The 72,089-nt window shown below is 34.7% G+C and overlaps 3 protein-coding genes across 6 annotated transcripts in view; all 3 read left to right on the top strand.

Annotated features, from left to right (window-relative positions):
• Positions 1-33,678: 33,678 nt before the first annotated feature.
• On the top strand, positions 33,679-39,385 carry LOC145092526 (paired amphipathic helix protein Sin3-like 4). 4 transcript variants are annotated; one of them, XM_079030470.1, is made up of 19 exons: positions 33,679-33,963; positions 34,052-34,085; positions 34,190-34,262; positions 34,343-34,483; positions 34,571-34,757; positions 34,828-34,926; positions 35,021-35,321; positions 35,438-35,574; positions 35,761-35,836; positions 36,083-36,279; positions 36,364-36,518; positions 36,615-36,997; positions 37,074-37,747; positions 37,832-37,926; positions 38,014-38,152; positions 38,238-38,390; positions 38,504-38,679; positions 38,827-38,938; positions 39,080-39,385. In XM_079030470.1, exons 2-19 carry the CDS (start codon positions 34,061-34,063, stop codon positions 39,263-39,265), a joined length of 3,309 nt encoding a protein of 1,102 aa, XP_078886596.1. In that variant the 5' UTR covers positions 33,679-33,963; positions 34,052-34,060; the 3' UTR covers positions 39,266-39,385. The 4 variants fall into 4 exon arrangements, with proteins under 4 accessions (XP_078886596.1, XP_078886597.1, XP_078886598.1 ...); XM_079030471.1 differs by lacking the exon at positions 34,052-34,085 and having other exon boundaries at positions 33,679-34,004; XM_079030472.1 differs by lacking the exon at positions 34,052-34,085 and having other exon boundaries at positions 33,679-34,004; positions 34,086-34,262.
• A 1,927-nt stretch (positions 39,386-41,312) lies between these two features.
• On the top strand, positions 41,313-48,430 carry EMB25 (DEAD/DEAH box helicase). The gene is made up of 19 exons (XM_079030469.1): positions 41,313-41,908; positions 42,019-42,194; positions 42,279-42,392; positions 42,470-42,578; positions 42,669-42,755; positions 42,825-42,943; positions 43,030-43,177; positions 43,262-43,861; positions 43,952-44,230; positions 44,436-44,642; positions 44,735-45,082; positions 45,161-45,400; positions 45,476-45,696; positions 45,894-45,993; positions 46,112-46,258; positions 46,395-46,493; positions 46,592-46,729; positions 46,818-48,035; positions 48,206-48,430. Exons 1-16 carry the CDS (start codon positions 41,405-41,407, stop codon positions 46,491-46,493), a joined length of 3,498 nt encoding a protein of 1,165 aa, XP_078886595.1. The 5' UTR covers positions 41,313-41,404; the 3' UTR covers positions 46,592-46,729; positions 46,818-48,035; positions 48,206-48,430.
• A 23,550-nt stretch (positions 48,431-71,980) lies between these two features.
• LOC145092523 (pyruvate dehydrogenase E1 component subunit alpha, mitochondrial-like) overlaps positions 71,981-72,089 on the top strand; it is a 2,545-nt gene continuing 2,436 nt past the window's right edge. Inside the window, exon 1 of the mRNA XM_079030468.1 lies at positions 71,981-72,089. This exon is cut by the window's right edge and continues 675 nt beyond it. Coding sequence (XP_078886594.1) covers positions 72,074-72,089 — 16 coding nt within the window. The 5' untranslated portion in view covers positions 71,981-72,073.

The raw sequence follows: 72,089 nt of genomic DNA, 5'->3' as shown, positions 1-72,089 counted from the left end.
ACACACACACTCTCTCTCTCTCTCTCTCTCTATATATATATATATATATATATATATATATATATATATATATATATATATATCATGAACATTGTTCCAGAGACACTCAGTGTTCTATATCTAAAACATAGATCGTAAAATATCGATTTCAATAATCTTTAAAAGTTGCATCAAGATACAAGCTTTACAATTCCCACCTCCAATTTTACACACACAAATCGGTTTCTGGGTTTTTTTAGGAATAACGATTAACATAAACACATACAAATTGATGGTTGATGGAACTAACAGAAGAAGAAGCGATGTATTTAGGTTTGAAATTGGATGTAATGTATTTGGGCTGTGTAGATTTCGATCTGATATTCTACTTTTCCCCAGGGAAGAAGACACAATGAAGTTGGGTTTTGTTTGAGGTAACGAAACCCACAATCCACAAACAAATTTGGATTTCCGGTGATGCTAAAACCAAACAGCGTCAATGGTGGTGTCTCCGAATGGATCTCCGATGGAGAGGAGGAAGACGCTCTTGCTCCACCGCTAACTTCAAATCTTCGTCGATGGTGAATCTCCTAAGTTCGTCATTGTTCTAGGCGGTGTTCATTGGGTGTGTTTGAAGCGGTGTTCGTTGGAGTTTGTCTTCGTTTCAAGCGGTGTTCTTCGGGTAGAGTTTTGTATGTGGTTTTCGTTTCAGATATGGCCTTCTCCATCTTTGTTTCAGACCACGAAAGAAAAAACCCACCTTCAAGAGAGAGTTTGATTTACAGAGAAGAAGAAGAAGATATGAGAGAGAAAGAGAAAGTATCAGTAGCGGTAGGGTGGGGTGGGCCAAATTCTTTCATTTTTAATTTTTAATTAACAAATTACTAAAGGAAATATAAAAATACAAAAAGAAACAAAAAGGGCAAAACGGTATTTGCAAGCTCTTCAGGATCAAAACCATAAGAAAATTTTGATTTTGGACCATCCATAGCAGTTGAAAACTTTTTGAACTTTTTGAACCATATTCAAAGTTTTTTTTGAATACAGGACCAATTTTATAGTTGTCTTAATTTTATTTATTGTATTTTGTAATGTTATAAAGTCTTACCAATATGTTTTATATAATATTTCGCATATGTCAAAAATAATATTTTTTTTGAAAGGTTAGCAACTTAACATGTGCCCGAATGGAGACGACGCGTAAAGTCGTAAACAATGGTCTCCTCAATCATAACGAACCTAAAAAGGGTGCAAAATTCCTAATGCAATAATGGATGACATCATGCCACATTCCTAAATTATACCCTCTGTTACGCTATTGCATTGTAACATGCTAGAAAAGTATTTTTAAATTACTTTTCTTAAAATCATTTTGTGTAAGTTTCTTAAATCCACAAGAAAAAATAACTTTTTTACTATTCTGTCGTACTCACATTAACTCAATAAATAAAAACGTGAAGATATTTACGTTATAGCAAAACTGTCTAAAAAAAAAAAAACTGCCGTTGTAACAAAATTGTTTCAAATAAAAAGTTAAAAAATGCATATTATTCATAGTTTTAACTTTGAAATAATTGTTTGATTACCAAAATACAGAAAGAGGTGTTTAAAAATATTAACAATAATCTTACAACTCATAAGAGAAGAAATCAATAAAATAATTAATTACGGAGCCGGAAATGCAAGGTTTGATTTATATAATTGAGCTATGTGTAAACTCATGTATTAGATGAGTTTATTTAATAGAAAAAATAAATATGAAATTCTAAGCATTTAAAACTTTGAATTTATAAGAAAATTAGAAAAATATTGAATTATTAAAATTAATATGTTTTTTTTTTTAATTTAAATAAATAATTTAGATAAATAAACAAAAGAAACTAATAAAGTTTTAATTTATAAATTTTAAAATTAAAAGGAAAGTCAATTATTGAAATTGATATGCATTTATTATTACATTTAGACAAAATTTCAAAAATGGTCCCTGTGGTTTTCGAAAATATCAAGTTTGGTCCCTAAGTTCAAAAAACCTCACGGATCGTCCCTGTGGTTTCAAAACTTTTAACATTTGGTCTTTCCGGCTAACTCCGTTACCATTTAGCCGTTAAGTCAGGGGCAATTTTGTCATTTTACTACACAGGGACCATTTATGAGGTTTTTAATTACTTTTTTTTTAAATAAATAAATATATAATATTTAATATGCAAGGGGTCCCACTCTCTCTCTCTCTCTCTCTATATATATATATATATATATATATATATATATATATATATATATATATATATATATATAAGAAAGCATAAAGGTTTCGTTACCCCCGTTGATAAATCTTTAGATAGTTCATCTCTTTCGGTTCTTGCCCTCATCTTATTCTTCAATTCTCCAATAAATCAAATACCTTGTTGTTCATTCAAGAACTATGGAAACAAATCGAATGTACTAAAGGAAGTTAATTGAGTAGAAGCTCACAAGGTTCGCAAATCGCACTTGAATTTCCATTTTTGCTCATCCAATATGTACCTATCTGAAGGAACCCAACATCGAATCATAACTCAGTAGCAGATCAACAACGAAAACCTCTCACTGTTGATTTTGAGGGACTGAAAAAACTAGGGTTTCAGGGTGACAAGGATAACATAATGAAAATCAAACGAAAGGGATGAGTTGTTGTGACTGAAGAAGAAAGAAGAAAGAAGAAAGAACTAAATGAATCTAGGGTTTAAAGAACTTGAAGGCGTCATCACCTACATGAATGGACTCAATAGAGAAGGCCACCCCGTGTGCTACAATGCTTAGGGCATCTTCAAAAACCATGAAATGAGGTGGAAGAAGATTCGTATTTATACACTAATCGAAGCATAATTGGTGCGCAATTCTTGTTGGAGATAAAAGCGCGAAGCTCTCGACGAGCTTTATCAATCTGTTTGAGGTATTCGGTGTCTACCACAGGCATTGCCATTGATGAATTGCACACAGTCAAGATGAAAGTGTGTGTGTTCGTGAACTAGGGAAGAGCAGGCCACTGGTCTACAGATATAGAATTAGATAATAGATAGGCTAAAATTAGGAGCCAAAGAGAAACTGGGTTCCTGTGTGGTTGACCTCACGGCAATCGAAAATCAAGGTCAGGCAACGTCTTTTGACCAAGAGCTTATCGTTTGACTGGGTATGCGGTACATGGAGAGAGAGAGAGAGAGAGAGAGTGGGACCCCTTGCATATTAAATATTATATATTTATTTATTTTTTTTTAAAAAAAAGTAATTAAAAACCTCATAAATGGTCCCTGTGTAGTGAAATGACAAAATTGCCCCTGACTTAACGGCTAAATGGTAACGGAGTTAGCCGGAAGGACCAAATGTTAAAAGTTTTGAAACCACAGGGACGATCCGTGAGGTTTTTTGAACTTAGAAACTCAACTTGATATTTTTGGAAACCACAGGGACCATTTTTGAAGTTTTGTCTTACATTTATTATAATTATTACATTTAAATATTATGTGGAATTTGATAAAAAAAAAAAAAAAAAAAAAAAAAAAAAAAAAAAAACAAAATGTCGTGTGAAAAAAATTTAACTGAAAATAACCACAAAATTACATGTATCCAAATCAATTAGAGTGTGACATATGTAAAAAAAAATTATTTATTAAAATAGATTATATCATTGCAATCTTTATGAAACCCATATATTTTAAAATACGACAAAAAAATATGTTTATGATAAAAAAGACAAGACAAAGTTGATCCCACGGATCTCTAAATAGGAGACCTCCCCAATCCTAGCTTTGAGTACTTTCCAAAAGCAAAAGAAGAAAGAAAGAAGGAATTAAATCAAATATTTAAACTAAAACATGTACATTATACAGCTGAAACTCAAACACTTTACCACATCTACAAATATCCGGAGTATTATCCTAGGACCAATTAAACAATGTCCATGAACTATAAATACCAAACAACAAAGTCATTACTAATATGTTTCATACTCTCTTTCATTATATCGGACCCCTAACGATTCCATGTATCTTTAGCAATCATCAATATTATATATTTTTGATAATCAATACAAGAGTTATGATAATCTTTACCTTACAACATTTTCATTACATTTAAAAAGAGTGTTATTACCATCTAAGTATATGATACAATTATAAATTATAAACCATATTTAATATAAGTTCAACATTATATATAAAAAGTATATTAAATCCGGCCTGCCAATTACCAATTACCTATTGCCAAATGCCAAAGAGGCCGCCCACATGATCCAGAATCCTTTGACGAACCTTCTGATTCCCCCTCATTATCACCTTTTTCATTTTTCTTTATATTTTCTTTTTTACGTCATTTGATGGATTAATAATTGATTTTTTGTTACAGATAATGGAGTTTTCTATTATATCCAGCAAGAAAATCCACATGGTTAACGTCATTTTGTGGAAAAAAAAAACAAAATAAAATAGTTTAAGATTTTTAAACTCAAATTTTGCAACAAAACTCGACGTGTGTTGTTAAATGGTGACAAAGATTCACTCATTTTGACATGATTTATCAGGTTTTTATAAACAGCGGTTATATTAAAGTTTTTAATTTTTAATCTCGTGTTAAAAAATAAAAGAGAATAAAGAAATACAAGTCCGACAAAGTTGGTTTTAAGTGACTCACGAGTCACGAACCATTAACTTGGAACAAACTCATTGGTGTTGGCATTTCTAACTTTAATATTACCATATTCTTTGCTTTTTATATATATATAAAAAAAGTTCATTGATTATTAGAATAAAATAACTATAATTTTTATTTTATTTTATTTGTTTTCATCAATAAACCGAAAGTAATGATCTTATATTTCGATGAGATGCCTTTGAATAAATCTTTAAACAAGAAAAACAAGACAAACATTTAAAACAAAGAAAGTAATTGTTTTTATATTCAAGACAAGTTATGTTATATGATTAATGCATGTGGCGTCACAAGTCATAACTCTTTGGCATGTGCTTTTCTTGTCCATTGAGTGTGGATATGAGGAAGAATAGTCTTCAAAAACATTTCCAAAAATTATTTAAAATAATTTTTTCGTCATATATTTGTTAGTATGTACTTATTTTAACGGGTATTTCAAATATTAGATCAAAATTAATGTCTTTTCGAGATTAGAAAATATTAGTAAGGTATACAAATATAATAATTCTTCATGGCATGCTTATTTTACTCAGAAACAAAGAATATTGTTAGAATTGTCTTACGAACTTTTTATATGCCTATAGTATATGCAAATACTAACTTATTGATAATACCTTGATTACACATATTAAAACGGAAGTTGATACTTAGCTCCATGTCTAAATTACGAACTTAAACAAAATTAGGTCCAGTCCCAGATTTAGGATAGACCCGATTGGATATAATCATATAATCGAACCGACGGTTTAGCATTGGATATGAGAAATTGTGTGGATTGGATTTTTTATAATATTTATTATCTTGGTTTTAAAAAGTATGATTTAATGTGTTATCTTATGTAGTAGAAAATGTCATTTTGGTCCACTGATTTAATCTTTTAGTTTTTATATAAATTCATATTTTTAAATGCTTCCACATGTTTCTAAAAATATAAAAGTTATAACTTCCTGTTATAGTTTGTCATTAACGGTTTCACACAAATAATCCTAAAATCAACATATTAATTAGAAGAGAACCTAACAATAATGAAATTATGTAAGCAACAAATCTTATTAAGTTTGTTAGCTTGATATCATCATCATTTGAGGCATGGGAAAAGGATCATACTCGATGCATACATATTATTACCATTTTAGTTTTGAACTAGTAGTTGAGCTCGTGCTTTGTTATGGGTTTTACGTGTATTATAAAAAATAAAGGAGGGAAAATCATAGTGTGTGTATATATATATATATATATATATATATATATATATATATATATATATATACACACACACACACTAGCCGTTTACCCGCACAAAGCGACGGGTGCGGATCAACAAAATGACATAAAAAATTTATTAAACAAAATGACGAACAGATAGAGATTTCTTATACCTGGGCTAGGATTAAACGTAAGACATTTTTGGGCTTATTCGATTTTAATAGAAAGAAAAACAAAGGAGGAGGTAGCGAGCATGAGAGAGAACCAATGTTTTGCGGTCAATGGCAAGGCATTCATGATAGACGAATGCTAGATCAATGCGCATCTTCCAGTTTATATGAAATGTTTTATAACGTGTACATCGTATTAGACCGATTCAAATGGATATGAAGAACACTTGGTCAAACTTTGACCCATTCAAAATGTTATCATCATGTTATTTGACTTTTTCATTATTATTGACAGATTCAATATTTAACGATTCAATTGGATATGAGGAACACTTGGTCAAAGTTTGACTCATTCAAAATCTTATCCTCATTATCTTATTTGACTTTTTCATAAATGTTGACCGGATAAAATTTAGTACTTACCGATTCAATTGGATATGAGGAACACTTGGTCAAACTTTGACCCATTCAAAATCTTATCATCATCATCTTATTTGACTTTTTCATAAATGGTGGCCGGATAAGATTTAGTATTTACCGATTCAATTGGATATGAGGAACACTTGGTCAAACTTTGACCCATTCAAAATCTTATCATCATCATCTTATTTGACTTTTTCATATTTAACCAATTCAATTTGAAGATAAGCTTAGAAGACCTATTCAAAATCTGTCTTTAACCGGATAAGATTTATTATTCTCCGATGCATAAAATTATTGTATATGATGCTTAAAAGCTTGTACCTCTTAAAATTCAGCAAAATCTTGTAAATGCTTTTTAATGTGTGTGTGTGTATATATATATATATATACACACACACACACACACTATGGGGACATGAGGATAAACATGAAAGTTTAGAAAATAAAAAGTGAAAGCGTGGTGGGTTGTCAAGTCCACCAAACAAATTACACCATTTGTTTGCAAATAAAACGTAATATAATGGTAAAAAGGGATATCGATCATCGGAGAAATGGTTGTATTTAATCACCAATGCAATCCAATAGAACTAGTATAAATAAACTAACTAACTACAATTAAACTAAAAGTAGGGGGGGTTATGATTGCTTGAAAACTAAAAGACTTGAATAGCTAGAAAACTTACAATTAAGCAAAATGATGAGATGCTCAAATATTGGAGATAATTGGTTAACTAATGCAATTCAACACAATGAACATCTGTGTGTTTATCATTAGGATTCAATATGAAGTTTATCGTTCATCCCAAATTGGTTATAGCAATCATGAAGCATGATATGTCAAGATTCCTCATAAGTTGTATGGAGGTTGGAGTAGCCCACAACACACCTTCTTAATAAAAATCAAGGATCCAATTGAAGTAATTGAACCCAAGAAGTTGATTAGCCTTAAGAATGAAGGAATCCCCAATTCCTAGAGGATGTCAATGTTTACGCATCCATAAAGGAGTTATGATTTATAAGCTAGAGATGATTTCTACCATCATAAAGCCCTTGTTCTAAGTAATTCAATGATTCAATGCTAAACCAAAGAAATAAACAAACAATTGCTCATTCAAGTACCAAGCTCATGATCAAAGTATTAAACAAGCATAAGAAAATTTGAACTAGAATCATTAAACATAAGATAAATGATAAATAAACATGAATCCTTCAAAAAAAACCCACAAATATTCAAAGGTTTTAGCCAAGGTTGACCAAAATAGAGACATTAGCCACTCATGGCAACAAAATAACAATCACAAAAGTCTAATTGCATCAAGAAACTACCAATTGCTTAGAAAGATGAGAAGAAATGAGTCTTAAGCTCCAAAGATCGCGCTCTTCTGGTCTCCAATGGTGGAAAATCGAAGTGATAGCTGAAAGATCCAACCCCCAAGGTAAATGGTAAACCAAATGACCAAAATGCCCAAAATTGGGCAGTTGTGCGGGTACCCGCACACGTGAGAATCCACCCGCGCAAATATTGCTGAAATGCTATTGGCTCGTTTTTCCTCTACTACCCAAGATTCCTTTGGTCCCCTCCATATCTCACATGATTCAAATCAACCAATCATCTTTTAGCTTCAAATATGGATGCTCCAAGCCCAAAATAACAATCCATGACCTATTTTCACAAGCCCATTTCATCTAAGTCTTTAACTTTTTAAGCCCAAATCTCCTTTTATGGATCCACAAGGCCCAATAATTCCTTAAAAGCCCACAAAGCCCATTCCAAGCTAATCCACAACCACAACAAGCTCCAAAACCCTAAAAAATACCTCATGCAAAATAAAAAGTCTCCGGTACGATCCATGAAAAAGGAATAAATAAAATACAATGCAATATTGATAAAAAGATCTAAAAATCTAAAATAAACTAATAAACAGAAGGAAATAAAATAAGCTATCAAAGTGATATTTTATACAAAGTTGAAGGTGCAGAGGTGAAAGTGATATTTTAAAAAGTAAAGGAGTGGAAAATATCATTTTACAAAATAAAGGGGTTGTAGGTGACGAATCATACAAATTAATGGGATTAAAGTCGAACTTCATGCATATAGTTATACATTGTGCATTAAAAATTATACTTCTAGTTATCTTATACTCACAAACTCAATGTAGCATTATATATATATAGGGGTAGGTTATTTTGTTTTCACTATCTATTGTGTGCCTGTATGACTTATTCTGGACCAATCATTTTAATTATTTTAAGAAAGTAATTAATGCATATTACATGTTGAAGATATAATAGATATTAATTACATTTTCAGCATTTAATAAACATTAATTACTTTCTTAAAATAACTAAAATGATTGGTCCAGAATCAATCATACAGGCACACAATAGATAGTGAAAACATTTGAGAACCAAAACTGAAGCCGGCACACCCTAAACCGGTCCAGTTTTTGGTCAAGGTAATTCAAGAAATTTGGTTTCCGGTCCTTGGGCCGGTTCGTTCTGGATCTGGCCCGTAGATCATCCTTACATATTACATTTTCACACCCTATTTTTATTAAATTTATTTATTTATTATTATTGTTGTTATTATTATTAAATTAGACCGGTTGCAGCTTATCAATGGGTGTGTTTATTATACTCTTGGGCTCTTGGCGTATTTCGCATATTAACAATTATATTTGAAACTATCTAAAAATCCTGGCCCAATACCCAAATTGTCTTTTAGATCTACATGTTCTGGAAAAACCCAATTTAATAAAATATTCGTACATGGTTAGATTCAACTTATACAACGTTAGGCCCATTTATTTAATCTTTAACTTTTGGTTTCCTATTTTGATTTAAAAGTACTATAACTTTATATATTTTCATCTGTACGTACATTTTAGGAATCTTTATAAAAAAAATGTTTTTTAAATGATCAATATTTTAAGATTTGAAAAAAGGACTATCATGATCTGACCGGGACATTCGGTACTATTTTGGACCATTTTTATGTTACATTAGAAATATTTTTTTGAAGAAAAATAAACCATTGCAGACTCAAATTCCTAATTCTCGATTTCTGGCAGAAAATATATATTTTGAAGTTTCAAAAAAAAATCTGAAATCCAATGAATAATTCTGAAATATTGAAAAGATATTTCGGTTTTTGTATTGAAATCTAACAAACAAAAAGCTAAGGAAACATGGCAAATGAAAATTATATCCAATACAAGAGCTTAAAATATGACATTTGAGTGAAAAAAAAATGATGATATAAAACAATTCAAAATGTTTATTTTGAGAATGGACAAAGTGAGTTTTTGAAAAAATAACAATCATTATCCGAATGGGACATATTGTACTGTTTTGGACCAACTTTGTCCCATAAAATATTTTATTCCCACAAAAAAATGCTTCAAACTAAAATTCTGCATTCTAGATTTCAGGCAGAAAAAAACCTATTCTTGTATTTCATTAAAAAAATTGAAATCTAATGAACAATCATGAAATTTCGAGAAAATACTTCGGTTTTTACTGAAATATAACAAAAAACTAAAGAACACATAGCAAATGAGAATTAGATACAATATACGAACTTAAAAATTGACATTTCGTTGAAAAATCAATAATATACAACATTTCAAAATGTCTATTTCAAAAATGGATAGAATGAGTTTTTTAAAATTGTACCATGCAAATGAGAAAAAAAAAATACACATTATATGTTAGCGAAAATTTGATCTATATTGGATGTTTTTTCCATGATATAAAAGAATATTTGCAAAAAAAAAAGTCTTTGAACTTTTTTATCCAACTTAGATGACTGAGACAAATAAAGAAGAACCTTGAAATTACAAGTTCCTTGTTTGTTACATGATCCTAAACATGTACACACTAGAATTATGAAATTCACAATGAAAGCCATATATGCTTCACTTCATTCTGTTATCTTCATCACCAAACCAGAAGGAGCTACTAATGACAATGGCTTCTTAAATTGGTCTTTCCAAATTTCCAACCAATCGTCATTGCCTCTAAATAACTTATTTGCTCATAACCCAAAGGCAAACCTAGAACCCTATTCACATCTTCTCTTGTTACCGGAATATTTCCACATTCACTCTTAATAACCATCTCCTCATAATCCACAACAAAATAACATAATTTTGTTGGAATACTTTGAGTCTTCATATCAAGAAATGATCCAAAACCAATTCTTCTTACACAATCTTTTTGAATATCATTCATAGATTTGACAACCCCATAAATAGAATTAACAGAAACACGAGCATACAAAGCTTTCATATTACCAATTTTACCATTTTTTTTTCTTTTTTATCAGATTTTACTATAAACTTCTTAAAACTTCTTATACTCGCATCTTCATAATCTAAATCACTAGAAAAAGAATTAAAACCTACAAAACATATCCAAAAATGACATTAATAATTCGATTAAAACTGTAGACAAGTTTTCAATCTGTTTGTATTTGATTTGAAATACGTTAGTTTCTTTAACTTTAATTCATATTTCGTGAATAAAAATCAAACATTAATAGGGTGTTTTAATGCAAAAAAAAACAACATACCTATATTAATTGAATGTGGAATTAAAGAACATATAAATGAATACATACTTTGAAATTTGAATAACAGAATGTACAAAAAAATAATACATTACAAAAATAATACCATATAGTCATTTTTTTATTATGTAAAGAATTACCGGAATGAATGTGAATTGAATTCTTCACATCTAATAGAAAAAAAAATCAATAAATAAATAAATAAATTATTTACAGGAAAAACAACAATGCAAAAAATACATACATTCATTGATTTTTTTGCCCTTGCAAGGTTCATCATCAATTCTATCTTTCTTAACCTTCAAAGAATTACTAGAATGAATCTCAATTGCCTTATTCACATCTGATAGAAAAAAAAATGATTGTATTATCTACTGAAAAAACGACAACTCACAAAACAACTACCTTCTTTGATTTTTTTTCCCGTTGCTAAGTACATCAACACTTGAAATAACGTCATCTGCCAATTCTTCGGGATCTTTCTTAATCTTCAATGATTTACTGGAATGTATCTCAATTGAATTCTTCAAATTTGGAACAAAATAACAGGAACTACATGAATCAATAAAAATAATAATGCAAGTTCTCAATGATTGTATTATGATGAATATGGATAAACATATAAACCTCCATTGAATTTTTCTTTTTGTATGAAAACTTCAACTGCACAATCTTCATCATCTTCAATTTCAATCGGATTATCAGCACAGTTCAAATTCCGATTCATGTTTCGTTCTACTTTCTTTCGCAATATGTTCTTTTTTTTCCTTTGCGAATTAAACTTTTTTTCTATTTGAACGAGCATCCAATATGGCTTTAAACGCAAACATCAAATAAAAAAATGCAATCGATCAATTCTCAATTGTTTCAAACGAAGGTCTATACATGAAAATTCTCAGTTGTGTCAACCGAAGGTCTATACATGAAAAACTAATTTGGTCCACTACGAATGGTAAGAAGTTCCCAAATGAATTCAAATTTAAAATTGGATTATCCACGTTAACTGATGCATACATTCAAAAAATATATAATTACAATTATACCCTTTAAATATTAGAAAATAATATTAACAACAATATACATGTGTCAAATTCTGAATGGTTCTCGCATTTTCGCATAATATATATATTTTCGCATGAACCTATATATATATATATATATATATATATATATATATATATATATATATATATATATTGTAACGACCCAATTTTCACGTCCAAAAATTCCATTTTTAAATCAATACTTTGGAAAACATTTGTGAATAAACAACATTTGATCCTATCATTTCATAAACATATTTCGTGTCTGAAAACCAAAACATAAAAACAACCATAATGTCAGAGTACAAATCACAGAATAACTCATGGTGCGGAAAACAATGTGCGTGTATGATGTGTCGCTACCGCGCCAGCTCCTTCCCCTTCGAAGAAGAAGTACATGAAAACAAAACTGTAAACTGTAACTACGAAGCTTAGTGAGTTCCCCCATCATACCACATACCATACAATCACATAACATACAAATACTGTCAGGCATATATGGGTGCCCGACCTACCCCTTCGGTCCTTTCGACCGGACACTGCCTAGCATATCTGGGTGCTGGCCTCCCCTTCGGTCCTTTCGACCGGACACTGTCTGACATATTTGGGTGCCGGCCTCCCCTTCAATCCTTTCGACCGGTCACTACCTGGCATATCTGGGTGCTGGCCTCCCCTTCGGTCCTTTCGACCGGTCACTGCCTGGCATATCTGGGTGCCGGCCTCCCCTTCGGTCCTTTCGACCGGATACTGGGGACTATTTCACCCCTACTACTACCACTATCACAAAACATCATAACATGCTAGCACATAAACATATCAAGTAGTAGCAAACCTAGATGAATATCACGAAGACAATCATCTAACACATACAACTCCTACTGGTGGGCCAGCATTGTGGTCGTGGACCCACCGCTACTGGAAGGTAACTCACCTCGAAAGGCTGGCTACTGAAAGCTGATCCGCAAATGTATGACAACTGCTCCGGTGATCCCCCGACTATATTTCCATAAAACACTTAATCAGACATTGATACTATTCCCAAGGTAAAATGACTATTTTACCCCTGACCGATTCCAAACCAAAGTCAAGTCAAAGTCAAAGTCAACATATGAACCTCCATTGAATTATCACCCTGCTGCGTATCTCACCTTCGACCCCTCGGGGCAGAAGCTGGTCAGCTGTGCGGACTCGATGTCTGCAATCCATCGTCTGGCAGCAATGGGGTCCTTCGCCCATGGAAGTCCGGTGCACCACTGCCCCTAAAGTCCTTAAAGGACAGTGTGCGAGATCCTGACTATCCAGATACCATGTCACTCCTGAACGCCCTGAGGCGGTCCTCCATCAGCTCAACTATCCCTTCCTTGATCAACCTGAAAATGATGGGGGTCAACTCAAGGATGCCTCTGGTGATCTCTGACGCGATGAACTCGCGTAGCCTCTCATCTACTGGCTCGGATCCTGGTCCCGAAACCGATCCCTCTCCAGAACTGCCACCTGCTGGCCTCTGACGTAGTACCACCATTCTGTAATGCATATAGGCAACCATTAGGGATACTGATACCTCTAAAGGGATCACATCTATTACAAGTTCCCTGGTCTTGCCTCAGCCTTCCTTAATTCGGGTACGGATCCTCTGCTTTCAGTAGTACGGGCCCATACTACCTTCCACATCTATCAGTACCTTCCTTAAGGACAACTTTGACTCCACCAGATCCCTTTCCCCACTATTGATCCTCTTCTATTCCCATTCTAGGCTTGCCCTAGGGAAATCTCTGACCCACCCAAACCGGTCCTCAGCCGTTGAAGGCCTCCTTGTAATGTCAGCTAGCCATTACCTGAATACCATCACATGTGATGAGGCTCAAATAATCCTTTGAGTAACATACTCGTCCCTACAACGGTTAGACTTAAACAAGAGCTGCGCAATAGGGCCAAATCCAGTACTCTGAGATTATTCAACCCTGATCACATGTAATGTGACGTATTCACCTAATGACTAACTTCCACCACGCAGAGTCCCACGTAGCACAAAGTAAGCAGCATTCGGACGGAGGAAAACTTCTCAAGCAAATATGTCCTCAAAATAAGAAACTGAGCTAGCATATAATGCTAAGCTCATACTACCAGGCATAACCTAATTAGGTTATCCTAGTACTGTCTACTCAGTACTAGCATGCAATTCTCATAAGCTGAAGCACATAAAGCAGGCACATAAGGCATCATTCCTAGATCCTTAGTCCTATTCTAGCATGCTGTTCTACTGAATCTGATGAACATAATATAACATTGTATGGGTACTTTGGGGAATACTTACTTGAGCTCGGCCGGTCGCGCACATCACACACTTCGTTCTTTCTCAAAACTCTTTACTTAATCCTTTAGAAAACTTTTTCTTTTTTCGAAATTCTTTAATCCCTTGATTTGAGTTCAGACACCCCCAAAGGTGTGTCCTAATCCCTTAAACCAGGGCTCTGATACCAACTTGTAACGACCAAATTTTCACGTCCAAAAATTTCATTTTTAAATCAATACTTTGGAAAACATTTATGAATAAACAACATTTGATCCTATCATTTCATAAACATATTTTGTGTCTGAAAACCAAAACATAAAAACAACCATAATGTCAGAGTACAAATCACAGAATAACTCATGGTGCGGAAAACAATGTGCGTGTATGATGTGTCGCTACCGCGCCAGCTCCTTCCCCTTCGAAGAAGAAGTACCTGAAAACAAAACTGTAAACTGTAAGTATGAAGCTTAGTGAGTTCCCCCATCGTACCACATACCATACAATCACATAACATACAAATACTGTCAGGCATATATGGGTGCCCGACCTACCCCTTCGGTCCTTTCGACCGGACACTGCCTAGCATATCTGGGTGTTGGCCTCCCCTTCGGTCCTTTCGACCGGACACTGTCTGACATATTTGGGTGCCGGCCTCCCCTTCAATCCTTTCGACCAGTCACTGCCTGGCATATCTGGGTGCTGGCCTCTCCTGCGGTCCTTTCGACCGGTCACTGCCTGGCATATCTAGGTGCCGGCCTCCCCTTCGGTCCTTTCGACCGGATACTGGGGACTATTTCACCCCTACTACTACCACTATCACAAAACATCATAACATGCTAGCACATAAACATATCAAGTAGTAGCAAACCTAGATGAATATCACGAAGACAATCATCTAACACATACAACTCCTACTGGTGGGCCAACATTGTGGCCGTGGACCCACCGCTACTGGAAGGTAACTCACCTCGAAAGGCTGGCTACTGAAAAGCTGATCCGCAAATGTATGACAACTGCTCCGGTGATCCCGCGGCTATATTTCCATAAAACACTTAATCAGACATTGATACTATTCCCAAGGTAAAATGACTATTTTACCCCTGACCGATTCCAAACCAAAGTCAAGTCAAAGTCAAAGTCAAAGTCAACTTCCAGTTGACCCGACTCGCCGAGTTGGCTTGACAACTCGTCGAGTCTATATCCAGTCTATTGTCTTTACTCCCGTCTCTACTCGTCGAGTTAGGCATTTACTCGACGGGTTCACTTCCTAATTGATACTCAATGGTCATTCATCCAACTCGCCGAGTTGTATGAACAACTCGTCGAGTTAATTTTCATCCGATAAACACGTCCTGTCCTTGACTCACCGAGTTGATGAACAACTCGTCGAGTTCTACGAAGATTGCCTTGGACTCGCCGAGTCTGTTCATGCACTCTTCGAGTACCATGAATTTCCAAAACAATTTGCTTAGTCCAGAACGTTGGGTCACTCCCCGGGACTCCCTAAAACCTTCCCACACTCATCTGTTCCTTTTAACCCTCACTGATAAGGGACAGAACCCTTGGACTCGCCGAGTCCAGGAATAAACTCGCCGAGTCGGTCACATCCCCTCCTTAAAACTTCGATTTCTGATGTACAACACTTGTCCAAAAGATAGATCCAAGCCCCTAAACTCGATCTAGCACGTAAAGTTACAAACTTTACGTGCATGCATGGGACTTCTGAGCTTAAAAGGCTTTAAAATGGTTCTTTTGTTGCATGGGGCCTTCCATGGGTGCAAAAGCAACCCCAATCTGTCTTGTGACTCTAATAATGACATGATCCAAAAGCTCAAACCCCCAACCATGTTTGCAAACATGGTTGGCCACCAAAAATGGCTTATAAAAGCCCTAAATCACCTCAAAGAGGGATCTAACAAATGAATGAGCAAGGTTCAGACTTTATACCTTCTGTAGACTGCAAATGATGAACCAAACTCGAATCCTTCAGTCTCCGCTTGATCCTTCTATGCTCTTCCTTCTTCCTTGAGGTCAAAACTCATAGGAATCACTCAAAAGCCTTAGGTTTTCTCAAGAACGGCTAGGGTTTGCTATGAGGAGTGTTTGAGAGCATAAAGGGGGGAATGGAGGTTGCATATGGCCGTTTAAATAAGGGTGCAAACCCATGGATTAAGGTTTTTGTCTAGACAGCGGCTACTCGCCGAGTCCGGGACCCGACTCGCCGAGTCCGCAACTTAAACTCCGCGTCTCATCCCGCTTCTACTCGGCGAGTCAGTCCTTCGACTCGACGAGTCTAAGGCCAAAAATGCAAAATAATTGAAGATTTAATAACAGAAACGTACCAAGAACCAGGTGCTACATATATATATATATATATATATATATATATATATATCCAAAATGCATTGTTCCTATACTTAGTGTTTATTATAAAGTGCAAAAAAGGTCAAGTACGTTTATTCTAAATAAAGAAGTGGTATTTTTGTTGGTATTTCTATATTTCAAGGCGTTCATGAAACTATGAAGCACGGGTGTTCAAAAATAATCGCGTCCAAAAACCCGATCCGAAAAATCCGAAAATCCAATCCAAAAATATCTGAAAATCCGGATATTCAAAAATTCGGATATCCGGTTATTCGAATTCAGATACAGATAGCGATTTCATAAAAGTTCGGATAGTTCGGATATCCGGTATCCGAAATCTATATATTAACTATTTTTAAATACTTTTCTAGTTTGAAGGGTCCACTTTAAAAAACCCAAACCCAAAAGGAACGTTGTTGGTTCAAAGATGTAGGTATCCCATTCTTTCTAAGATGGCTCGAGATATTCTTGCTATTCCAGTTTCTACAGTTGCCTCCGAGTTGGTTTTTAGTACAAGGGGCGAGTACTTGATTGTTTCCGGACTGCTTTGACTCCAATAATGGTAGAAGCATTGGTGTGTACACAAGATTGGACACGTACTTCTTATAATCATGTTATGGTTGATGATCTACTACTTGAAATAGAGAAAATCGAGGAAGGTTAGGTTTAGCTAATTGTACTTGTGTTTATTGAGTTTCTTTCAATATATAATTTTACCGTTTTCTTTTTATTTTGATCTATAGGTTTGAATGACTTAACTTTGGAACAATCGACTATCATTATTGATGAAACGGTTGATGAAACATCTGGAATCACTGATCTGAATTGAGGTATATAAATATTTAGATGTTCCATTTCGGTTATTTAAATTACACCAAACTATTTTTTAATTTGAATATGTAATCTATTATTCTATACATATCTATGTTTCTAATTTTGATTTCTATTTCTTCTAAATTGCAGCTTTAGATAGTAGTTGTGTAGTATGGACCTCTGAAGTTTTTTGTGGTGGTAAATATGGAGTAGACTTATGGACTTAAGTTTTTTTGGTGGTAAATATGGACAAGACTTATGGACTACAGTTTTTTTGGTGGTAAATATGGATACGACTTATGGACTTTAAGTGCTTGGTTTGGAATTTGGAATGTTCTTTGCTACTGTGAAGCAAATGCCACATTCTCTTTTGCACTTTTTCTTCTGTTGATTATTAATATCGTAGCTATATAGTAAATACCACGCACATAAGATTTTTATATAACTTCAATATTATCTAAAGGTTGTACCCTTTGTTTGGAAAATATAATGTAAGTATTATACTATTATCTAATGGTTTGTATATGGCTTTAGTGATTGTGTTTGGTTTTGAGTTGATTCATGTACGTAGTTATTTACTTTAACCTTTATTGTTTGGTTTTGAGTTGATTCATGTGGTTACTTTAATATTTATTGCTTAGTGGTTGAATATTTAACTAAAATATTTCCTAAAGATATTTGTATAATCGTTAAAAATTTCCAAATAACTAGCTTAAAATAACTTACAATAACAATAGTTAAAAATAACTTTATATAAATAATTATATTGTTACCTTTAAAATCAAAAAATAATCTCTGATATTTTAAATAATTATAATGATATACATTAAAACATTAAGAAAATAAATTTAAAAAAAATAATTAACAATAACAAAAACTATAAGTAACATTAAGACATATATTATATTTAATTTTATTCATGAGTAACTCGTGGGTAAAAGTTATTCAAACGGTTGAGATTATACAGTTATAATAGATGTATATATTATCATATAATTCAAAATAATTAATATATTACATCAATTTAGTATACGAATTATTATATCAAATTTAACAAAAACGTTATTGTTATATTTAAAAAACATATATTTGTAAAGATTTCAAGTATATAGGTGTTTCTGCGCAACGCGCGGGCATTCGCCTAGTACTATACTATAAAGGAAACATTTTTCCTTTAACCACATCAATTTGAAACTCCCAACTATTTTTCCTTTCACAACATTGATTTGAAACTCCCATGACTTTTCAATTTCTTTCTAATAATGATTATAAGTTGGTTAATAAAGTTAAATAAATCTTAAACCTAAAATGTAATCATAAATAAACTAAATTTCAATATTAAAATAGTATATTTATTTCTACTTATAAAGTTATGTCTTTAACTTTTAACACATTATACTTAATATAATAGATTTAATATGTTGTTGTACTTAACCATTATCACAACTTTTGAACAATTTGGATAAAATACTTAAATTGTTAATTTAAATATAAGATTACATGGTCAACTTAAATATAAATTTCAGTTCCACTTAAAAACCCAAATAATATTTTGTGAATAGTTAAAAGTAATAAATTGTAGTGCTAAATGCAAAAACTAAATTGTAATCACAATTTAACTAAAATATTTTCTAAATATATTTTTGTAATCATTAAAACTTTTCAAATAAGTAGCTTAATATAACTTACCATAAAAATAGTTAAAAATAATTCGATATAAATGATTATATTGTTACCTTTAAAAACAAAAAAACAATGTTTGATGTTTTAAATAATTATAATGATAGAAATTAAAACGTTAAGAAAATAAATTTTAAGACGATTGAGATTATGTAATTTTAATGTTTGTATATATTATCATATAATTCAAAATAATCAATATATTATATAAACTTGATATATGAATTATTATATTAAATTTAAAAACAACGTAATTGTTATAGTTAATAAAACATATATTTGTGACGACTTCAACTATGTATGTTTTTTTACTTGTACCACATGCATTTGAAACTTCAATGACTTTTCAATTTCTTTCTAATAATTATTATAAATTTGTTAATGATGTTAAATAATGCAAAAACTAAATTTTAATAATAAATGAACTAAATTACATTGTTAACTTATTAGTTTAGGTATATTGTTGTATGTGAGCAATTGTCATTTTAAAGTCGCAACTTTTGTATAATTTATGATTTTATGCAAAATAGTTAAATTATTAATTTCAATATAATGTTAAATGATTAACTTAAATCAAAATTTCAGTTAAACATTAAAAAAATCGAGAGACTATTCCATAAATAGCTAAAAGTTGTAAATTATAGTGTTAAACCTAAATTGCAATCCTAAATTAACAAAAAAAATGAAACTATTTTTTATAATCATTAAGAAATTTCAAATAAGTAGCTTAAATATAACTTACAATAAGAATAGTTAAAAGTAATATTATATAAAAAAATATACTATTATATTTAAAAAGAAAAACAATGTTTGTTGTTTTAAATAATTACAATAAAAAAAACTAACAAAATTCATCAAATAAATTTTAAAAAAGTTAAAATTTTGAACCAAATTAAAATAATTAAGAGTTTTCAAATATTTTATTTAAAATAACTTACAACAATAATAGTTAAAAGTAACATTATATATAAAAAATATATTGTTACCTTTAAAAACAAAACAATGTTTGATGTTTTAAAAAATTGCAATGATAAAAATTAAAATGACAATCAAATAAACATTTTAAAATTAACTAATCGTAAGAACAACTATAAACATCATTAAACCGTATATTATATTTAATTTTATTCATGAGTGACCCGAATGTATAGACCATTGAGACAACTAAGATTATAGAATTTTAAAAGATATCTTTATTAACATATAATTCAAAAAAGAATGTTATAAGAGCAAACAACAACATCATTGATATATTTAAAAAACATATATTTATAAATATTTCAAATATATTGTTGTATTATAAAGGAAATATTTTTTCCTTTCACCACATTCATTTGAAACTCCCATATAATTTTCCTTTCACTACATTCATTTGAAACTCTCATGATTTTTCAATTTATTTCTAATAATAATTATAAGCTGGTTAATAAGGTTAAATAAATATCAAACCTAAAATATAATCATATATAAACTTAATTTCAATATTAAAATAATATCTGTACTTCTACTTATAGAGTTATGTTTTTTTTTTAACTTTTAAAATATTATACTTAATTTATTAGTTTTAATATAGTATTTGATGTAAACCATTATCATTTTAAAGATACAAATTTGGAACAATTTGTATAAAATACTTAAACTATTAATTTAAATATAACATTACATGGTCAACTTAAATATAAATTTTAGTTTAACTTAAGCAACCCAAAAAATATTTTGTAAATAGATAAAAGTGATAAATTGTAGTGTCTTTCTAATAATGATTATAAGTTGGTTAATAAAGTTAAATAAATATCAAACCTATAGTGTAATCATAAATCAACTAAATTTCAATTTTAAAATAATATCTTTACTTCTACTTATAAAGTTATGTCTTTAACTTTTAATATATTATACTCAATTTATTAAATTTAAAATGTTGTTGTATGTAACTATTATGAGTTTAAAACTACAACTTTTGAACAGTTTGGACAAAAAATTTAAATTATTAATTTAAATATAACATTACAGTATCAACTTAAATATAAATTTCAGTTCCGTTTAAAAACCCAAATAATATTTTGTAATCAGTTAAAAGTGATAAATTGTAATGATAAATGCCAAAATTAAATTGTAATCTCAATTTAACTAAAATATTTACTAAATATATTATTATAATCGTTAAAAGCTTTCAAATAAGTAACTTAAAATAACTTACAATAACAATAGTTAAAAATAACTCTATATAAATGATTATATTGTTATCTTTAAAATAGAAAAACAATATTTGATGTTTTAAAAAATTATAATGATCGACTAAACTACAATATTAAAATCTCATATTATATTTATATTTATAAAATTATAACTTTAACTTTTTAACATATTACAGTTAACTTATTAGTTTAAATATGTTGTCGTATGTGGGCAATTATCATTTTAAAGTCACAACATTTGTATAATTTATGAGTTGATGCAAAATAATTAAATTATTAATTTCAATATAATATTAAAAAATTAACTTAAATCAAAATTTCAGTTAAACTTGAAAAAAATTGAAAGACTGTTTTATAAATAGTTAAAGATTATAAATTATAGTGTTAAACCTAAATTGTAATCCTAAATTTAAAAAAAAAACCATGAAACTGTTTTTTATAATCATTAACAATTTTCAAATAAATAGCTTAAAAATAACTTATAATAAGAATAGTTAAAAGTAATATTATATAAAAAAGTATAATATTTTATTTAAAAAAAACAATGTTTTTCGTTTTAAATAACTACAATCATAGAAACTAACAATATTCATCAAATAAATTTTAAAAACGTTAAATTTCTGAAACAAAATTAAAATAATTAAGAGTTTTGAAATACATTATTTTAAATAACTTCCAATAACAATAGTTAAAAGTAAAATTATATACAAAAATTATATTGTAGCTTTTAAAAACAAAAACAATGTTTATTGTTTTAAATAATTACAATGATAGAAATTAAAAACTTAAGCAACTAAACTTTTTAAAATTAATTAATCATGACAACAACTATAAATATCAATCATATATTATATTTAATTTTATTCACAAGTAATTTGCGCAACGCACGTGTATTCTCCTAGTTTTACATATAGGGATAAGCATCATAGACCGAAATATCAAACCCAAATTTATATCATACCGAAGCCAAACTGAATCCATATATACGATCTGATACTCTGTTCCATATTTTACCCAAAATCGGGATTTGCTACTACTCACTAACCCACTACAGTTCCTAAGTTTTTTTTTTCTCAAAAATACTAAGCCTAAACCAGAAACACCTATATTACATACTTGTTGCAAGAAAAAACATTTAAAATAATGAAGACAATTGAACGAGCTCATGTTTGTGTTCATCTTAACACTAAAACAAATGTAATGAACAATTTGCATATTTAAATTTGCAATCTTCATATGTTTTAATAGATAATCTAAGCAATATGATTAATATGAAGGAAATGAATAGTAGTAAACTTAGTATATTAGCCAAAAAAAAGACGGTTAATAAAAAAAATATAGTTATTTATAGAAGTTCTAATCATAAAAAAATATAGCCATTTGGGTAAGTTGTTTCCTGCAAATTAAATGAATAAGGTTAAAGTTGAGAATTTCTAACTCTAATATGACTTAGAAATTGTAAATATATGTGAAGCCCAATATTATCTCTTTAAAAGAACCATATGGAAAGAATATATATATATATATATACACACACACACACACACACTTATTGGACCGTGTCATACTGTAACGCCCGTGTTTCTAGGCTAAGCATTAATTTAGTGGTGTAATAGTTAGGGTCAACACTTATAACCTATTTTGAAATAATAAATAGGAATTATTTGAATATTATGTGATTTTATGTGCCTTATATTTAATTATAAGATATAATAAGTTAAGAATAAAAATAAACGTCAAAAATAAAATAATAGATAGGTCAAATATCTATGAAGAAAGTTGTAGTGGTCGGGACAAGGATTCTGGAGATATAAAGAACGCCGAAATCCGAGTTATAACGAAGAATATATGACATGTCGAAGTTTCGCGTCAAAACCGGCACGACACTGGGAAACGTAAAAAGTTAGTTTATGATAAACTACTTTTTATCCTTAGGAGTCTAAATGAAAGTTGTAGAGTACGTCTCCACCTACGCGTGGATATAAAGAACGTCAAAAACGAAGTGCGTATGCAAAAGTTATGACCTTCCGAAGATACAGTTGTCTAAGAGCATGACACGTGTCAGAAACCCTAAATTGATTGGACTCACGACGTGAGCCTCTTTTCTCACGACGTGAGGAGTCAAAAAGTCACATTTCGAAGCTAGAAGTCTACGGGAACGATAACTCAAAAGCTCACAACGTGAGTAATGAATTCTCACGACGTGATGAGTCAAACAAACACTATTCAAGCCTAGAACACAAATGTCGAAGCCATGAGGTGATTCATCCATGACTTACGACGTGAGCAATGACTTCTCATGACGTGAATGGGCCGAAATCAGCCTATAAATAACAAGTTCGACCTCATTCACTTCTTACACCAAATCTTCCTTCTCTCTCTCGTTTTCTGAAGTCGTTCCGCGTCCCGAGCCCGACGATCACGAGCCATTGACCGTTTTTAGATTCTATCTACTCCCGTTACTAAAGTGAGTGCATATTTATTTTCATCTTACACATATATATGAAGTATTTTATATAAATTACATGCTAGGTGTGCATATTGTCTGTATACTTGTTATCTATGTTATACGAACACTATTATACATGTTTTAAATGATTTAAACTGTATATGTATTTTATATCTACAAATATGTTGGGGTAAAAAATAGGTAGATGAAATAGTTGGTGTGTGATGAAATAAAATGACGAGAGGTCTCGATGTTGTTGTTGATCCAGTCATCTAGCAGAGTATAGATGACAACCACGAACTATTCTAGACAGTCAAGTGAAACGCTAGCAGGCTCGCAACCTGTAGGTGTTTGTGAACGATGTGTTCACTGGTGTACTCTATCCCCCTCATGGTTGCCTTACGGACATTTATTGTTGAGGAAACCCCTTAGCAATAGTGTCCATCCCGATGATAATCCTTAGGCTAGATCCCTTACAATAGGTGTTTTAGGGACGTAAAGTGAGGATAACGGGAATGGGTAATCGGGTTATTGTTGGTTGATGAAATTAATAAACTTATTTATTGCGGGTTGAAAACCCTATGTGCTCACCGGGCTCCCGAGCCTGACCCACTCAGTTTTCTCATATACAAGTAGTGGAAAGAGAGCACAGGAGTGATGATCTGATGAGAGATCAATGGATTATAGGCTACTAGAATAAATAAATATTATAATGCCTATGCTGTTTATGTTTATGCTTTTGATCTGTATTAATAATGATATCCCAAAGTTTTTAATATAATACATTTCTACGGAAATGATTTGATAAATTCTTTTTCATATTTTTTTTGGGAACAAATTCCGCATTATATTTCTTTAAAAATATACTCTGATTTTCAAATAAAGCATAAACAAATCGGTCTTTTATGGCCGTGAATTTGGGGATGTCACACATACTGATTTGAGATATACTAACACCTTCGCTGAGAGTCGGAGACTTAATGAGGATAAACAGGGATGTGTTGAACCATGAGGGTGCGGGACGTCGACTCTGATACCATGTGAATATAAGTGGGGCCCAATATTGTCTCTACAAAAAAGCCTTTGTGGAGAGAAGAGAGACTTTAACATATATAGACATTTATTAGACCGTATTGCACTAATATGAGATACACCAACATTATATGTAAATTTTTTGAGTTCTTTAAATAAACTTAACACATTATTGTCGGACCTCATTGATCTATCTCTGAAAGAGATTATTAATGTATCTCACATCGGCATGACACTATAACTTATGCCTTTATTCTATGAGGGTGATTGGCTAAGCTCAAAAAAGTATTTTAACTTATTATCGGTTTTATACCGATATATGTTAAAATTAGTGTTTGGATAAACAAAATTTTAAAAATACTTATAATGGTGTGGAATAGAAGATAAGTTTTTTTTTTTGATAAGTCACCGACCCCTAACTTATTAAAATTCTTTATAACTTATAGATGTCTTGCATCTCCGGGAAACTTTTTATTGGTCATTTTGCCAAACGCTAAAAAATAATTATCAGCTTATAGCGTTTTGACATCGTATAAGCTAATCCAAACATTTTTTTTAAAAGACTCATCAACTCTGAAGAATCTTTTCAGTCAGACTTAAGACCCGAAAATACCAAGTCAAGACAACGTGCAAAAATACTAGTTCAACAAGATTCCAGGAATATCAGACTTTTAGTTACTTGGCCTAGACTATATATATATATATATATATATATATATATATATATATATCATTACTATATATAAAAACCCTTTTTATCTCATTCCACCAAAATCAAATCTATAGAGTTCGTTTCACGCCACGTATCCTATCTTCGTAGGAACGACGTAACGTACCACAACAGGCGTTTTTAAGTTTGCGTATAACGTCTCACATCCTCCACATAAAGTCTTAAATAGCCCCTAACGATTCAGCGACTCCCCTTTTCCTCTAAGTGCAACACCATATTCCTTCCCCAACAATCGACCGAGAGATACGTCCATTACCGCCCCCGCGTTCTTCCACCAAACACGATTCTTCGGGACACTTGGTTTTCACTTATCGCCTTTCGTAATACACCGCCATAGATGGCCCCTCACCGTGATTCTCTTTGTAGTTTTGTGACTACACCTGCTTCTTTCTTTTTATTGCTCGAATTTCTTTTCTGTTGGTGCACCAAAAATTGAATCGAACATTTTTTCCTGATTCTCAAAGTATTCATCCATCCCTTTGAAAGGTAATTCATAGATATCACTACTTTTTTCTAAAACATCTCTACTTCTTACTTCTTTTTTGATGAATTGGATTATTTGATTCATGTATTGAGTTTCTATTTCTCTTTTTGGATTGCTTGATTTTTAGTGAGTAGGTTTTTGTAGGACTGTGTCTAATTGACGTGTGTAATCAGAATTTGGAACCATAGGTTAGTTTAAGGACGATTTGTCCTTTATGGGGGTATACATATACATTGGGAAGATTTGGAATATGTCTTGCTAAAGAAGAGAATTTTATTATGCTCATAACGTGTTTGATGATGTCACACCCCAAAACCACGAACGGCGGAAACGTTCAAGGGTGGAGGACGTCATGTACAGTATCACAACAGTGTAATATAATAAACAAGCAACAACATCATCCATTGCATTATAAGTAGAATTTCAATACATGTGTGTTCTTTCATAATGTACAACAATAAAATGAATAAACAAAATAAGGCGAGTCTTGTCTGTGCTCCATCTTCTCAAAAACCTGACCACCGCACCTGTCTAACTGATGACCTGAGAATACAAGTTATTTTGAAAGCGAGTATCAGCTTTGAAGCTGGTGAATTCATAAGAAAGTAAGTGTCGTTGTCTTGCCTATGAAAATCTGTTATGAAATTCATGTAAACCTTTAAATGAAAATGTTGAGGTAAGTATGAAATCCCTAGAAAAACCCTTATTTTCTATAAGTATGAAATTTAGTCCTTTACCAAGACCCGAATGTTTTGTAAGTAAAATGATAGTTTTCCTTTGGTTGATTAGTACTAAAGTACTTAGTCTAACTCATCGTTTATGTGAATATATCACAAAATAAAGTAAAATAAGAAAATGATATGACAGTCTTCTACCAAGACCCTAATGTTCTGTTATGACTAAGTAGTCTTCTACCAAGACTCGAATGTTCTGTTATGACTAAGTAGTCTTTTACCAAGACTCGAATGTTTTGTAAGTAATATGATAACTTTTCCTTTCTATTGACTAGTACTAGAGTACGTAGTCTAACTCATCGTTTATGTGAAAGTATCACAAAATAAAGTAAACAGGAAAATATAATCATGTAAGTGTTAGCCGGAGGTACTGGTGCTAACAATACATCGCCGTAAGCGAGATAAATAACCTAATGAACCTCTGAAGATGGTCCAATTGTCCTCTGTAGCAGCAGTAGGTTGGAGGAAGGGTTAGTCCCGTAAAGGTACTCCTAGTATAAGTAATAACCGTAGGCATCCGTAGATGTTCATCACCCACTGTTGCTAACATATGAGTTCCGGAATGGTTAGTCCCGTACGTATATCCCGAGGTACTGTGGGATAGAGGCCCATCTAGGTATCCCGAGGTACTGGGGGATATGGTCCTGTCTTAGATATCCCGAGGTACTGTGGGATATGCAGGAAGATTTACACAGAAGGTACTAATAAATCATCCTCGTAGTTCTAAGTACAAGTATCCAGGTAGTAAATACAGGATAATGCACCTAAGTAACAGTCGTCCTGTATGGTATTCATGTAAGTGTGCTCATGTAACAGGTAAGTATATGAAAACATATTCATGTATCAGGTAATCCTAAGTAAGTGTACTCATGTATCATGTAAGGTATTGGTATGGACTCATGAATGAACTGACTCTTGTGTGATTCCTTGTAATAGAAGCAATGTTTGATATCTTCTAATTATCCCTATGATAGCTAACTGGAAGGTAATTGGTTCTTTACGTAGGTTTATGCACTCTTGCTACCCAAGAGTATTGGAACCTAATGAAGGGTGAGAACTATAATCTCTACCATATATATGAACATATGCGCATAAGTATAGTTTGATTCAAGAAGGTAAAATAATGGTTTTGCAAGATGTCTAGGAGTTTTGAACAATAATTTAGAGTGACTTGATGTCATTAAACATTTCAAAACTAATATTTTTGTTATCAAGGTATTTTAAGATAGAAAACCACTTCATGTGTCACCTTTTGAAATATGTGAAATCTACCGAGTGAAAACACAGTTACAAAATACATAAGATTGATTTAATAACATACTGTTTTCTACTTGTAACCCCCCCCCATTAAAGCATTTAAAATCATTTAAAACATTGATTAAGGGGTATGAACTCACGTGTAGTTGGTGATTGGGATGAACGGGGCGGTATAGGATTGCTAGGTGTCAAGCGAGGACTTGTACACACACTACGATCCTAATGAACATATAATCACACATATATGCATTCAATTAGCCTTAAATCACTAATTGATAAAGTTAAGACATCCTACACATAATAAACACTTTATATAAGTGTTTTAAGCCCTAAGGATTGCATCTAAGCTATTGTGGGACAAGGTACTTGTGTTTAGGGTTCCAAAGGACCCTATATGAGAGTTTACTCTCCATAAACCATCACACATGGAGTTTACGGTTGTAAAATCTTGAGTTTACGGCCGTAAACTCCCAACCATGGGGTATTTGTGTGTTTTGAAGTCCCAAATGCTTTCTAGAATTATTCTAACCTGGTGGTTTCATCCTTGAAGGGGTTTAAGGTCTAGAAATACTCCAATTAGGAGTTTACGGCCTCAAGGCCATTCCCCTTGGAGTTTACGGCCGTAAACTCCCTTGGGGTGTTGTTTTTGTTGTTTTCAAGCCTCTTGCTTTTGAAGGACATGTTATAAACAATTGTTTAAGGCAAATGAGGACCCTAGGCACACTTTGGTGCCATTCTTTTGAGTTTACGGCCCAAGAGCATTCTCTTGGCCGTAAACTCACTTTGATAAGTGATTTTGGTGAGTTTTGGTCCTTCATTTAAGTGGAACAATTTCTTGTAAAGGTCTAGGGCTTTAGGTGTCATGAAAACACCCCTTATGTCCATTTATATGGAGTTTACGGCCTAAGATACACTTGGGCCGTAAACTCACATTTGTTTGTGTCTTTTGATGTGTTTAAGGCCTCACAATAAATGAGAACTAGTCTAGATAAAAGCCTTAAAGTCTTAGAGTCCTTAAAACACCATTTTGAGTGTAAAAAGGGAGTTTACGGCCCATGAATCTCTTTGGCCGTGAACTCCCCAAACTTGGGTGATTTGTGGATGTTTTCTTGTTCCTAACATGCATACATACTAGTCTAAAGCTTTAGCATAACACAAGGGTCGGTTTTGGCTTCGTTTCGGGAGTTTACCGCCCAAGAACACCTTGGGGAGTAAACTCCTAGATCTAATGATTTAGCCATCTAAATCATGTTATAAGCATCTAATAAGTATTCTAACACTACTAGAAGGATTTACTCACGATTTGGGATAAAAACCCGAAGATCCGTCAGAGAGAAAATGGCTTTTCTCTAGTTGGAAATGTGAATAATGAATGAATTTGGTTCAGAAATCTATTTATAGTCCTGAAATATTTTGGCAGAAAATATTTTTATTCCTGAAATGATCTTTATTATAATAGAGTGTTGGAATAATAGTGTTGCACAAAACCCTAGTGCAACCACTCTCCTGATATCTCCTTAAGTGTAAATCCTGAAAACTACCAAACTTATACCCGAAGTCTGGAATTTCCCTGAAACTGTTCTAAGCTCTATTGTCTTGATATGGGTAGTTCAGAATGGAAATTTCGGGTTGTCACAGATGAAATGCCTAGGAGCAATTTCATCTTTTAAACCTTAACGATTAAATGACAAGAAGAAAATAATGATTGATTTTCTATTTTTTTTATCAATGGCCCAATGTCTATGTTTGATGTAGTCATGACTTCAAATCATCATAATGCAACAACCGTTAAATGTGTTATAGATGTTTGAATCTTATACTTTTTAATTTGATAACGACAAGGAGCATTGCTTACAGAGGCTGCAAAACAGATTAGATTTTGCTTATATATGAGTTCCAGAACAAGTATCCATGAACAAAAACTAATGAAACAATGAAGGGTTGGTCTCATATTTTTCGATTTAGATTATTGCCTTAGAAACATTCATGGCATTAACGAAAACTGCCTCTCCTTTTGTTGTTGGTGTCAGAAATGCAAAAGTGAAAAGATTAAACGAAATCATAATTTGAAATAGTAACAAGAATTTTGTAACGATATGCATTTACCGAGCATCCATCATATATTTCACTAAACAACATAGATTTCCCTTTTAGATTCTATTCCATAATTAGAAGCAGGAGACTGGGGACTGGAATAGATTGTGGAGCTTTTGAAGGGCATAACGGTCCAGTGTAGAGTTGTTGACTGGACACCAATGCCCTTTGTGCTGCACATTCATCCGCTAACATGACTGTGTTGTAATCATACATTTTCTTTCTTATTTTTATACAATTAGTATAGAAATTGTCAACAAAAAGTACTTTTCAAAAGTATTTCTTGAGTTTTTGTTATTTGAAAAATGGAATCCTGGAATTTTTTTTGTTGGTAATTGTATCGATTGTTTTCAATATCTTTTTGATTACAAGAAATAATGGGATGCAAGTCACATGGGATGGGATGATCTGCAGTTGTTTAACCTTAAACATAATTGAATGTAAATTATAATATAGCTATAAAAATTATAATCGTAAGAAATCCATGATTTTAATTATAACCTAAACTTTATTTATTTATTTTGGTAAAAATAACCGAATGTTTTTACTATAATCTCATTGTATGTTTAATTGTTTTCGTTTTGTGAATAAGAAGTTCTATAACTATAATTAAATATAATATACAATAGAATTGGGATTACCACATGATGATTTTACATAGCTCATATTTATGTTAATTCATCTCAAACCTACCCTTAGGTTTGAACTTCTTGATGCATGCAACGTTACTTAATAAAAATGCATTCCTCATTTATTTTCAATTGTTGAATGATTGTTTTTTATGCAGGCCAACAAGATAGGAGATGCTGCTGGTCAGCTATTTAGGTGCATTTAATTCTCAATTCTTTGGAACATATTTATGTAAAATCATTGTATAGTAAAGTACGTTGTTGTATTATGCTATGTGTTTTATACTTGAAAGCCCAACACCAATAACTAAGGGTGTTCACGGGGCGGTTCGGTTCGGATAGTAATAAAATTGTGAACTGTGACCACGGGGCGGGTACCTCATGCGCACTAACCGAAACCGAACCGTATTGACAAAAAAACCGAACCGAACCGAACCGTATGAAAGCGGGTAATCACGGTTCGGTTCACGGGTACCCGCTAAAATATAAAAAATTAAATTCAATTGAAACTACAAACTCCATTTTAGTTATCTCTTTCTTAAAATTAGTAAGTCAAAGAGTTTATAAAAAACATAATGAAGTTTAAAAAAACGTAATGAAGTTCAAATATCATATATTATAATTTGTATAATAAATACAATAATAAAAATAACAAGAATATCAAATGAACATAGAATAACAAAATTGGAGTTGTCAATATGGATTTTTGTTTAGGTTATTGGAATCGTATATCAATCAAAACAATACTAATGAAATAATACTTTTTTACTTTATATATATATATATATATATATATATATATATATATATAATATAATGGTTCGGTTCGGGTAACCGCGGATACCTAAATATGAAAACCAAAAACCGACCCGTTGATATCCGATTTTTTCGGTTTCGATTTTTTTCGGTTACGGTTTTTTTCGGTTTCGGATTGGCCGGTTCGGCTCGGTTTTTCGGTTTTTTTGCACACCCCTACCAATAACGTCTGTCATATAAGATTTGTAAAACAAAAAATTAAACAAACCTCCATGGGCGGTGTTAAGCATGGTGGTTTTTCAATGAAATTCCAAAACAATACTCAAGGGTCGTGCTTAGCACGGGCCTCAAACTTTTCTAGTATATTTATATATACACACACACACACTTGTAAAAATCGCACGACACAACTTAGGCAACTTAGACTTACTGAATCATCTATACCCGTATTTTCAAACTTACATATGTAGCTTTCTTTTCGATTAATAAAATCAAACAAAAAATATGATCATTATCACCTCCCAAGGTTTTATGTTGAAGATCTTAGCAAGGGTCAAAAGTTTCATTGTAAATCATCTGTGTCATTTTGATTTCAATCCAATATACAAATTCGTAACAACACCAAAGTTTCTTATACAATTTGGTTGATATCTTTTTGATCGATTTTTGAGAAAAACAATAATAAGGCTATGTTTGGCGGACTAGCTGAAAAGCTAGCTGTTAAATAAAAAGCTAGCTGATAAAAAATAACGTTTGGTAAAACTAGCTGAAAAGCTAGCTGAAATATATAAAATTACATAAAAGGACATGTAAGAATATGTATTTCTATAATTAATTAAGGGGTGTATTTGGAAATTTTTTAAAAAGCTCCTAAAAAGCTAGTCTAAGTAGCTTTTGAAAACGCTAGCTTATAAGCTACTTTTTGGTTTACCAAACACGACAACATAAAAAAGCTCGAAAAATAAGCTAGCTGTGACGCGCCAAACACAGCCTAAGTATCTATCTTTTTTATTATTCCATTTTATAAGCAAATTATACGGATAAATCATTATCTTAAATTCTATTCCCATCTTTTTGACAATTCCATCTTTATAAGCAAATTATATGGATAAATTACCATCTTAAATTCCATCATAATGTAATCCATACATTCCATAGAATTCATTTCTGAAAAAAGAAAACATGATAGGAATATGATCAAATACTCCAAACGTTGTTTTCTAACGAACCAAACGTTCCTTAAATGTTTAAAAGATCTAGGGGTGTTCGTTTGGATGGATCGGTTTAATCCGATCCGATCAAATGAATCCAAATTAATTTCGGTTTTCAAAATGTAGATCCAAATAGTCCAAACTAAATTCAAATCCGATCCGATCCAACCAAATTATAATTCGGTTGGATCGGTTTTTTACAATTCGGTTTTCAAAAATTAAGACATTTCAACAAATATATAACTTTAATATTAACTTACTTTATAATATAAACTAAAAAATATTGTTTAATTAGTTGTGAATTAAAACTTATAAATAACTATCAAGAAAAATATATTATAATTTACTATTTTATAGACAATTTTTTTTTATAAGTACATATTAAAGTATTATAATAGATTAAAATTTTTAGTATACTAAAAGAATAATTTAGTAAATTTATAAATTATTAAAGATATATATTAAAAAGAACAAAATAATAAATTGCAATTCGGGTTTTTTGGACTATTCGGTTTTTATTTTATAAACCAAAACCAATCCGAAATCCAAAATAATAATTCTGTTTTGCTAAAAACCAATCCAAAAATCCGAATATTCGAACCAAATAGTCCAATTGGACAATTCGGTTTTATCCAAATAGTGAACAGTCCTAAAAGATCGACTTATACCGTACCTAACTTGGAAAATTCATCAACCCAGAACTCATATGCTAAACGGCGTTATCTCCGTTTGCTTTTTCCTGGACAATTTTACCCTCGCTTCCCTCTTTTGCCCTAGCAGCTCTTTACATATAAAACAAAGTTACCGGATACACCGGTTACCCGTCATCCGGATCATTGAAAATAAAGACGTCAAAATGACCACCGCTACCCTTTGGTCTCTTCTCTCCTTTTTCTGCATCTCACACACACACAGTGTGTGTAATATATACACACATAAAATATTTATAAATAGCCTATACATACACAAAACTGTATCTATATCTCGACTCTAAATTGTATTTCTGAATTCATAGATACACTTTGTTAATTGGAAACGGATTATATGGTTTGATGCAAACACATATAGATAGTGGTATATGCATATTTATTTTTTGGAAACTTCGATGGCGAATTTTGTGAATTTGAAGTAAACTTGAAGAACGGGAAGATCTTACGGCGTTCCAAGAGTAAATTTCTCCAATTTGAATTTGTGTTATCGCATTGTTAGGTACTTCTGTTCACATTTATACTCAATTGCTAAATTTTGTTACTCAGAAACCAGGAATGGTTGACGGTGATCTGTTTACAGGTATGAATTGTGTGAAGTAGCTCTTGTTCAATTTTGAATTTTCGTTTTGGTTGTTCATCGGGGGTTTAAACTATTGGAAAGTTTAAATTGTTTGGGTTTTGAAGGGATGAAGCGGTCTAGAGATGACGATGATGCTTACAGCAGCCCTCAGTTCAAGCGGCCATTGATTTCTGAACAGTAAGCCTTTAGAATATACTTATATTGTTGGGAAGAACTGTGTGATTATGAGCTTGATGTGTTGGCTTTTATTGTTGAAGATCCAAGCACAAAGGCAGCACTCATAAATTGACGACTAATGATGCCCTAACATATCTAGAGAAAGTTAAAGATATATTCCAAAATGAAAAGGAAAAATATGAAGAGTTTCTTAAAGTCATGAAAGATTTCAAGACCCAAAGGTTTGGCTAAGGTGTTGCTTCTTTCAATTTTCATGCTATGTTTATGTAAAAGCATGTCCTTGATTATAATCACTATATTTCCCTTAGAATTGACACCACAGGTGTCATAGCACGGGTGAAGGAATTGTTCAAAGGGCACCAGGACCTACTTTTGGGTTTCAATCCCTTTCTTCCAAAGGGATTTCAGATCACCCTCCCACTAGATGATGAACAACACCATGTTAAGAAGCCTTTGGAGATTGAAGAAGCCATTCTATTTGTAAACAAAATTAAGGTAATGACAATACAGTTTCAATTAATGTTTCCATCTGACACTTATATTCTAACAAGATTTTCACTTGCAGATGAGATTTCAAGGTCAAGACCATGTGTACAAATATTTTCTTGATACTTTGAATAAGTATAAAAAAGAAAACAAATCCATCAAGGAAGTTCACCAAGAGGTTTCTCATTAAGACTCTTACAATATTTGGTTCTTAAATCTTAACATACTTCTGTAGTTCTTGATTTGTAGGTTCCATTGTTATCATCTTTCAGGTTGCTGCTCTTCTTAATGATCAACAAGACCTGCTAAAGGAGTTCACCAATTTCTTACCTAATTCTTCTCATACTGAATGCAAAGTCAACGTTGACCAGCCTGATCCAGATCATGAAAAAGCATGTACTATACCTGATAAAGAGAATAAGGCACATGGTGAGAAACAAAAAGACACATCAGAAGACACAGAACAAAGAGAACACGATCAAGATGATAAAGATTGTGATGTGACACATTATTTCACTCAAAATAAACCCCCACGTACTCTTGAAGACTCTGTAGCTGAACTCTTTCATCAAGGTATCTACTAGTCCCATTATTCAAATATTTGATTTGATGATGACATTAGATAGAATCTGAATTGTGTTATACATGTATTGTATTTTCATTTTTATTGAATCTTTATATGTTGGAAGATGTACATGGACAAATGCTTTGTCTTCGTGAGAAGGTGAAGGAAAGATTGAGCAACTCAGATGATTACCAGTCATTCTTGAAGTGCATTGCAGAGTATTGCACAGAAAGTATCACTCGGCCACAACTGCAATCAAGGGTAAACTTATATACACAATACACATTATTTAAAGATTTATACTTTTTTGTTTCTAGTATTTGCTTCCTGCTTTATTGCTAGTTATCTGCATTCGTTGTTTGTGTATCCATAAAACTTCTAGATGACTTTTTGTGTGGCATCCTTAGATTTAATTTGATAAATTAAAGAATTTTTTATTTTTGTTAGGTAAATAGTTTGCTTGGAGCATATCCGGATCTTGTGGAAGAAGTCAATGAGTTTATAGATCGCAGTGAAAAGACAAGTAATTGTACACATAAGTTCTTATTTCCATGCTTAACAAGAATCTATTTTCATCTGCAAGTTAATAAAATCTTCATCTATTAATGTATATATATGCAGATAGCTTTTCCCCATGAGTAAGTTTACATATAGTTACATATATCCTAATCCCACTGCTGATTTTACATAAATGCCCCTCTATGTTATTTCCTCAGCAATGTTGGATGTGAAATTGTTTTTTCGTGACTCTCTAGCATGACTTTGACAGGATCTTTATGGAGTGATGGACATTTACCTGGAGTAATAAAGGGTAATGATGGGGGTAAAGATGGAAATTCTGATGGAGATGAAATGGACAAGAATAGTTCAGCCATCAAGGAGAAGTATCTAACAAAATCGATTCAAGAACTTGACCTTTCTGACTGTGAATGCTGCACTCCAAGTTATCGCCTTTTACCAAAAAACGTATGATTTAATATTTATAGATCAAAACACTTTTTTTTTAAACAAAAATTATATAAATTTGACAGTGTGTGTTTCTTGATACAGTACCCAATTCCTTCAGCAAGCCAAAGAACAAAGATTGGTTATGAGGTGTTGAATGATCATTGGGTGTCTGTTACTTCTGGAAGCGAAGATTATTCTTTCAAACACATGCGTAAAAACCAATATGAAGAAAGCTTATTTCGATGTGAAGATGACAGGTGGCATTGGCATATCATCTTTACCCTTTTACCCTTTTGGTCTTGAATGATTCTATATGTGTATATAATAATAATAATGATTTCCTTCTTCATCAGATTTGAACTGGACATGTTACTAGAATCAGTGAATGTAACAGCAAAACGTGTGGAAGAACTATTAGACAGGATTAATGATAATTCGATTAAGAAGACAGAGAATGTGGTTCATATAGAAGACTTTACAGCTATAAATCTGAGATGCATTGGGCGTTTATATGGTGATCATGGGCTTGATGTGATGGATGTATTAAGAAAGAATGCATCTCTTGCTTTACCAGTTATATTACATCGTTTGAAACAGAAGCAAGAAGAATGGCTGAGGTGTCGATCCGATACTAAAAAAGTTTGGGCTGAAATTTATGCTAAAAATTATCATAAATCACTCGATCATCGTAGCTTTTATTTCAAACAACAAGATTCAAAGAGCTTGAGTGCTAAAGGTAAAAACAATGATCCTAAATAAAACCATGGATGATTGATTATTGATGTTTGTTTTTTTGATATTGGATATTGCAGCTTTATTGGCTGAAATTAAGGAAACAAGTGAAGAAAAGTCTATAGATGATCATATCCTTCAGTCTATTGCTCCTGGAAAAAAACAAAACAATATTCCACATCAAGAATTTAAGTACTCTGATTTAATCATCCATGAAGATTTATATCAACTCATGAAATATTCTGTCACACAAAGTGCTTCCTCTGAACAAACGGATAAATCCGTGAAGATCTGGACTACTTTTGTTGAGCCTATGCTTGGTGTTCCTCCTCGGTCAACATCCACAGTTGACCAAGCAAAAACAACCAATCGTGGTTCTTCCATGAGATCCAATGATAACATTAACATTAACAACAATGGTGTTAAAGAGAATGGTGAATTTTCACCAAATGGAGATTTTAAAAGGGGTAGTAGCCGAAGGTCATTAGATGATAATAGTGAGAATGCTTTTGATTCAGGAAGTGAATCCGCTGATGCGGAGGATCACTCCCCGTATGTAGACCATGGTAACAATGGTGGGAGTGATGGTGTGGTGGACGCATTGGGTGACGACACCTGTCCGTTTTCTGAACATATTTTGAAAAGAGTGAAACCGCTTATGCTTCATGTTCCTGAATCTTTGCAAAGTAAAGAAAAAAAGTCGAGGGTGTTTTACGGAAATGATGACTTTTATGTTTTCTTCAGACTTCATCAAGTAAAGCTAGCTTACTTGTATTTATTTATTTTTATTTTTCATATTTTCGTTTTTGCTTATTCATCTGCTATTCTTAATTAACAGATATTGTACTCAAGGCTAGAGGAGGCAAAGGAAAAGTCTCTAGTTGAAAAATGGAGGGGTTCAAATGATGCAACACCTAATGATTCATACGCTAGGTGTTTTATACTTTTATTATCTATTTTCTCTTTTCCCAATTTTCTCATTGGTCAGTTTTTTAATTTTTAATTTTTTTTTATTTACAGATTCTTGGATCTACTGTATAGTTTTCTTGATGGTGCTATCGACAGTGCAAAATATGAAGATGAATGTCGGGCTGTTCTTGGCACGTGGTCGTTTCCTGTCTTCACATTAGACAAACTGATCGACAAGCTTACAAAATTGGTAACATATATATATTTTTTTTACAAAATAAATTTGTATTTCCAAATCTACCCTTGGAGCTATAAATCAACAACGCCTTTAACAGCTGCTAGCGATTGCAACGGATGAGGTTAATAACAAGCTTCTTGATCTTTATGCGTATGAGAATTTGAGAAAAGGGGAGAGATTTGTGGATGAACTTTATAATGCAAATGCAAGTGTGATTGTTAATGACTCAAAGATCTTCCGGTTTGAGTGTGTAAGTATGATGTAGTTGTTCATCTGTTTTCTAATATAGCAACGTACTTTGGTACTTATGATTAACAAATTTTTTTATGTTTTTATTATTATTGTTTTTTTTTTTTTTTGCAGTCATCTATCCCTGAAACATATAGACATACGCGATTAACTATACAAATAATAAACTTTGCATATGAAAAATCTGAACCTCCAGCTTCTTTGATGGACCCAAATTTTGCAGCATATTTAAACACTCAACTCCTTTCAGTTGATCATAGGAGAAAGAGGCACAGGATCTTCTTGAAGAGGTATGTGGTTGTTTATGTAATATTAATTAAAATCCGTTATTATTGACAAATAATAAAAAAAGGAAAGAATATGACTGTTTCTTGTATTTATCACAAAAAAGTTATCTTGAAGCACATGTTGTAAGTTTTTGCATGATGCATCTACAGGAACAAGAGAAAAAATGGGTGTGGAGATGATGACTCAGCAATGGCAAAGGCCATGGAAGGTTTTCATATAGTCAATGGGCTTGAGTTCAAGATAGCTGCCTTTACATATAAGGTTAAAAAATTTACATATTTACCATCATTATAAAAGTTACCAATATCCAAACATGTATTTACCATGTGAAATGTCTCAACTTTCATGGTACATCGAATACAAGGGTATTTTTGACATTTGGGCATGGTGTGTGTGGGACAGGTGTACTATGTTATGGGTACATCGGATTCTTTGGTGCGAAAGGGAAGAAAAAGGGTGAACAATAATAATCGTATGGTGTCTCGTGAAGTTGGTAATGGTAATATTTCAATTTCAAATGCTCATTCTCTTAAAGCATTGAAGTTCCTTAAGTTTTTGTTCTCAAGGATTCAATCCATGGGAACATGACAAGATTAAAGAATTCTAGTGTTTTGTAATTGTAATAGGAAGAGAAATAAATAAAATTAATAATAAAAATTTGTAATTGTGATGATACTGCATAACAAGTAAAAGACATTGAATTTGTAAGTTGTACAATCATCATGTAGGTTAATTAGACTACAATTGATATATAATTCAAAGAAATCTTATAATAACTTTATAGGATGCATTTGAAAATTATTCAAACCACATATTATTGCCTGGTTCTCACTCAAAATGTCTTAAAGAAGATTATTCACATGTCTTTTCGTTAAACTTGTTAATACACAACAATACTCAAGTTTCATAATGAATAAACTGTAAAGTAAGGAGATGTGAATGCAATTGGGTTTCATGAGCCTCTAATATTTTAAAATATTGTTAATTACACATTCAAATTTTCAATAAAGGGTTACTTATCTATACAAGTAACCAAAATGGGACAGGAGGTGTTAAAAGAGAGTTACCACACATTTTGATCAAATATCGTAAAAAAACCCTCCCTAAATAAATAAATTAGAATGGCCAACACCTACGTCCTTTACACCTGTTCCTAAATCTGTCTATTTCTCCCATCATGAGACTTAAAACTCAACCACATGAGAGTATGAGACTTAAAACTCAAACATTTGACTGAAGGATATCTTTCTAATACATCTGATATTGTCATTGTTGGTTGACGGCTCTTTAGTACAAATATATAATCATCCATTATGTAATGTGTATAATGTAGGGATGTCAACAGGAGCAAATGGGACGGGGATTGCATCCCCCGCCCCCGCCCCCGACATTTCCATCCTTTCCACCCTCGCTCCCACCCCCGAATTCCCTTTCTTACCCCTGCTCTCGTCCCTGATTGATTTTGGACTACCTTATTTGGGCTAAAGAAAATTTTGTTTAGGCTAAAATAAACGACTTTTTGGGTAACAAATAGTTATTTATAGAATAATTTTACATGTTACAAACATCTTAAAAACATGTTTTGATTAAATTTTAGTACGTAAAAATTATTCTATTGTTTATTCTATTTATAATTTATTAACGGGGTCTCCATGAGGTTTCGGGACGAGACTGCCAACCCTCACCCCTGCCCCCGAAATTAAAACGGGGGTTAACCATGCTCCCGCTCCCGTCCCCGATTTTTTTTTAAGAAAATACCGCCAAACAGAACGGGGTCCCCACGGGGTCGGGGTCCCACAAGACTTTTTGACATCCCTAGCATAATGGATTTTATGTTTTGACTTTGCAAAAGTCAATTGTCTTCCAAAAGTATCCACTATACCTATTTTTTATTAAATAGTTTGAACCATACACATTGAAAACACAATGAAAGCAATACAAAAGTCAAAGTAACTTGAAAAGTCAACTACAAGTCATGCAAAAAAATAAATAAATCCAAAAGTCATTCGAATAATCTAAACTTCCTTTCTATATTTCTCTCCCACGGCCTACAAGTCGACAGCTTAAGGTGTAGCCAAACTTCAATAATGTCGACACTCTCACTGAATAGCAAAAGAGTTGTGTCGTATCTTGGATCAAATTCTCCCCGATCCAATTTTTCCAACTTCTCCATATCTAGTTTCTGGGCCAAAAATCAAACAAATACAAATTGAATACAAATTCTAGATTTGTACAAACAAAAAACTTTAACTACATGCGTATTCTAGTTTTTGAAACAGAACCGAGAAAATTCAAGAAGAAATTCCATACCGATGGAGGAAGCAAAAGGTGGCGTTGAGTTGTGGTGGTTAAGACAACATTGAAGGGAAGATTAGGGCACGAATGGCAAATATATGAAAGTGAAAGAAAGGACCGAATTATGCTAGGGGATCGAATCAGATGTCATGGACCGAGTTAGATAAAAGATTTAACTGAGCCGAGTCAGCCGAGTCAAACGGAAATCAAACCCTGCTGTTTTTGGTCTAATATATCCGTACATCTAAATTCTAAAATGGTTAGATTCAATTTTTTAAAAAGAAAAGGTTCAAAAAAATTTGGGCCTCAATATTTAAGTTCCGTGTAGACTCAAAATTTGAAACGTTGCCGTATGACGCAACAATACTATACCGGAACAGAACTGTTATGTTCATACACAACCGTACATGACAACCTAATCTCCATCCCGCCATGAACACACTCTCTTCTTCATCCTTTATTCTCTCCCCATTTTCCGTTCTAAACCCTACACTAGAAATCTCTCGCTGCGCTTTTCATCGTTACTTCAGATTCACGATTCACTCCCAAAACACCTGTTTCCATAGTTCATTTCAAAATCGCAAGCAAAAAACTTATCAATTTCGAAGTAATTACAAGTTCCCGAAGTCAGATTTTTCAGTAGGGGAGTCTCAGGCGTCGGAGGATACCGATGAGGATGACGAAGATGATGAGGAAGCAGCGGAGGAGTACGATGTGGTTGCCGAATTTGGTCAGGAAATTGAAAGTGACGATGAAGATGAGGTCGATAGTGATGAGAGTAATGTTTTGGAAGTTGATGTTAACAAGTCTCAGTTTGAGGAATTCAAGTGGCAAAGAATTGAGAGGATTCGTAATGACGTGAGGGAGTATGGTGACGGAATCATTGATGTTGATGAACTTGCTTCCGTTTACAACTTCCGAATTGACAAATTTCAGGTGACTTTTACGTTTATACACTACGAAATCTAGCATTAGTGTATGATAATTACATGAGAATGAAGTTTTATGATGACGAAAATACCGTTGTTTGTGCCAATATTGTGCAGCGGTTAGCAATTCAAGCTTTTCTGAGAGGTTCTTCAGTTGTCGTTTCTGCACCCACAAGTGCAGGCAAAACATTGATTGCTGAAGCTGCAGCTGTTGCTACAGTAGCTAGAGGAAGAAGACTATTCTATACTACTCCTCTCAAGGCACTATCTAATCAGAAATTCCGCGAGTTTTGGTATCAAGCATTGCTACGTCTAAGAAAATTAATAAAAGTTAATTCTTTTTTGTTAGTTTCTTCATAATTCATCTGCTTCTACAGTGATGCATTTGGTGAAGACAATGTTGGTCTTCTGACTGGAGATTCTGCCATCAACAGGGATGCTCAGGTTCTAATTATGACCACTGAGATCCTCCGAAACATGTTATATCAGAGGTGAGTTCTTCATACATTTCGTTTACTACTAATATTTGGTGTATATTATCTATTTATATCCTTCCTTTGGGATGCAGTGTTGGAATTATGTCATCAGAAAGTGGACTTTTTCATGTTGATGTGATTGTTTTGGATGAAGTACACTATCTAAGTGACATATCTCGGGGTACAGTCTGGGAAGAGATAGTGCGTTGTTTCCTTTTCCCTGTCCCTAATATGTAACACCAACTAACCATTGGGTGTATTTTGATCATGTTTTTTTGCACATGTTTATAGGTCATTTATTGCCCAAAAGAAGTTCAACTTATATGCTTGTCAGCAACAGTAGCAAATCCAGATGAATTATGTGGTTGGATCAATCAGGTATATTAACTTCTCTTGGCTCCATTACAACAAAACTAGTCTATTGAATCTTGAATTTGTGGGTTATAGATTCATGGAAAAACAGAGCTTGTAACTTCAACAAAACGTCCAGTTCCTTTGACATGGCATTTCTCTACCAGAACAGCTTTGCTTCCTCTTCTTAATGAGACAGGAACCAGCATGAATAGGTTAACTGAACTCTGCAATCTTTGTTTTTTCTTTCTTTTTAATGATTGTTTTCAACATGTGACAACTTTATGAAAATCTTGAATAGGAAGCTATCAGCCAACTATCTGCAACTTAATTCCATGGGATCCAAGTCATATGAGGATGAAAGACCAAGAAGAAGGAACTCAAGAAAGTTTGAGTCTGATGTATCACCTTCTTCAAAGAATGACAGAAGCAACCTTCGTCGTTCACAAGTACAAATTCACTTCTTTAAGTATTTGGATGACCCTGAAAATTGGACCATTACAATCTTGAATAATTTTTTAAACAAATTTCAGGTTCCCCAAGTTATAGATACAGTATGGCACCTTAAAACAAGGGACATGCTGCCTGCAGTTTGGTTTATCTTTAGCAGAAAAGGCTGTGATGTAGCTGTTCAGTATCTTGAAGACTGCAAGCTTTTAGACGAATGTGAGATGGCAGAAGTTGACTTAGCTTTAAAAAGATTCAGAATCAAGTACCCTGATGCAGTCAGGGAATCATCTGTAAAAGGGATACTTCGTGGGGTTGCTGCTCACCATGCTGGTTGTTTACCTCTTTGGAAATCTTTCATAGAAGAGTTATTCCAAAAAGGACTTGTAAAAGTCGTTTTCGCCACTGAAACACTTGCAGCTGGAATCAACATGCCTGCAAGAACAGCTGTGATTTCATCACTCAGCAAGAGGGGCGAAACCGGACGCATTAATTTAACCACAAATGAGATTCTTCAAATGGCTGGACGTGCTGGAAGAAGAGGCATAGATAAAAGGGGACATGCTGTTGTTGTTCAAACTCCATATGAAGGTGCTGAAGAATGCTGCAAACTTCTCTTTGCTGGATTACAACCACTTGTATCACAGTTTACTGCTTCATATGGAATGGTTCTCAATCTTCTTGCTGTATGTATGCCAAATTATCTCTTGTTATCTTGATATATTTCTTTTTTGTTGTTGTTGTTGAGGTGACTGATGAAGAGTTGTGGTAGGTAGGGTGCAAAAGTTACTCAAAGAGTAAGTGAAACAGATGGAATGGAAGTTCATCGAGCTGGACGTACACTAGAAGAAGCAAGAAAATTGGTGGAACAAAGTTTTGGAAATTATGTAGGGAGTAATGTTATGGTTGCTGCACAACAGGAGCTTGATCAAATACAAAAAGAGATTCAGCTTTTGACTTCTGAAATCAGTGATGAAGCTATTGACAGGAAAAGCAAGAATATTTTATCAAAATCAGCTTACAAAGAAATGGCAGATTTGCAGGAAGAACTCAGAGTAATTATGCCTTCTTATCCTTTTCTTTTTCATAGTGTGTTCATTAAAGAGTCCAGAATTGAAATCCTTTTCACTTTTAGTCCTCATCGTTACGAAACCTAGAAATAATGACCAAAATTGAAAAAGATTTTAGTGCACAGGGACCATTTTTGTAATTTACTCCTTAATTAATCATCAGTAACAGTTTTTTTTCTCTTTTTTTTAGGCAGAAAAGCGTGTTAGAACAGAGCTACGTAGAAAAATGGAAATGGAAAGAATGTCTTCCTTGAGACCATTTCTGCAAAACTTGGAAGATGGACATCTACCCTTTTTATGTTTACAGTATCATGATAATGCTGGAGTCAAACATTTAGTCCCTGCTGTTTATTTGGGTGATGTTGACTCCATGAAAGGTTCAAAACTCAAGAACATGGTATGTATGTGTTCATGAGATTTCCTTCTACTCTACTTATTCAAGAATCAAAGATCACATTTTTTATTCTCACTTCACTTTGCTACTTACAGGTTGTTGAGAATAATTCCTTTGCTTTAAAAGTAACAACAGAAGGCGATGTGGAAACCAATCCAAAACCATCTTACTATGTGGCACTTGGTTCAGATAACACATGGTATCTTTTCACTGAGAGGTGTATCAAAACAGTATATAGAACAGGGTTTCCCAATTTACCCTTGAAGAATGGCGATGCTTTACCTCGAGAAATTATGAGTGCTTTTCTTGAAAATGGTGAGATGCAATGGCAGAAGCTGAGTCAATCTGAACTTGGAGGTATATGGTGCATGGATGGATCACTTGAGACATGGTCATGGAGTTTAAATGTTCCAGTTTTAAGTAGTCTTTCAGAGGACAATGAGGTAATTATAAATTATAGTATCAAAACTAATTTCTATGGATTATGGAATTGAAAAACAAAGATAAATGTTGTTGGTTAGGTGGTTGTGCAATATTCACAAGCATACTATGAAGCAGTAGAATCTTACAAGAATCAAAGGAATAAAGTTTCTCATTTAAAGAAAAAGATAGCAAGGACAGAAGGGTTTAGAGAATATAAAAAAATAGTAGATGTTGCTAAATTCACTGAAGAAAAGATCAGACGCCTGAAAGCAAGGTCAACTCGTTTGTTGACTCGTATAGAACAGATCGAACCATCTGGATGGAAGGAGTTTCTTCAGGTAATCTTGTAAGATAATAATATTAATGATTTTGAAAATCCAATGTTTATATGGGTTTTTAAAATAAAAATCCAGGTGAGCAGTGTGATACATGAAATAAGGGCCTTAGATATCAACACACATATGATATTTCCTCTTGGTGAAACTGCTGCTGCTCTTAGAGGAGAAAATGAACTCTGGATTGCAATGGTTCTTAGAAATAAGATATTACTGGATCTTAAACCTGCACAGCTGGCAGCTGTTTGTGGAAGCATTGTTTCTGAAGGAATCAAAGTTAGACCTTCCAAAAATAACAGGTTTCTATATTTCAGTAAATTACATTTTTGGTCCCTCAGTAACAAAAAATAGGCGTTTCACTTAAAACAGGGACCGAAAATGGATATGAAACCTTGAAATGAGGACCATAATTGAAAGAAGATTTGAATTTTGTAAAAATCAGAAAGGACAGTGACCATTTTTGTAATTTAATTTTACAAAATTTTTGTTGGGACAGTTATATCTATGAGCCCTCAAGCACTGTTTTGGAAGTGATAAACTTCCTTGATGAGCAAAGAAGATCGCTGTTACAACTTCAAGAAAAGCACGATGTCAAGGTTAGTTTAGTTTATTAGATGTTATAAAATATGAAAAAAAAAATTGGTTTTGGTTTTTATTATTATATAAAGATAAAGATAAAGATGAGATGACGTGGCAATGGCAATGACATTATAGATATCATGCTGTCTGGATAGCCAGTTTTCTGGGATGGTTGAAGCCTGGGCTTCTGGTTTGACTTGGAGGGAAATAATGATGGATTGTGCTATGGATGAAGGTGATTTAGCTCGCTTGTTACGCAGAACAATGGATGTTTTAGCTCAGGTAGGTACATCAGGAGGGCATTTTTGTCTTTTTATCAGAGATGAAGTTTTGTCACATCCACATTACTCCTGTCCCAACTTCTGTTATGTTTTGTAGTGTAGTGTAATAACATTTAACATTTTTGTAATGGATTCAGATTCCTAAATTGCCTGACATTGACCCTCAACTACAAAGAAATGCGACAGCTGCATCCAATGTCATGGATCGACCACCAATAAGTGAACTTGCCGGATAGGTACATTTATTTTTCAACTCCATTTTTTTCTTAATTATATTTTGGTTTTAAGACCAAAACGCCCTTGGATTTTTATCTTTTTTGTATAAATTTTCTAGTGCAGGTGCATGTACAAGTACACACAATTCAGGAGTCATCAGATTAATTATTACAGTTTATGTGATGCATTTGAATATTATGATTTACCAATGGCTGGTTATTGGATAAAAACAACAAATACTTGAACAAAATCCTTGGTATATTTTTTTTACCTTTTCTATCCCCAAAATTATACACCCTTCATTGCGGTGGCTGATTTATTTATGCTACATTATACTTGTGCAGCACAAGGGAGAAGACTACTGAGTGATAGAAATTTGAACCCAGCTCTCAAGGTAGGTATAAAAATTAAAAAGTCAGCAGGTCATTGATCAGCAATCTTTAGTTAGAATATTTATATGCGATGATTATTAACTTATTGTGGCTCATAATCCATTATAAAATTGAGTTTCCTGTAAGCATTTGTAAACTACTAACCAATTTTAGCATGTAAATAATGCCTTAAATGAAAATTATTTGTGGAAATTTATTTTAGACAAAACTGCAAAAATGGTCCCTGTGGTATGTATTTTTTCTGAGGTTTAGTTCAAACCTCGACATTTTTTTGCTTCATGGTCTTTTTGAGGTAGTTTATTCGTGGTTTTGGTCACTTAGTAAACCAAAATTACTGTAATGCCCTTCTGATATATTTTTTACGTTTTTTCTATTTAATTTAAATGAAAAAGAAAATAATTAATTAATTTGAGCCCACATCTCTCTCTCTCTCTCACACACACACACACACAAATTCTTCCTCTCATCTTTTATTCTTTCACACACAAACAAATACCTACCCATCACTTTCGGTCACCTCTAGTCCGTCCACCATTAATCCGTCCAAAGCTAGTTCTTGGCATCATTTTTCTTCATTGCAATAAGGTTTCTCATTCCTGATTAACACACAATAATTCACATATTTAAGTGATCACTTTTCTATTTATGTAATTTCAATGAAAAAAGAGCATAAATGACATTGAATTCTTCAAAAAAAAAATTCACAAAACAGTGAAGAAATCATCTAGGGTAGTGACTGAGAGGTATTACTGGAAGTTGACTCTGGATTTCCATACAAACAAGAAGATTTTGGAGGAAGTTGCAATCATCCCTTCGAAGTTGTCTGAGGAACAAAATTGCACATTTCAAACTTGTGGATGAAATCACATATGAAATTATACACACCAACAAGACCCAACGAAGAAATGAAGAACCATTCTTCCTAAAATCTTTCCTCCTCTCTTTGTTTCTCTCTCTAAAACCCTTCCTCTATTACCAATCCATGAGACATTTTGTTTTCGACCTAAAATCAACATCTAACACCCTTATGAAGTGTATCCAAAAAGGACTAGTAAAGCTTTAGGAGGAACAAATTTGAGGTTTCAATTTTTGGGTTTAAGGAAAATAAGAACCTCCAACTATCGCCACTTCCTGCCAATTGAGCCACTGTCGATTCAGAATCAAGTCCAGGTACAAAGCATAACCTGAAGATACATAAATCATTTGACAAAATTGATGTTTTTTTTTTTTTTGTTTTTTTCATTTATAGAAAAATCGATTGTATTTTGAGATAGAATAGCTAATTACTGTGATAATTTTAATCATAGATTTAGACATCGGTTTCAATGAATGAAATCCAGGTACAGTTAAACCTAATCAATGGTGGCGATAGCAGCTGTAGAAGGATAATCGACAGATGGAGAGGATGAAAAAGATAAAGCATATGGGGTTCAATGAATCAAATCTAGGTACAAACAAAAATTGAATCGTTTGTGTTCTGTTCAAATTTTGATGGTTGATGTTGTTTTCATTGTAATTGAAGTTTCAATTGTTTTCAATCGAAACTAGATGTGTTTGATTTGCAAGCAGATGTGTGTATGTATGTGTTTATGTCAAAAATTGAGAATAATTCTTAGCGGTGGTGTTGAGAGAGAGAGAGAGAGAGAGAGAGAGAGAGAGAGAGAGAGAGCCTCTTTATTTGGTTTTACTTTAAAATTTTAAATAAAATAGGAAAATGTTTAAAAAAATGGAAAAACAAATTAAAAAGGTAGATTAGTCTTTTTTAAATTTAATATGGACTAATTCTACATACAAACTACCTCAAAATAACATAAAAAAATAAATAAATAAATAAAAATTTGGACTAAACCTCAGAAAAAAATACATTCCATATAGACCATTTTTGTAATTTTGTTTTTATTTTATTCACAATGGCTTTTGAGATATTGCATACGACTTGAAATTTGCCCCTTAAAGTTCATGTAAAAAGCTCCACTTTTTTTTATTATTAGACCCAAAATCCATTTTTTTTAATTAATGCATGAAATGATGTATACTTTGGACCCAATTATTGTTTCATCTTTAGCTAACTCTTTATTTTACCCGTTTGATTTAATTGACCTTATGTTTATATAAATCACCAAATATTAATAATAGTGATGGCTACACCTCGAATATATGGATCCAAATGCAATAGAACTAGAATCCACTTTCACAAATCGAATAATTTTTCATCAAAAAATGGATAATCAATTTGGGCAACTTACCAAGTAACATTTTGTGCGTCCTTATTGATGAAATATTATATATTTTTTGAAAAAAAAAAGGAACGTGGCCTATGATGAGGGATCTTAACATCATATTTATGGAGTAATATTAAAATTAAAAAACAAGTATTTGAAAATTGCTAATTTTAGGATTTTTTCTAGTGGTGATAAGTTGTCACTTGTAGATGGTTTTTTCTAACGTCAATTTGAGGCAACTAAACACAAACGACAGATCTATGGTATGAATAAAATATTTGTGGTTGTTTTCTAACAAGTATAAAGTTTTATTCGAGTTTATACATATTTTGATATATGTGTTCTGTTATCTATCATCTATCAAATATGTGATTTTAAATGTATCCTTATTACACAATTGTGTGATTTAAAATAAATTCTTGTGTTAGTTTTTGGTTGTTAAACTAAAATATATTCGAAAGCATGACAATCCCTTATTCATACATTTATTAGACAACAACCTTCACTAAATTAACTTGCAATAACTACATATACTTTTTTAAATGTAATTCCATTTGTAACAATAGTACATGTAGAAACAATTGATGAGGTGCATACTCATACCCTAGTGACATTAATCATGCAAATTATTGAGCTATATAAAAAACAAAGTTTCAATTTAATTCACATGAGACTACCTATACTTTGTCTTTACATTTATGATAATGTAATAACAATAAATACAATATATATATATATATATATATATATATATATATATATATATATATATATATATATATATATATTTGGATTTTGCTTTGATTGTCGATTTATCTTTGTAAGCTATGTAGAAGTAGAAGAAACATTTTACTTGTGTTCAAGCTACCTTTTAGTGTTTTGCATGTGTTTCATGTTCAATTGTTCATTTTGAACATAAGTAAATTTGTAGTCATTTGAGCAGGTGATATCATTAAAATATGGTTTATAGTGTAGTTTTTATACAGATCAATTTATACGTTTCATGCCTACAATATTTTGACAATTCACAATGTTCTTCATGAAAATGATTTTTTAAATCCGCTATTAATATTAATATATGCATTTGAAATAACAAAAAATACTACTCACCTCTATCTAGTATGAAACCCTTATACTTAACTTGAGATATTACTTAATAAGAAATAAATAAATATTTGAAAAAAAAGTACTACGCGTTTGTCCGAATAACCAAAAGATACTTAATAATAATCAAAACCAGAGTTCTAAATAACGTAAGACGTGATTTGACGGCAATATCAAGAATCAAGCTTTTTCAAGTCTTGGCGAATCACGTCGTATGTAAGGCGTGACTTAAGAAGACAATTTTGTATATAATTAATATTTTTATATGTATTTTCAACTATTATTCATTTTTATATACATATATGAGTTAAGACAGTATTTTGGTAAAACTTGACGGCGGGTACAAGCCTTGGAGCCATGAAGAGCTTTGTAGAACTTTGATCAAAACTAAACTATTTTGAATTATGATAATAGAAATATTTATCGGAAAAAAAACTTTAATGACTCTTAAAAGAAATCAGTAATCTAATAGCCAAAGAAAAATGTACTAAATATTCTTCCTAATAATAAATAAATAGCTAATTAATGATAACAAGCAAATATTTTGGAGTGGTTTAATTTTAAGTTGCAGACTTATACAAGCGTAACAATTTGACTACTTGCATTACTAACAGTTTGAGTAAATTACATGGATGGTCTTCATGGTTTGGGGTAATTTATATGTTTGGTTTCTAACTTAATAACATAAAAAGACGAGTTTACCCTTATAACTTAATATTCAGGATTATTTATTTATTTATTTATTTAGAAAAGATATTTATTAAAATAATCCATATGGTCCCACCATAGAAAACTCACTTCCCCTGTACCCTCTCTCTTGCATGTTGATTGTAATCTGCAACCCTCCTCCATCTACACCTCCCCACAACCGACTCTGCCTCCCCACCCTCCTCACCGTCAACTTTAATCTCATCATTCCCATATCTCCACCTCTGCAAGTGCAACTCACAACACCGCCGCCATCGCCGCTTGCCTTATCTTCAACGTACGTCAAGCAACATCCACCGGACTCCATCGTCAAGCAATCATATGACAGCCTCCATGGTCAAGCAATCACCCGTCGTCCTTTCTTTATTTCGTCGATATACTTCACCTCTCTCTATTTCACCAGTGAATAAACATCGATGTTTAATTTGATAGAATCGGGTGCTGATTACAAGTTGTTTGCTGATTTGAGTATTTACAAACCAATTGTCAATGTTTGCTCGATGATCTGGTTTTAGGTTCTAGGAATGGCCCGAGATAAGTTCCCTTTAGTTACAAATTAGCCATGTCTACGATGTATCTGTTGGATTAGGTGTCTAAGTTCATGTAACACCCTGGGATTAAGGTACATTTCTTTCATCCTTGTTCTTTGTTGATTGGGCATATTTAGTCCTTGAGTGGAGGGTTTGTAGCAAGTGAGTACGTTGGACGTACCAGAGGGGTACGTTGCACGTACTCATGCGCTTGATTTGGACGCGGAGTCGCCAAGGTACGCTGGGCGTACCTAGAGTTACGACGGGCGTACCCGGCCCAGATGTAAAAACCCTAATCAATCTTGTGCACTATTTAAAGGGTGTTAAGGCTCATTTCTCAGCCTCCATATCAGTGAGTGAAACCCTAAAAGAGAGCCCCATCGTCCTTAGTGTGTGAGAGTGTTGATTTGAGCTTTTTGGTGCTTTAGTGACTTAGTGAAGAAGGAGGAAGGGAGTTCTTGGAAGCTAAATCTTGAGGTGCCATTTTGGATCTGAGATCTACAGAGAAAAGGGCTACACTTGGAGGTATAAAGTTCAAAACTTTCCTCTTCTTTTGGTTGTTGATGTATGTGCCCTTTTTAGGGCTAAAAACCCCAAAGGTGGAGACTTTATGAGAGTAAAGTGCTCCATGGTCCGAGATCTGTCCCTTTTCAGTGGTATTAGTGATTTAGAGCCATAAAGTTTCCATCTTGGATGTTAGTTTGGAGTCATGCATGTGTATTAAGCCTTCTAGAGTTAAAGGTTGGATCATTGTGGGAGTTGGTGACTTGTTCAGCCATGCAAAGGCTTAAAGTCATCAACTTTATGGATTAAGGGGCTTAGATGGGGTCAGATCTAAAATTTGGACGTAGGTCTTAACTGTTTAAGACCTCAAGAGCTAAAGGGCTGAAGCAGGGGAGTACGCCGGGCGTAATCCCTAGTACGTGCCGCGTACTAGGTGGCATTCCTCGATTCTGAGGTACAGTCGGGTACGCTCAGCGTACACATCTGGTACACGCAGCGTAACCTGGAGAGTTGACTTTTGGTTGACTTTTGTGGTATGGTCTATTGTGGGGCCTTTTGAGTTATGAGAGGGGTAAAATGGTCTTTTACCCTTCTGAGAGTGTCATAAGAGAGCATAGTCTAGCCTTTGAGAGTTATATTAAATAGAGTGTTTATTTCATATGATTAGGCGGAGGCTAGGCCAGCATTTACCAAGTCAGAGATTTACCGAGATACCCGAGGTGAGTCTTCTCACTATACTTTACCTAGTGTGGTAATAGAGTATGTGACAGAGTACTATAGAGTTATATGCCCGTGTGATTGCATGTTATTTATGTGTTGTGATTTATTGTGATATGTGATATGCATGATTCAGAGTTACAGAGTTGGGACTTTCGGGTCCCTAGAGTTAGGGTCAGAGGGCCCACAGAGAGTTGGGGCTGGAGGGCCCCACTGAGACACATTGACCTGAGGGTCAACAGAGTTATAGCCTCGAGTGGCTATTATGTGTTAGTGTGGTATTTTGGGGAACTCACTAAGCTTATGCTTACAGTGTTCACTGTTATGTGTTTCAGGTATCAGTGATGACTGCGGAAAGGCGTCGGCTTGATTCGTACACACACATGGGATTTGATGTATTTTGATCTTGGGAGATATTTTGTGAAACAAAAACATGATGCTATGACATTTTATGAATGAATGGTTTTTGTTAAAAATGTGTTTACAATTGCGAAAAATTGTTTTAATTTTTTACGGTGTTACAGTTCATATCTATAATTGGTATAAACTTGAATTGATAGTAGCACAGTCCTTTTGGGTTGCCCTTAAACCTAGCAACTAGACAAGATGATTTTGGAGATAGAGATATTGATTTATTATTTGAGTAATAAATTGGAATAATTGATTTATTAATATATTATGAAGATAATATATCAATTAGAAATCATATTATTTAATTAATAATTAATAAAAAATTAATTGGAGTTAAATTTTGGATTAATTAAAAGTGCAGGGTCTATTTGGTTATTTATTAAAAGTTGATGAAAGAAGCCCAAGGACCTCATTGAATGAGGTGGACGAAAATCACTTGGGCAAGCCCAAGGAGTTTTCGTCCAAGCCCCTTGAATGAGGGGAATGGGCTGCTTGGTCACCAAATTAAGGGAATTAGAGCTTCCTCCTTAAATCCTAGCTTTGGCACCAAGCTACCTCAGTTATATAAAGGACCTAAGCCCTTTAGAAATTCAACACTCCTTCCCTTGAGAAGCTTTGGACGAAAATCTTCTCCTCGCTCCTCTCATCCTCTTACTTGTGTTGGGTGTGATTCCATTAGAGGCATGACGATTGTGGTGCTTGCTTCCAAATGATCAAGAATAAGGTGTTCATTGTTATTACAACAATAACAATCAAGGTATATATTTCTAACCCTAATTTTGTATTTTCAAAAATAGCCTAGTGTTCTTAGGGTTCTTGATTTGTTGTTCATAGTTATATATTCAATAGAGAAATATAGATCTTTATTAGGGTTGCATACTGTAACATCCCAAAAATACAGGCCAAAAATTTCATTTTTAAATACGTCATTATAAAACCAACAGTGTAATAAAACATTTGTAATATCATGTCATGTCAAAACCAAAATAGAAATAATCAAACATGTTATCATAAAACAATATCAGAGTGTAATCCCAAAGATCTCATGTGCGGAAAACCATAGTGTGATGCGCTGCGATCAAGCCGGCTCCTTTCCTTTAAACACGAACTACCTGAAACCAAAACTAAAAATCGTAAGCACGAAGCTTAGTGAGTTCCCCCACTGTACCACATACCATACAATCACATAACATACATATACTGCCGGGCATATTTGGGTGCCCGACCTACCCCTTCGGTCCTCTCGACCAGATACTGCCTAGCATATCTGGGTGCTGGCCTCCCCTTCGGTCCTCACGACCGGCTACTGACTAGCATATCTGGGTGCTGGTCTCCCTTTCGGTCCTTACGACCGGATACTGACTAGCATATCTGGGTGCTGGTCTCCCCTTCGGTCCTTACGACCGGATACTGACTAGCATATCTGGGTGCTGGTCTCCCCTTCGGTCCTTACGACCGAATACTGCCGGGCATATCTAGGTGCCCGACCTACCCCTTCGGTCCTTACGACCGGATACTGTCGGGCATATCTGGGTGCCCAACCTACCCTTTCGGTCCTTACGACCGGATACTGTCGGGCATATCTGGGTGCCCAACCTACCCCTTCGGTCCTTACGACCGGATACTGGGGACTATTTCAGTACCCCCTACTGCTACCACATAACACATACCACATAGCATCATATCATACTAGCACATAAACATAACACAAGTAGTAGCAACCCTAGATGAATATCACAGAGACAATCATCTATCATACAACTCCTACTGGTGGGCCAGCATTGTGGCCGTAGACCCACCGCTACTGGAAGGTAACTCACCTCACACTGTTGAAGTCCCGTAGACACAATCCCACACTGCTGAAGTCCCGTAGACTCAACCCCAACTGCTGACTGACAGATTCCCGATCTGTCAATATCAAAACATCACCCAATTAATAATTGGGTCACACTGCATAACCATAAACACTTACTTTGGATAATTACATTGCCCCAAGCTTGGCTTATTCAAGCCCAAGGCCCAATCCGTAGGCCCCAAAGTCAATTAGGAATCAAACCCAACGCATGGCCCAATTTTCCAAATTGGGCCTAGGCCTACACATGGTCTCATTCTAAGGCCCAACACCATATAATCATTAAGGCCCAAACTATGGCCCATCTATGGCCTAATTTTCCAAATTAGGCCCAAGCCCCTTACATGGGCCTTACCCCAGGCCCATTAAATTATTTTAGTTAATTGGCTTGACTTTGGATGGCCCATTAATTACCCAACCCTCAAGGCCCAAAAGAAAGGCCCAACAATAAACCCAAGTGAAATTAGGGTTTCACATAAAATGATGATTAGGGTTAAGTTTCCTACTTAACCCATTAAGGACTTAATCCATTAAGTCCATTTTCGCTTAGATTAATCTTTGCCAAAGTTTATTATTTAATATCTCAAGTTATTAAATAATTCTTGTGTGTGAGTTACCCGATTAATTCTTTAAGTTAGGGTTTCATTGGCATTAGGGTTTTCCAAACCCTAATTAGGGTTACCAACCCAATACTAGTCCATTAATTAATTTGTTGGGCTTTTAGATCAATTAGGGCTTTATGGGGCCTATTAAGCCCACTAAAATATCATTGAGCCCAATAGGGTTTTATTGGGTCAATTAGAGTCCATTAGACTCATTAGGGTTTTCACTAAGCCCATTTGGCTTCATTGGGCCCATTAGGCTAACAAGGTCCATTAGGGTTTCTAGCATCCCCAACCGAGTCAAGTCACAAGACAAGCACACTGCCACCCGACACAGCGGCCGGTGGCGGCAGCCACCACCCTACGGTGGTGGTTTGAGATTTCATTTCATTATTTCGACACTATTACAGTTACAATGCAAAATCTCAAAATAACACACACTCACACTAATACTAACACACACACAACCACCTAATGGTGGCCGCCGGCCATGGTGGTTATCTTCATAGTTTCCGGCTAACCAACATCCACACAACACCCACTCTACTGCAGCAATAAACCACGCGCACCAAAGCACGCACAACCACCTTCTCCGGTGGATAGCGGCGGCGGACTAGGGTAGCGACCCCTATGCATTTTGCTCGGACCCCGAAAGCAGCCACCCACATGGTGGCATTCAACGAACGACAAAGACCCACGAAGGTGGCAGTAACGGCTAATGATCGAACAAAAGCGGAAACCACGCTCCAGCTCCCCGGCGGTGGCAGCAGCAAGGTAACCATGGTAGTTGGCGGCTCGCAGCCTTGTCGTCGACTGATGATGTGGCTCCACTGACGGTGGTTGAAGAAGGAGAAGAAGAATGAGAACGGTGGAGGCTAGGAGGCAGTCGGTCGATTCTTCATCGCGCCTCGAGTTCGTCGGCACTCGTCGGGGAAACATCTCCGGTCTCGGTGGCCCTCCAAGCCACTCACAGCGTCACCGGCAACAATGGATTGTTGTGTCGGCGTTCATTAGCGAGGCGGCAGGCGGAGAGGAGGCTATCGGACCTGCGATGCAAGTGGCGGCTGAGGGAGTTTCTCATGAGGGGTGACGGCTGCTCACTTCCAGATAGGGTTAGGGGTCCTTACGAGTTATATACCCGACACCTTTAAAAGGTTTGCCATAATGACCAGAATGGTCCCTCCCCATATGATTCCTTTCACAAGAAGTCCACAATTTACACTTCTCACCCCTGCTCACATAATTTCTTTCATATTTAGCCACACCGTTACCATTCAGCCCCTCCTTTACAATTTATTCTCAAATAACATCCATATGTTACCCTTTTAACCCCAACCTTCAAAATTCTTTACAAATGGAGTCCGTAATTTACCATTTTTCCCCTGCCTTCATTAATACTTACAATTTACGTCCGGATTTTACACTTTTACCCTCCATCTTCTAAACTTGTGACAATTAGCTCCTCAATACCATCCTTTGATATGTAATTATTTATTTTAGGGCTTCTATTCATTTGTAACGACCCAATTTTCACGCCCAAAAATTTCGTTTTTAAAACATTACTTTAGAAAACATTAATAGTTAAAAACATTGTTTGATCAAACCATAACAAAACATAAACCATGTCTAAAAGCCAAATCATACAACCATCAAATATCAGAGTATAAATCCCAAAGAATCTCGTACGTGCGGAAACCAGTGTGTGTGCATGATGTGCCGCTACCGCGCTGGCTCCTTCCCCTTCGACGAAGAGGTACCTGAAACCAAAACTATAAACTGTAAGCACAAAGCTTAGTGAGTTCCCCCATCGCACCACATACCATACAAACAAATAACACGCATACTGCCAGGCTATTCTGGGGTGCCTGACGACCCGGTACGGCCATTCTGGGGTGCCGACTACCCGTGTCAAGCCCTTCTGGGGTGCTGACTACCCGTGTCAAGCCATTATGGGGTGCTGACTACCCGTGTCAAGCCATTCTGGGGTGCTGACTACCCATCGGTCCTAACAACCGATCCTCGGGGACTAGTCCCCTCCTACTACCACTATCGCATATAACATAAGAGGCCAGCATGCAACATATCATCACGTACTGTCAGACATTTCTGGGGTGTCTGACTACCCTCCGGTCCTAACAACCGAACTCTATTATTATCACATATAACATATCATGCTAGCATATAACATATCAGATAGTAGCAACCTAAATGATATCACAAAGACAATCATCTAACATACGACTCCTACTGGTGGGCCGGCATTGCGGCCGTAGACCCACCGCTACTGGAAGGTAACTCACCTCGAAGTAGCTGCTGATCTGAGCGGGAACTGACTGTCTACTGCTGTTGCTGCTCCGGAAATCCTCCGGCTGCAATTCCCACAACATACTCAATCAAACACTGCTAACTGTCCTTTGGGTAAAATGACCATTTTACCCTTGATCATGACCTAAGTCAAAATCAGAGTCAACTTTCAGTTGACCCGACTCGCCGAGTTGGATTTCCAACTCGCCGAGTCCCTACCCAAACGTTTGCCCTGAATCCCGTTTCTACTCGTCGAGTTAGGCGTCGACTCGACGAGTTCTCCTTCTTAACTGATACTCAAGTCCTTCATCCTACTCGCCGAGTTGTATGAACAACTCGTCGAGTTCATTTTCATCCGATGAACACTTATGCTAAGACTCGCCGAGTTGTATGAACAACTCGGCGAGTCTGTTCTTGATCTAAGGAGATTGCCTTGAACTCGCCGAGTCAGGGCATTGACTCGCCGAGTACCTCCATAGATGAGTTCAGCTTCCGACTCACTGAGTCACACCCCGTGACTCACTGCTCACTCGACACTACGAAAAGGGGACAAACTCGGAGACTCGCGAACAGACTCGCCGAGTCACATGAACGACTCGCCGAGTCGTTGCCATGCACCGACTAAATACACAGATTTGCTCGATTCCAGTCCATGCCATTCACAAATCTGGACTTCTAGGACACGAATCACACGTAAAGTTTCCAACTTTACGTGTAGATATTCACCAATATGGATTTTAGGGTTCAAAATGCCTCAAAAGGGTAGATCTAGGGTGAACAAGCAACATGGGTCCATAAAGCTAACAAATTTGAGCTCCTGGAGCTCAATCTTGCCTAGATCTAGAGGCCAATCAACTTATTACGAACCCTCAAGCATACACAATCTTGGAAATGGCTCAAAAAGGACTTTAATGGAGCTATAAGGGACAATAAGCTTAAAAACAGAGGGGAAACGAGCTATACCTTAGGGGAAACGTTGGAATGACACAGAGATGCTTGGCCTCCTTCTCTTCTTCTTGATTCCCTCTTCTTTTTCCCTCAAAAACTTCAAGAATACCACAAAAACACTTCAAACTCACAAAGAAGCACGGCTAGAGAGAGATACATGGCTCTGAGGGTGAATGGGGGCGAGGTTGGGGCGGATATGTTGTTTAAATAGGGTGCAAACCCCTGAAAATTAGGGTTTCATCCAACAGCTGTGACTCGCCGAGTCGACAACTTAAACGTGTCCCGGGTCCTGCATCTACTCGGCGAGTCGGACCTGTGACTCGCCGAGTCCAAGGCTAAAAGAAGAGAAATACTCAAATAAGATTTACGTACCAGGAACCAGGTGCTACATCATTCATTAATTAATTTATTTATTTAATAAACAAACGGGGTTTTACACATACACACTTAAGGGGTTAAGTTTATTGTTTGCACAAAACTCATCAGTGGTATCAGAGTGTAGGGTTTGTTTTCTGTTGAATTGTTATAATTGCTGAACTCAAACAAGGAGGAGAAAAAACAGAGTCGCCTTTCTATTCTGCCACCACGACGTGGTGACTTCCACCACTACGTGGTGACATGCGATTTCGTTCGACCACAACGCGGTAATTGTTTACCACGACGTGGTGGACGACCAGATCCATACAAAAATTACTTTTATGCATAAGGGACCCCTAAAATGTCCAGGTCGAAAGGGTTAAGCTTCTGAAACGACATTAGCTCATAAGGACCAACCAAAATGGACCAAAATAGCCATAAATAAGCCCATAGTAGATCTATATAAGGATTTTTCGAGTTATGGACTTTATACCTCAAAAGTCACGAAATGAAGAAGCTAAATCTGGATCTCTAAGCTCTTCTTCAAGAAATGAGTCTTCAATCTTCTTCTACCACTTCAAAATGCACAAGAACACACCAAAATGCTTCACAAGAGCTGAAAAGCACCAAACCAAAGTCTAAGGAGGAAATTATGGGTTTGAAGATATGGAGGTTGGTCTAAAATGTCAAATAGGTGGGTTTAAGAAGCTTAAATAGGGCACAAACCCTAAAAATTAGGTTTTGTCTCAAGCCAATGTAACCCCACATACGCCCAGTGTACGTGGACGATGCTCGCGATCATGGTTTAGCTATTACGCTAAGCGTACCCGTAGAGTATGCCCCGTGTACTAGCCAGAGGACCAATAATGCAAATATTTTGTTTAGCAAGGGTTAAAAGGAACTTACTGATGGATTTTGAGTATTACAACATTCCTATGTACACATGCAACCCTAAGTGCTTTGGATATAGGTTTTTCTCAAGTTATACATGCAAACAATATTTCCAAAGCAATAACCCTAATTCTAGGATATAAAGTCAAAACTAATAGGTTTTAGATCTTACCTTTCTTGTTATCTTGTAATAACAAGTAATCCTTCTTCAATTCCTTGACCTTCGAAAGCCTAGTCCCCCAAGCGTTGCACCTCTAATGGAGTCACAAACACCACAAGCAAAGAATGAGGGATAAGGAGGTAGAAATCATCTAAGGTCTCTCTTGAGAAGCAGGTAGTCCGATTTCTAGAGGTTGGGGTTCCTTTTATAGTTGAGGCTGCTAGGGTTTTTAGTTGGAAACCTTAATTTCCTTGCTTAGTCCCTAAGCAGTACTTGGACCCCCATATGATAGGCCTTGGACGAAAACTCTATGGGGCTTGCCATAGATTTTCGTCCACTCCCTTTTAATTAGGGGTGTCAAACGGGTAAAAATTTTGGGTTTCGGGTAGAAAGGGTATTTCCTTAAGAAAATAATACCCGATACCCGACCTATATTGTAATTTGGGTTTTTGGGTTTCGGGTATTTAGGTTTGAGGTCGGGTCGGGTAATTATCGGGAATACCCAAAAATTTCTTAAATGACACTTATTGATATTTTTTTACATGTTGGTTGGTTTAATAAAGAATTGGGTAGGAAAATACTCCATACAATTAACAAGTACATCTATAATAACAATACAAATCATTATAATATGTTATGTACTTTTTTAATTCCATTACGTGCGATAGAGAGAAACTGAGAATTGTGATGATGGTTCAGGACTTCAGCTTCAGCATCGTATTCCCTTTGCAAGTTTGCGTCGACTGTCGAGTCGTTGTTCATAAGAAGGAAACGAAGATTTTTGTTTTATTTGAAGTGTGCGTACGTGACTGCATTGTATATTTGGTATTATTTAAAAAATGAATTCGGGTATTCGGGTATACCCGAAAATAAATATTCATACCTAAAACCCGACCTATATTATTATCGGGTTAACCTATTACCCGAATGTTCATACCCGTTATCCGTTCTATTCGACCCATTCTACCCGAATTTGGAACGGGTCGGGTGGGTAGAACGGGTTTCGGGTTTTTCCGACAGGCCTACTGTAACGCTCGCAAATCCGGGCTAATCAATTTAGAGACAATAAGCATCAAAAATGAGTTTTTGATGGAAGATTATTTAGAAGTATTAATCTTTTCCAAGTGGTAGCTTATGTTACAAGGGTTCCGTAGATATAAAGAACGCCGAAATCCGAGTTATAACGAAGAAGTTATGACCCGTCGAAGTTTTACGGTTAAACCGGCACGACATCGGGAATCGTAAAAAGTAAATTTACGATAAAATACTTTTTAGACTTAGCGATCTAAACAAAAGTCATAGTATATGTTAAATCGAGAGTGTGCATAAAAAGAACGTCCAAATCTGACTTCGTATGAGGAAGTTATGATTTTTCTAAGATTTAACATAGTAGTGCACAACCCGAAATCTGAATTTTAGATCGGTCGATTTTTAGCCAAAATAATCTAAACGAGAAATGAAGATATCGTTAATAGGAGTTAAACGATAAAAAGACTGTCGAAAACGGAGCTCGTATGCGAAAGATATGGACGAAGCTTAGTCCCTATTCTTCGAGCGCGACGAATTCGATACAATTTTGTAAATCTGAGATAGAGTGAGAATTAGCCAACGCGTCCAAACCACCGAGTCTATCTTGAAGCCCGATGCCGGTGGAAGTGATGAATTGGATCTCTGAGATGGAGACGATGTTTGAGAGTTGCGAGTGTAGCAACAGGCAGAAGACCGCTCTCGCGGTTCCTCTGTTGAAATCTGGAGTACCAAGCTGGTGGAAGCTACTGGCTGATTCAATGCCCAAAGGTGAAGCAAGCAAGATGTCGTGGGAGGATTTTCTGGTGCAGTTGAAGATGCAATACTACTCTGAGCAGGATCTTCTGGAGATCAACAATGAATTCCAGAATCTGAAGAAGGGAAGAATGAGCGTTACTGAATACGCTGCAAGCTTTACTGAGAATATGAAGCTTGTTCCTCACCTCGTCCCAACAGAACTCTCCAAGGTTAACAAGTTTGCCCTCGGATTACCAGCGGACTTTGGTCCAATGGTCAAGCAAAATACCACTTTGAAAGCCGCCATCTGGGCTGTTAAAAATGTGGAGACCCGGATACGAGAGAAGGGTCTGGAGAGAGCGGAGGTGGGAGAGAAAAGGAAATTTGAAGGATTTTCAAAGTCCAACGAGAAGAGAAAATTCTCAAAGAAGTTCAAAAGAGGAGGAGGAAGTGAAGAAAGATGGTGCGAAAAGTGCAAAAAGAAACACACTGGAAAATGCGGTGAGGAGGTGACTTGTTTCAAGTGTAGGAAGCATGGGCACTATGCCAACGAGTGTACATTCAGCAAAAGGGTTTGTTACGGATGTAACAAGGAAGGGCACTTCAAGCAAGACTTCCCAAAGAGAGAGGGGGCTACAAAGCCATATGTGCCGCCAAAGCCAAAGGCGAGAGCATTTCAAATGATCCTTGACGAAGCAGCTGACGATGCAAGGAATCAGGAGTAAGGATGGATACATGGAGATCAAGTTATGAAGAATCCATGTAGATAGTGTCATATGGTGTAGCCTATTAGAGGCATAATCTATAGTGAACTTGAACACCCATGTAATCGTTTCAAGGAATAATATAAAACATTCGTTTTGATATTTTATGTGTTAAGTTTCTATGAGATTTTCTTGTATGGTGACTTGGAAAACTACGGGACAATACTTGGGACGGGTATGAGTAGGTGTGAAAGGTAGTAGAGGCCTATACTACCGGAAGCACAGGACTCACACTTGGATCATGGAAAGTCACAAGGTTACCAAGAAACTAGTAATTGATTTTGTTTTATTCAAGTATGTCGTTACCATTGTTTCGGTAATGACTAAGAAGATTGTTGTTATCCCGACCCTAGTGGTCATATCACATTGAGTCCGACTACGATGAGTAGGTTACGTGGTTCAGAGAACCAAGTTTGATGTAGCTTCCAACTTAAACCAAACGATTGAAATCAAAGCGATCAATAGAAGTATCACGATCGGTGTTAAAGAAGTTGGTAGCTAGAAATGCTACATGTTAAAAGGTGATTATATCACATTAGACGATGAAGGAAGGCATATTCCATTCCAGAATTTGACTCTAAGAGACCTGAGTCTAAGCGTTGCAACATACGATGATAGGTCATTAGAATATGACACATCAGTCCATTATAGTAATAAAAGAACTTATCTTAAGTTCGTATCTAGTGAGGATTGAGATTGTGACTTGAAGGCCATAATTTGGAGTCTAACATGAGATAGGAAGCAAGTGCAAGATCGAGCACCACCTGTAGTCAAGGAGTTCGGGATTCAAAGCAACAAAGAAGTTACAATTATTACCTAGGATGACGAGATAACGTATGGAGTCATTATACTGCCCTTTTTTGTTGATGATTCCGGGACGTAATCATCCTAAGGGGGAGATAATTGTAACGCCCGCAAATCTAGGCTAGTCAATTTAGAGACAATAAGAATCAAAAATGAGTTTTTGATGGAAGATTATTTAGAAGGATTAATATTTTCCAAGTGGTAGCTTATGTTACAAGGGTTCCGTAGATATAAAGAATGTCAAAATCCGAGTTATAACGAAGAAGTTATGACCCGTCGAAGTTTTACGGTTAAACCGGCACGACATCGGGAATCGTAAAAAGTGAATTTATGATAAAATACTTTTTAGACTTAGCGATCTAAATAAAAGTCATAGTATATGTTAAATCGAGAGTGTGCATAAAAAGAACGTCCAAATCTGACTTCGTATGAGGAAGTTATGATTTTTCTAAGATTTAGCATAGTAGTGCACAACCCGAAATCTGAATTTTAGATCGGTCGATTTTTAGCCAAAATAATCTAAACGAGAAATGAAGATATCATTAATAGGAGTTAAACGATAAAAAGACTGTCGAAAACGGAGCTCGTATGCGAAAGATATGGACGAAGCTTAGTCCCTATTCTTCGAGCGCGGCGAATTCGATACAGTTTTGTAAATCTGAGATAGAGTGAGAATTAGCCAACAGGATCTGAATGAAAGTTGTAGTACTCATAAATACCAACGCGTGGATATAAAGAACGTCGATAATAGAGTTGGTATGCAAAAGATATGGATGAAACTTAGTCCCTACTCTTCGAGCGCGATAAATTCGATACAATTTTGCAAATCGGAGATAGAATGAGAATCAGCCGACGAGGTCTAAATGAAAGTTGTAGTACTCGTAAATACCAACGCATGGATATAAAGAACGCAGAAAACGGAACTCGTACGCGGAAGATACGGACGAAGCTTAGGGGCTACTCTACGATAAAATCCCTATAAATAAAGGATGAATCCTTCATAATTTCTTCACACCATAACCTTTCTTTCTCTTTCTAACTTCTCTCTAGCCTCCTTAAACCCCTCCCAAATCTAGGGAACCTCCCTAGCACGAGAAGAAAGCCCCGGAGCGCCCGACGGCTCCGAGAAGAAAAGCTTTCGGTTCGGAAACGCTGCTCTAGCGAAGCCCGGTTTTTAATAAAAACCCGTTGTAAGTGAGTTACGCTTATACTATATTTAATATAGCTTTTATTTAATTATAGTAACATTATTAGGACCTTAAAATAATTATTTGGGCTATTATTATGAGTTATATTGAGTGTTATTTAACGCTTATATAATAGTAATAATAGCTAGACTATTAATTAGTCGCGATTAACGTTAAAACTAAACTCTAGTGGTATTAATACTAGGTTTTGGTCATGGAAAAAAATTGTTTTGAGATAACGGAGTGCTGTTCAAGTACCGAGTCACCACCTAATCAAGTGAGTGCATGGTCCTTTTCATCTTACACATAGATATGAAGTATTTTATATAAATTACGTGCTATGTGTGCATATTAACTAAGTACTTGCTGTCTATGTTGGATGAACGATTTTATACACATTTTAAATGATTTAAACTGTATATGTATTATATATCTACGAAAATGTTGGGGTAAGACATGAGTAGATGTAATAGATGAAATATGAGTTGGATGATGAGTTGAGAGGTGAAATAGACCGTGAGGTGAGGGTGAGAGGTGGACGATGTGAGAAGCCTTTTTCCCAAATGATGGCCCTGTCATTCAGCAGAGTATGGATGATAACCACGGACTATTCTAGACAGTCTAGTGGAAGACTAGCAGACTCGCAACCTGTAGGTGTTGTGAACGATGTGTTCACCGGTGTACTCTAAAAACCCATTGATATGTATTGCGAGTGGACTCTCGAAAATGATACTGTCAATGAAACCCTGGCATATGCGCCTAGGGATGAGCATATGGACCGGGGAACCGGCCGGAACCGGTACCGGAATCGGAACCCGATGGAACCGGTCGGGCCGGGACCGGGGCGTTATTTTTGTGGATTTTTGGAACCGGGAACCGGTAGGAACCGGCAAAAACTGGAACCGTATGATGCTATTTTTCAAGGACCGGTTCCAACATTTGAAGACACGACAAGAACCGGTAGGAACCGGGAACCGGTAGAACCGCCGGGCCGGTTCGGTTCTTGATTTTGGCCGAAGCCGGTTCCCGGTTCCGGTCCGGTTCCGGCCGGTTTGGTCATTTTGCTCATCCCTAGATGTGCCTAAAGGACTCTACCGGCAGAAGCGCCTAATAGAGAACCTCATAACCCCGGCAAATGCGCCTAAAGGACTATTCCAGCAGATACGCCCCATAGAGAATGTCACAATTTTGGCAGCTGCGCCTAAGTGACAGAACTAGCAGTTGTGCTTGACAAATGTGTCATTTACAATGATGGAATTCATACATATTCCTTAGGATACTCCTTAGGAATGAATGAACAAGAAATAGATGATTCTTAGGGTAGATCCTTAAGAATAAAGAAGATAACAGGGATGAGTAATTGGGTTAACTGTTTGATGACTAAACATAATAATTATATTATTGTGGGTTGAAAACCCTATGTACTCACCAGGTTTCCCAACCTGACCCACTCAGTTTATTTATATCACAGGTGTCGATATGAAGTGACATTACACTGAGAGATTAAAGAGATGTAGATCACTAGTGTAAATAAATGTAAGTTTCGTTTATGCTTATGTTCCTGTATTGACAATGACATCCCAAACGTTTTAAAATGAATAAAATACGTTTCTTCAAAAATGTTTTGATAACGTATTTATCGTATTTTTCTGGGAACAAATTCCGCAACATTTTTATGAAAAGAAGTACTCTGATTTTTATAAAGCATAAACAAAAATCGATCTTTTCTGACCGTGAAAATGGGGATGTCACACCTACTTTCAATGAAGTCCATCAGCCCAAAACTGCAACTATCACTGATTTACATAACTAGTCCCCATTCTTTTAATCAATTCCTTTAACCACTAAATTAATTAAGAATTTAATCTATGATTAAACACTAACTAAATAATATTATTACTAATTAATATATTAATAAACCATTTATTAATCTCTTTCTCCAAAACTCATCTTGTCCAGTTGATATAGTGAAGGCAACCCAAAAGGACCATGCTACAATCACATCAAGTACATACCAATCATAGTTATGGGCTTAGACACCTAATCCAACACTTACAAGGTCCGAATGTTACGCCCTAACCCTAGATTGAGCCTTGTGAGCAAAAATAAGGTGCTTTTAAGTGCTTTGGAGAAGAAGGAACACATTAAAGAAGTATTGGTTGCATTGGAGCTTGTAGATCCAGACTTTTTCACTTTGATCTTTCTTCTAGAAGTATAAAGTTTGAATCTTGATGATGAAATTGTTAGATCTAGCTAGTTTTGGGTGTTATGAGCTTTTGGTCACTTTAAGTGCATAAAGTTAAGATCTTGAAAGTGTGTGACCTTGTTATGGATAAAGTTAGAAACTTTATCCATCTAAACATAGTTTTGATTCAGATCTGAAGGTTACAGACTTGGACTTGATGGATTAAGTTGAAAAGATGCACTTTTGGGCCCATTTGAGACTTAAAGATTAGATCTTGTTTGTTGGGACCATTCTAATGGATAAAGCTGGAAACTTTATCCATTATGGAGCTTTTATGAACCATAAAATATGATCTTGAGTGTTGTATGTAACCCATGCATGTGTTAGATGGTCTTATTGGGTTAAGAACATAGGGTTTTGGACATTAAGCACTTAATAGTCATGCAAACTCATAAAGTTGGAAACTTTATGAATTAGGACATCATTTTTGGGCTTGGATCTGAGATTTGGACGTAAGGGCTTAATGAAGTTTGGGACCAGGAGCATATGATGGGCGTATCTGGAGGTACACTACACGTACATAGTCAGCACCCCGCTTTTTGGTCAACATCAGGGTACGCTGGGCATACTCTCTTGGTACGTATGGCGTAATCTGCTGGGAAGGGTTATTAAATTTTGGGACCTTGACCATTGACTTTTAATTTGACTAGGGTTGACCAAGTTTGACTTAATGGTATTTTGGGATTTTTGAGCTATAGTTAAGACTTGGTTTCTATATGTTGAATTGGTGACCTGTAGAGCCGGCTGTCGGAGTAGAGATTCATTCAGATTATTTCAGGCTGAGAGGTGAGTTTTCCTCACTGTGCTTACAGGTCGAAGGCACCAACGCCGACCCATTAGATTGATATTTTGGTTTATCGTATGTTGCTATGTTGTAGTGATCTGTTAGATTTGTATCCTGGTATATAGGATGTTGCTATGCTGTAGTGATCTGTTAGATTTGTATCCTGGTAGATAGGATGTTGCTGTGCTGTAGTGATCTGTTAGATCTGTATGACTACCTATATCTGTTGTTATTGATTGATTATTATGATATATGTTATTGTGTTATGGTTGGTTGGGTTGAGGCGGTCCAACTTTGTGCTGAAGGCCAAGACACCAAAGGCGATATGGATAGACTAAAGGCCTGCGAGGCGGTCTGGTCAAGTTGAAGGCTCGGAGAGCGGTTCATATAGGTTGTAGGCCCGATGCGGTGGTCTAGTAATGATGAAGGCTCCAAGAGAGGTTCAGATGGTAAGTAGGCCTGCGAGGCGGTCCAATCATGTTGAAGGCTCACGTATGCATGCTATTGTTGTTATATCGTGTGGTGGTACTTTGGGGGCTTCATGCTTACGATTTCAGTTTATTGTTTCAGGTATTACAGAGGATCGTGGGAAAGCGAAGGCGTGATAGTACATATCTTCATGTATTTATGACATTGGATCTTGGGATACTCTGATTTTGAATAATACTTTCGAAACATTGGTTTTATAAACACTTTATGGAAGAAATGGCTTGTTTTGAAAAGTTAAAATTTATTGTGATTTTTGGATGTTACAATGGTAATTCGGACCACGATTAGTACGCTGAGCATACGTTGTGTACGCTAACCCTAGTACGCTGGGCGTATACCTCATACGTGGGGCGTACGTAGAGAAAATGCAAACCCTAATGCTTAGGGTTTAGTCTATATATAAACATCATTATCTCTCATTTCTCATTCCTTCACCAGCCTCCCTCTGTGAAAATCGACCCCAAACAAACCCTAAGTGAGAAGAGTGCATTTTGAGCCCATTGGTGTACTTTGGTAGTGTTCTTGAAGAAGAAGAAGGTGGTGAGAAGAGATTGGACTTTGGAAGCATCTTGGATATGAGATTATCTTCTTGCTAGCAACTTACAGGAGGTATAAAGTTCAGAACTTGATCACTCCATCTTGTAGATCTAACTATTTCTTCATTTAGGGTACTTTTGGTCCCAAATATGGTGATTCTTGAGCATGACATGCTCATGATGAAATAAGTCGTCCTTTCAGACCTTATGGGGGGTCTTCAGTTATAAAAATGTGGTCTTGATGGTTAATTTTACTCCATGCATGCTATAGAAGGTCAATGCATTATGATGTTGAGATTTTGTGTTTTAAGCACTTAATGGACATGTAAAATCATAAAGTTGGAAACTTTATGAATCATGATGGTATTTTAGCCTTGGATCTGCAATTCGACGTGTTAAGTAGAAGAAATAAGTGCTTAATAGGCTGAGAGGAGGGTTGTTGCGTACATTGGGCGTACCGCAAGGTTCACTATGCGTACATAGATCTAGCCCTAATGCCTCGCGCATGCGTGTACGCCCCGCGTACGAAGCCTGAGTCAACTCGGTTGTGTTGACTCGGGTAGGTGTTGACTTGAATTTTGACCGCTGACCAAGTTGACCAAGGGTATTTTTGGGGAAAATATTATTAATGGATAATGTTTTGACACTTAGGATTTGGGTTGAGCCGATATTTGGGAGCAGAGTCTTGATCAACTATTCGTCAGACTGTGGGGTGAGTTTTCTTCACTGTACTTATGGGTTGAAGGCACCGAGACTGGCCCAATTAGATTGTTATCCTGTTATACCTTAATTGATGATATGCTGAGGATGGGGTAAATATATATGATTATATGATATTTACTGATATGCATAGACCAGTAGATTTGTAGGACTATCTATGAATTCTGTCTGCATGGTTATCTGTCTGTTGAATATTTGTTATCTGTTATATGTCGACATATGGTGTTGGGTTGAGACTTTACTACTATGTGCGTGAGTTAATAGACCGGGGGTATTCCAGTTCGATGACTGAGTGGACCCGAGGGTATTCTAGTCCAATGACCGAGTGGGCCCGTTATATATTGGCATTCCACTCCGATGACTGATTGGTCCATGGGTAATCCAGCCCGATGATTATGGACCCGTGGGTATTCCAGTCTGATGACTGATTGGACCCAACATGCTTGTTTGTATATGATATGTGTATTGTGTGGTGGTACTTTGGGGAACTCACTAAGTGTTGACTTACATTTTTAGTTTTGTTTCAGGTACTTCAGAAGACTATGGCAAGACAAAGGCGTGACCGTACACATCTTGGATTTTATGTTGTTGATCTTGGAAGACTCTAATTTTAAATAATGTTTTGGAGACAATAGTTTTGTAAACACTTTTATTAGTAAATGAGTTATTTTGAAAAGTTTAAATTATTTGTGATTTTTGAGATGTTACAATTGTAACATCTATTTTATAGGTTGTATTATGCTTGTTAAAAGGAAAATTTTGACCATAGAGGTATTTTGGTCATTCTTAAAAATGTTACAAAAATTAAACATTTTAGCTTCTAAAGGCTGCTAATAAAAGTTGTTGTGATATTTAAAATCAATTGGAATGGAGTTTATACCATTATGAATTATAAATTGTATTAGTGTTTAAGAGTGTAAAATTAGAAGATTTTCTAAGTGTTAGAGTTGTTATGAATATGGACACATATGTAGGAGATACGTGAGGCGTATCAATTGACGTAAGACGGTAAAGTATGTTGTCATTACCCATGGGGGGCTGAGAGGGGGGGGGGGAAGTAGGCAGTTGCACAGGGCCCAATTTTTTCCATTATATATTTTTACGTAAAAATAAAAAATTATAATAGAGATAAGGACATTTTTTTCCTTGTTTGTTAAATTTTTCAGGACCGACCCTGCCATTACCAAAGTGTGTAACCCACTATATTAGAGTTGGATAAAATGACACATTTGAAAGTACAATGCTATGATTAGAAAAGAACGTGACGCATATGAGTTGAGAACACGACACAATTAAAGCGAACACGACACGTAGATATCGACTTCATTAAACATACTAGATCATAAGGATATTTGTATTATGCATGTTATATATGTAATTAATTGTTATGTTGTGAGAAAATGTTTTTAAAGAGAACCAGGGAAATATTATGAGATGTTTATTATTATTATTATTATTATTATTATCACCTTTTAGAGTTACATAAATTATGATAATTGTTGTATTCATTATCGACTTAAAAAAAAAATAAAAAAAAACACTTTTTAAAATAACTTTTCAATACATTTCAAAAGGAGATTTCCAAAAGCATCTCCAACCTGATTCTTTAAAGCTGTTTTTGGCTTTTTAACTACAATAGCTTTATAAATGAGATTTTTAGGTGGTGTATGCAAAAAAAAAACTTATTGTTTAGTAGCTTATTAGGTTATAAGCTAAGTTATAGTGATGTAACTTATAGAAAAATTGGTTTATTAATGGTTTCTCATCGTCACAAGTTAATTTTATCTAAATATTTTTTTAGCTTATAATGACGTGGAACCACTAATAAGTTAATAAACTTCTATGCCAAACACCCATAACCAAACATTTTTTTAACTTATTTACTTTTGCTAACATAAAAATTAATCCAACCACTTTTTAAAAACCTTATTTTACCACCACCATAAATCAAATAAACACTTTTGCCCAAAAAAAATTTAAAGTTCAAAAAAGCAATCCAAACACCAATACACTTTTGCCCAAAAATACACATTATACTCCACATTTTTCACATTCCAAATATTTCGAATAATTCAAAGTTCAAATTTAGCATTTGCTCACTTTACAAACCTGACATTTGCTTACATTCTTATTCCTACAAATTATAGCGTGTATGATTAAACTGCAGAATAATTTTACAAAGTCCATTATTTACAGATTCCTTAACACAAAAACTCAAAAAGCAAATAGTTTTAACTAAAAAATTCCACAATGTTACACCTATCCAAATAATTCGATCACCAACTTTCTCTTTTTCACTCATATTTATCATAATCTTAAAAAAAAAATCTTAATAATTTCAATTTTCAATAACGAAATAAAAAATTAAGAAGAATTAGCATCCCATTTTGACATAGAGAGCCAACAAAGATTCGGACCATCAGCAGCCCGCAATTGACCCAGGGCTAATTATTCTTTTTATTTATTTATTTATTTTTTACAAATCGCCGACTTTATAAAATTCATTTCCAATATACTCTTTACTCTCTCATTCTTCTCTTTTGGTTCTTCTCCACCCTTTCACCAAACCTAACGTTTCGATCTCTCCATCGGCCAAAAACCACCCATGGCTTTGGCTCGCC

This window comes from Lactuca serriola, chromosome 3, assembly GCF_051521515.1.
Source record: "Lactuca serriola cultivar US96UC23 chromosome 3, Lser_US96UC23_V15, whole genome shotgun sequence".
Taxonomy (NCBI): domain Eukaryota; kingdom Viridiplantae; phylum Streptophyta; class Magnoliopsida; order Asterales; family Asteraceae; genus Lactuca; species Lactuca serriola.
Note: the sequence above shows the minus strand (reverse complement) of the source record. Positions and strands in the feature narration are given on the sequence as shown.

Excerpts from the sequence above, each read along its gene's own strand:
- LOC145092526 (XM_079030470.1), top strand. The coding sequence starts at position 34,061 with ATGGTTGACGGTGATCTGTTTACAG. Across the intron at positions 35,322-35,437 it reads AGCTGAACTCTTTCATCAAG|ATGTACATGGACAAATGCTT; the intron begins GTATCTACTAGT and ends ATATGTTGGAAG. Across the intron at positions 36,998-37,073 it reads AAAGAGCTTGAGTGCTAAAG|CTTTATTGGCTGAAATTAAG; the intron begins GTAAAAACAATG and ends TGGATATTGCAG.
- EMB25 (XM_079030469.1), top strand. The coding sequence starts at position 41,405 with ATGAACACACTCTCTTCTTCATCCTTTATTCTCTCCCCATTTTCCGTT. Across the intron at positions 45,083-45,160 it reads GTCTTTCAGAGGACAATGAG|GTGGTTGTGCAATATTCACA; the intron begins GTAATTATAAAT and ends GTTGTTGGTTAG. Across the intron at positions 45,994-46,111 it reads AAGAAAAGCACGATGTCAAG|ATATCATGCTGTCTGGATAG; the intron begins GTTAGTTTAGTT and ends ATGACATTATAG.